This window comes from Bidens hawaiensis, unplaced genomic scaffold (genome assembly GCF_021521415.1).
Source record: "Bidens hawaiensis isolate Kalapana, Puna unplaced genomic scaffold, B.hawaiensis_p1.1 tig00027078_1, whole genome shotgun sequence".
NCBI lineage: Eukaryota > Viridiplantae > Streptophyta > Magnoliopsida > Asterales > Asteraceae > Bidens > Bidens hawaiensis.
In genome coordinates, this window is record NW_027494367.1 from 222154 (window position 1) to 294242 (window position 72089).

General features: G+C 37.3%; 1 protein-coding gene across 1 annotated transcript; it reads left to right on the forward strand.

Moving 5' to 3' along the window:
- The first annotated feature begins 44027 nt into the window (after positions 1-44027).
- On the forward strand, positions 44028-47897 carry LOC143574678 (zinc finger CCCH domain-containing protein 40-like). Its single transcript, XM_077059245.1, has 4 exons — positions 44028-44144; positions 44266-44535; positions 44637-44860; positions 47054-47897. The coding sequence occupies exons 1-4, from the start codon at positions 44040-44042 to the stop codon at positions 47895-47897; spliced, it is 1443 nt and encodes a 480-aa protein (XP_076915360.1). The 5' UTR covers positions 44028-44039.
- The last annotated feature ends 24192 nt before the right edge of the window (positions 47898-72089 follow it).

Sequence of the window (72089 nt, forward strand, 5' to 3'; positions counted from 1 at the left end):
GGCGGATAACATTTTAGTTTTTTTTAAATTTTTTTATTTGTATTTAAGTTCTGTTTTTTTTATTATTTTTTTTTGAATTTTTTTGAGAGGTTTTCTATAAAGATCAAAAACCCTCAAAAAAATATTCAAAAACAATAATAAAAAAAATTATAACTCAAAATATAAAGCATATACAAAAAAAGTAAAAACAATAAAATGTTTCCTACGTTGACCTCGTTCCACAAAAAAAAAAAAAAAAAAAAAAAAAAAAAAAAAAAAACCCGAGAATTGAATCGAAACTGAAAAATGGACAAAAACGAGTCCCGAGTCGACCAAAAAGAAACCAAAACCCAACCCGTCACGGGTTAAAACTCGTGTTGGCTTGAAACATGAACCTAACACGTTCCAATTGAAACCCGTTTCGTGTCGAAACCTGTCTTGTATGAAAACCCGTTCCGATCAGAGACCTGTCACATTTCCTTAGGACGCTAACCCACATCGACCCAATTCTTTGAACTTTGTAAACCCATTTTGACCCAAAAATAAAAGGATGGAATTTAAAATGACTCATATTGACCCATTTAGTTAAAACATTTTACCCAAATCAACTCATTTAATTTTTAAAACTACTCAAATTGACCCATTTGAAAGGGTTTGGGTCAAGATTGCCACCCCTAGTTTGAACAGATAAAATCCAAAAATATTCAAATATTTCAAAAATACAATAACATTGAAAAATTTTGCTCCTCAAAAATGAGTTTTGAAGCAAAAAAGAGAGCATGATGGTACATTGGTCATTTTATTTTGAAATTTCAGTATAAAAATAGGCTTAAAAGACTGAGTGCTTAACTGCATTAGTAGGTCTTAGTAAAGGAAGTGCTGCATTATGAAATTAATTATTCGTGCATACTCATTTATAGTAAAGGAAGCTTGGTGTATATATTGATAACGGGGGTATACCTTGTAGTGGGGATTATGAATTTAGATTGCTTAATCAGTATTAATCATATTTTAATCTTCAGGCATAATGGTTTACGTCAAGTTGGGGTGACATGGTAAAAGTCAAATTAATCCCGAACTGAGATTAGAGGTTGATAGTTTCTGATATTCCGTACCTTAATTCAATCTTAAACATATCATAAAAATACTTGAAAGTTTGCTATAAGATTTGAGTGGAAAACAATATCAATGACCGACTTAACACCAATCATAATAATGCCAAAGAATAACATGTTATGGAGGATTTCTTGATCAATTTGATTCTCTGCTCAACTCACAAAAATATGTACTGCTTTCGTAGTTTTAGTTTTAGTTTCAGTTTTGTTTTTATTTCGATAATATTCAAAATACAAAAATATTTTGTTTCTTCTTTATTTTCAATTTCAAGTTAAAGACTAATTTTGAAAAAAAAAATACAAAAAGATTTTCCCACATTTTTAAGTTAATTGTTTTTAAGTTATGTGTTTTCTCACAAAACACGTTAAGGTATTTGTTTTTACCATTTGGGTAAAACATTTTAAGGTAATGTTTATCAAAACATGGGTTTTGATAAAAATTTAATCATTGGAATGTTAAAATAAAATTTCATTTTTTTCATTTTTATTTAATACCCCATTCGTTACACTGTTGTTATGAATGGAGCATATTCGTTAACTTAATTGATAACGAATGATGGTCGTTCGTTGTGAAATTTGATAACGAATGTCACCATTCGTGTCACACCCCGACCAAAGGCGGCGGAACATGCCGGGGTGCAACGTGATTGGACAAATACACAAGACACTATTTAAAGTGACAATATTTATTCAACTTATTTTATTTCAACAAATCAATAACAACACATCTCGTTCATATAAACAAATAGCATTCATATTGTTCGTTTTACTAATACCCTGATAGTCTTGGTAACGTTTTCCGTCAAGCACTCGAGTCAACAAAAGTCAAACCTGTAACATTTCATAAAATAAGGTTTGTCAACACAAAGGTTGGTGATCAATTAATAAGTTTGAGCATATAAGTATATAGTAATAAAAAGGCACAACACTTGTATACAAAACAATGAATAAAAGCACTAGAGTTGGATAAATTGACAATTGCTAAACACATTAGCACCACCTAGCTATCTAGGATTTTATGACAATTGCTAAACACATTAGCACCACCTAGCTATCTAGGATTTTATGACAATTGCTAAACACATTAGCACCACCTAGCTATTCTAGGATTTTATGACAATTGCTAAACACATTAGCACCACCTAGCTATCTAGGATTGTATAGTTATCGTTAATTGCATTACGTTAACGACACCTTGCTATGAGGGGTTGCCAAATGGTATAGGATTTATAGTTCCACCATCCAAAAGCGATAAACACATAAGCATATAAGCATGTAAGCATAGGACACCAAATCAAGCAATTATTCAGGTAAAGTATACAATCACGTTTGTGGGTTTAAAGATTCAAGTAATTAAAGCATTTAGTTTAATAATTATGAAATGTCACCCCAAAACGGAAGATGAAAAACGGGGTATGAAAGTACTCACCTCGACTGATGAACCGAGAAATAAATAGATAAATAAATGAAGCTCGAACGGTAAACGAACAGATCTGTCTTGAAACGATAAACACATTAGCTAAAATAAATAATGTAATATATATTAATGAACTTGAAACCACCGAGTTCAACCGAATGTCTAGGTTGGTACCCGATATGGTCAACACCGAAGCTAAAAGAATCAAGTGTTATGTGAGGGGATTGCCACAGAATGTTTGCATACTTGTCAGGGCAAATAAACCTGGTACTTTTGACTCTACTATTGAACTCGCAGAGATAGTTTATGAGGACCTGGCTGCGGATGACGTTGTGGTGGGAGAAGAAAAGAAGGATAAGAAGTGGGCCGCTCCTGTTAAATGACCCGGTACTCAGTTGTGGAACTCAAAAGATAAGAAACAGAAGGTGTGGGACAAAAGGTCGTACAAAACTTGTGGCAAAGCACACTGTGGTGAGTGCGGATGGGGTAAAGGTTCCGACGTTTGTCATAAGTGTGGAAAGATGCATGCTGGGGAGTGCAGATTTGGGTCGAATGTTTGCTACAAGCGTGGGAAGGCAGGTCACTACGCTCATGAGTGCAGTGCTAAACTCGCATGTTACAAGTGCGGTAAGACGGGTCACTTTGCTAAGGAATGCACTGAGGGCGAAGCTGGAGGAAGTGGAAAGAAAGATGCTGAACCAACAAGGCCAAAGACCAGAGCCTACATGCTGACTCAAGAACAAGCTAAGCATATTCCAGATGTCGTCACAGGTTCGTTTCTAGTAGACGGTATTTCCGCTTCAATATCATCTGATTCGGGTACGAACAAAAGTTTCGTAGCCACGACATTTAGTAAATTAGCTAAAATGAAATGTTGCCGAGTGTCTGAAACTTTTATAGTAGAAACCACTAGTGACACTTCGTTTAAAATAATGAAACTGGTTAAGGACTGTAAGATAGAGTTAGAGGGACATGAGTTCCCTGTTACCTTGTATGTTATGACCTTGGGAGGGTTCGATGTGATTTTGGGAATGGATTGGTTGTCTGAGTATAAGGATCAGATAGTGTGTAGGAGTAGAATGATAAGGTTAAAGTCCTTGGATGGTAGGGTGGTGACGGTTTATGGTGATAAGGAAAGTTTTGGGCTTAATGTCATTTCAATGATAAAAGCCGAGGGATTGTTAAGACGAGGGTCCGGTGCCTACCTGGCGTACGTTGTCAACGCTACGGCCGAGACGAAAGAATTGAAAGATGTTCCTATCGTGCGCGACTACCTAGAAGTATTCCCTGAGGATCTTCCGGGGTTGCCACCGGAGCGAGAGATAGAATTCCAGATATACTTAGTACCAGGAGCCCAACCCGTCGCAAAAGCGCCTTACCGTCTAGTGTCGTCTAAGATGAAAGAATTAATATCCCAACTGCGGGAACTCCTTGACAAGGGTTTTATTAGACCAAGTATTTCCCCGTGGGGCACACCAATGTTGTTCGTGAAGAAGAAGAAGAATAGAAGCATGAGAATGTGCATAGACTATCGCGAGTTGAATAAGCTTACGGTAAAGAATAGATATCCTTTGCCAAGGATTGATGATCTGTTTGACCAACTGCAAGGTTCAAGTTGGTTCTCACGGATAGATCTCAGATCAGGCTATCATCAGTTAAAAGTGAAAGAGGCAGACATCCCTAAGACAACGTTTCAGACGAGATATAAACACTACGAGTTCTTCGTGATGTCATTTGGTCTAACGAATGCTCCCGCAGCATTTATGGACATGATGAATGTGTGTCGGCCAATGTTGGATAAGTCAATTATCGTTTTCATCAACAACATATTGATTTATATAAAGAACGAGTCTGATCATGCTGAGCATTTGAGAGATGTATTGGAGACTCTGAAGAAAGAGAAATTGTACGCTAAGTTTTCGAAATGCGCATTCTGGTTAAGAGAAGTGCAATTCCTAGGTCACATGATTAATCCCGAAGGGATTACCGTGGACCCCGCTAAGATTGAGGCGATAACGAATTGGAAGACTACACAGAATCCGACTGATATACAAGCTTCTTAGGGTTAGCTGGCTACTATAGAAGATTCATCGAGGGTTTCTCTAAGATAGCTGCACCGTTGACCGGTATGACCCGAAAGTCAGTAGTATTCAGTTGGGGAAAGTTCCAAGAAGAAGATTTTGAGGAATTAAAGAAGAGGCTCACTCAAGCTCCAATCCTTGCTTTACCCGATAGTGTCGAGGATTTGGTTGTTTGTAATGAGGAAAAGTAATAGCTTACGCGTCCAGACAGTTGAAAGTTCATGAGAGTACTTATCCGACACATGACTTAGAGCTAGCAGCTGTAGCGCATGCTCTTAAGATATGGAAACATTATCTGTATGGTACTAAGTGTACCATTTACACAGATCATAATAGTCTAAAATACTTCTTCGAGCAGAAGGAGTTGAACAGGAGACAGATGAGATGGTTAGAGTTGATTTAAGATTACGACTGCGACATTAAATACTATCCTGGTAAAGCTAATATGGTCGCCGACGTGTTAAGTCGTGAGAATGAAGAAGTCCTCGCAACGGTGAAGTCGTGCCAGTTGATCATGAATTCAAGCCTTTTTGAAGAAATCATCAAAGTATAGTCAGAGGTGTTAGTAGATGAAGGGTTAGTGAAGAAAGAAAGAATTTACGGCCAGCAGGATGAGTTGATGGAAAACACTCATGGTGTTAAGACTAGGTTTGACCGTATGTGGATCCCACGATATGGAGATCTTAGAGATCGAATCTTAGATGAGGCTCATAAATCTAGATACTCAATCCATCCAGGAACTACAATAATGTACCAAGATTTGACAAGAGATTACTAGTGGCCAGGAATGTAAAACGATGTGGTGGATTATGTTAGTAAGTGCTTAACTTGTTTACAAGTCAAAGCCAAACATTAGAAGCCTTATGGAAAAATACAACCGCTTGAGATACCCGAATGGAAATGGGAACACATCACCATGGATTTCATAACTAAGTTACTTCGTACAGCTAAGCATAATGATACCATCTGGGTGATTGTGGACCGTTTGACCAAGAGTGCTCACTTTCTGCCTATACGAGAGGCAATCTCGTCAGAACCGTTAGCAAGCTTGTTCATTAAAGAGGTTGTGACTAAACATGGAGTATCGTTATCGATCGTGTCTGATAGAGATACATGGTTTACTTTGAGATTTTGGAAGAAGTTCCATGAAGCTATGGGAACGAGATTGAAAATCAGTACGGCGTATCATCCTCAAACGGATGGACAGTCTGAAAGGATGATTCAAACCCTTGAGGATATGCTACGTGCTTGTGTTTTAGACTTCGGTGGAATTTGGGATGATCACCTGCATCTAGCAGAGTTCTCCTATAACAACAGTTACCATTCAAGTATTGGTATGCCACCGTTTGAAATGCTCTATGGTAGAAGATGTAGGACTCCGGTTTGTTGGGGAGAGATTGGTCAGAAAGAAATGGGAAGTCTATAGGTGGTTCAAGAAACGTCTTCAAAGTTCGATTAGATTAAGGCAAGAATGAAAGCTGCTCAGTACATACAGAAGTCGTATGCTAATAAGTGGCGACGACCGATTGGGTTTAATGTTGGTGACAACGTGATGCTCAAGGTCTCGCCTTGGAAAGGAATTATTCGTTTCAGGAAGAGGGGGAAGTTGAGTCCAAGGTACATTGGACCGTTTAAGATCTTAGATCGTGTGGGTGAAGTAGCTTATAAGCTGGAATTACCCGATGAGCAAGAAGGAATTCATTCAACCTTCCATGTTTCTCATTTGAGGAAATGTCTGGCTGATGATACGTCTCACGTACCATTGATGGACATCGGGGTGGATGAACAGCTGAACTACATTGAGCAACTGATAGAGATTGTTGATCGCAAGGAGAAGCAACTTCGTCACAAGGTTATACCCTTGGTGAAAGTGATATGAAAGCATCGCAAGGGATCATATGCTACATGGGAAGCCGAGGATGAGATGCGCAAGTTTTACCCTAACCTGTTTAAGTAATATTTAGGTTTCGGGGACGAAACCTCTTTAAGGAGGGAAGACTTGTAACATCCTAAATATTATAATATTAATTAAAGAAAGATTGTGTTTAAGTTGTCGTGTGTCTAATATGTAATTAATATTAAATAAAGAAAGAAAAATGGACTTAGATTAATCAAGATGGAATTATGGATGAGATGGCTTAGGGTCCATGGACTTTAAGGGATATAAATACCCTCTTAAACCATCCTAAAACCCTAACTCTCATTTCCATCTTCCCTCATAATCTCTACACACACCTACACCCATACCATATGCGGCCGTGTGAGGGAAAGAGAAGCAAGATCAAACAAGCGTTTATTCTCGGTAGATCTTTGATATACAAGTAGACACAAGGTTTAAGGTTCATAAACAAGCTAACCGAGACCAAACGAACAAAAAAAGGTATGTTTTTTATTTTAAAGTTTACGTTTTTATAAACGTTTAGTCTTGAAACTTGAATCTAGAATAGATCGGGTATAAACGAAACATGAAGTTGAAAACTTGATGCTAAAACGAACTTATTGGACCTATAAACATGTGCGGCACGTCTAAAATGAACCCTAGATCTAGTTGGAACATTTTAGCTTAGAAGATCAAACTTTATGATTCGTCCAGGTCAAGTTTGGACCGCAAACGGCCAAGGGAACGGTTGGGGCTAAGGCCGAACCATAATAACTGGATTAAGGTCACCAAAACGTGCGTTTTGGTTGATAAACGAACCTAGACAGCAGCAGTACGTTGCGACAAGTTCTCTTGCAAGCATGTTCGCCAAACAAGTTCGCTGTTAAGTTCGTTGCATAAGATCGCTTCTGTTAACTTCGCCATATAAGATCGCTGATTGTTAAGTTCGCCTCATTCAAGTTCGCATGCTACCATGTTCGCTTATATCCAAGTTCGCCCTAATCTAAGTTCTCTTATATCTAAGTTCGCTTATATTGAGACCCGGATACCTGGAGACCCGTATATGTAGACATACATGAGTACACACGTGATGGCATGCATTGTAAGGACTTATGAGATCAAAATACAAGAGAGTTAAAATAAAGGAAAACCATAAAAATGCTAAGTAAAAGTAAGCTAATACTAGGCCCCTAGATTAGATCAGACGAGTATTGACACGTGTAAATTATATACAGTTAGCAGAGCTCAACTAAAGAAAGGATTAACTATTAACGGAGAAAGAAACATGATCCAGGTGAGTTTCTAGCCCCACTTCCTTGTTATGTTTTTCAGGGTTGTGTTCATACTCGATGTGTTTGTTGATACATTTATCCTAAGTGATAAATGTATGCCTTACGTGATTATGTGAAAAGTATGAATGATTGCTTGTCAGTACGTGAACGATCTTCGGATGTTGCACGTATTGTCAAGTCGTAATGTTATGCTAAATGATGATATGATATGTATGATATATGAATGAATGTAAAACGAAGAGGGAATCGAACCCTACTAATATTCGAGGAAAGAGGGACCGAGCCCTAATAATTCTCGAGGAAGGAGGGACTGAGCCCTAATAATACTCGAGGAAGGAGGGATCGAGCCCTAATAATACTCGAGGAAGGAGGGACCGAGCCCTAATAATACTCGAGGAAGGAGGGACCGAGCCCTAATAATACTCGAGGAAAGTAGGGCGTAATGCTCTTTATAACGTAAGAAATGAAGGTAAGTAAGGATAAGATAAAAGTATGAAAGTATGAATGAAAGAATGTATGTATTGTATTGTATGTTATGTGATTAACTAGAACTCACTCAGCGTAGTTGACTTTTAGTATGCACGCAGGTGACTAGGATGAGGCCGCTCGCTTGAGGGGAACACGTGGCATTGAATAAGAGGCTGGGATCGGAAGACTCAAGACGTTTATGTTTAATGTTATGTTTATTTTGAAAGACAAGATGATGTTCTAACACAAGTTATGGATTGTTACGAAATGTTTTATTAAAGTTTTTATATTCCGTGTATGTTTTTATTGACTCTGATGATTAGAACTATGTTGATGAGTAAATCCAACGTACAATTGTGAGGAACCGGTAATGGGGCCTTACAGATCTTAAAGTATGCATCATTAGGTGGGAACACGGTGTACAACAAAACACCAAAAATACGGGGTTGTGCCTCATGAAGCACGTCCCCGTGGTGATTCATCATTTATGATCTGACAGAGCATTAAATGCGAGAGGACACATGGACACGGGGGCGTGCCTCCTAAGGCATGGGGCCGTGCAGCCTATAAATAGTGGAGCATGTTGCACTCATTTGGTGTGCTTGAAAAAAACTTCTATACGACTTTCTCTTATAAAAACACCCACGTTACACTTATATTGAAGATCTTGTGGAGAGTTTGAAGGCTTGGAATCATCATCATCATCATCCATCATCATTGAAGAAAGAAGATTCATTCACATTTGGTTAGATTGTTCTAGTTTGATCATATGTTTGTTATCTTCATCTCTTTTGACGTTCATAACTATGATTATTATGAGCTAAACTCCATTTACCATCTAATTTCTGTGAAGAAACTTTGTTTTACTTGATGATTGTATTAAATATGTGGTTTAGTTTAGTAAAGTACATGGTTATTTTGCAATTATCCTTTGATGAAAAATGTTTTATCACTTTAACTCAACAAATCAAGGTTGATGATTAACAATCATTCATGATTCACTCATGTTCTTGGAGACTAGAAATGGTAAAAACAATACCTTGATAACTTATTCAAGATAAAACATGGATCCTTATATTGTACTTTGATGAGATATAAGCTATGATCTATTTCTCTAGTTTTGATTATTCTGAAATAACATCGTTAACACAATTGCATAGGTTATCATGCTAGTTAAAGAAATCATATGTTAATGGAATGTGCAATTATAACCTAATTAAATCAACCAGGGGGAGGTTGTGTGACTAAACTGTAACCACCCGAAGTTATTAGAATTGGTATTTGAGAAATCGAAGTCAATCCTAATCTTTCTACTTTACTAAACTACTTGCCTACTTAAATTGATATTCTCGTGGTAGTATGAGATTAAGCAAGGATGGACTTGAAAATATGCATGCTACTTTCTTTTATGTCATAGAATATGTTCACTTAGAAATGATGGGCTATTCTATCATATATTATTAGGGCAAGTTTATCACATGTTTACTTATTAATCATCAAGGAAGAATGGAGTGGATTCTTGATCTTAGATGGTAACCTTTATATATAGGATGAGTATCATTACAGAACCCTTAAATTAATTAAGAACTTGAAAGAACCCTTGAAAACTAACGTTTTTTATAAATATTTTTGTATGTTAATGTTAGTTGAGTGTAGCTTTATCATTTTTTTATATCTATATTTACGATTTATGTTTTGTTTTACACCTATGTAAATTTGTTAGTACATAAATTTTACACATATGTAAACTTGTTATTTATATATGTAATCAAATTTTTTTTATATAAAATATGATAAAACTACTCTTAAATAATGTTAGTATATAAAAAAATTTTAAAAAATGTTTGGTTGTTTAGAGTTCCTAACAGTTCTTAACTTTTTTGGAGTTCTTAAATGATACCAACCCTATATATATATATATATATATATATATATATATATATATATATATATATATATATATATATATAACTCTCTGATTTTATAAAAAGTTTAAAAATCAACCCCAAAATGATTAAAACTCTCTGATTGAACTAAAACGAAGATTCATTATTAGAAACATTTGTGTTCACGGATCGATACTTGGTTCTTACCAATACTATTCTACATATATGATAGGTACACTTGCCTATTTTATGTGTGTTTAGTCTTAGTAGAAATCACTATTATAAATTTAAAACATGATCTTGTGCGAAAGCTAAAATTTCATTCCAACCATGTTAAACACACCGCGCACACACCATCAATTAGTCAATACAAAAATAGTTTATTTTGGTTCGGTAAGGAGATTTATGAGTTGAAAGGCTTTGGGTCCAAGTGGGTTTATAAAATGATGTAAAAATCATTGCATGAAAAAATTGAAAAAATGTAACTAAAATTCTTTGGTTGAAAGGATTTCGAAAACCTTTCCGGTTTAAAACGAGGGACGAGCTTGGTACCATAGTAGTACCCCGATCTGGGTTTTCTTAAAGACTTGGTACTAGTATCGGTATCGAAAATGTTCGGCTAAATACCGGTATCATAGGAAAAAAAATTGGTAAATATCGGTACCAATTTCAATCCCGAATTTCTTGATACTAGTTTTCTTTAAAATTTGGTGCCAGTTGCGTGCTCTCTACCACGTTCCATGTGTACAGGTGCCGGGTTGTGCATGTTAATAAAATAATAAGCGTTAATAAAAATAATAATCATTAACAACCAATTAGTGAGACTCCAATCCATTCTGACACATACATGTTCATAGTCCCAATTTTCACTTAACGGTTACGTTTATGAAAAATTGGTCATAGACCACAGGATTTGAAATAACAAACGTAAACCGATTTAGTAAAGCGAATAAGAATGATGTACGAATTTACGTTTCGTAAAATACAAACGAATATGGATCAAAGATTAATGAACAATCAAAATAAACTTCATAGATAATATTCTAAAGAAGTGGATATAAAAATCACTTTGGGTACGTCCGAAAAATACGTGAAGGAGAAGGTTAAAGAAAAGAAAATGTAGCTTGCGATGCTTGTCTTCTCGAATGTCGGTTTATTTGGGGTATGAGAGGTTGACGTGGGAGGTGGTGCCATGATTTCTTATCCAAAACTCATTGGCGTTAACGAAGGGGAAAGAAAGGAAGGGATGCAATATATATTTTAATTTACAAAAATCGGTTGTAAATCGTGGTGTTTTTATATCTCATGGTGAAATAAGATTTATTCTATTTTTTATTTAGGCAAAAAGTTTTTAGCTATCGCTAAGACTTTCAAGTTTTATGAAATCTTAAACGTAAAAACAATTGTTTTCTTTTGGCGCAGGACATAGGAAAAAATAATTGTCAGATTACTTGACTTGTTGAATAAAAAATAGTTTCAAAAGGGCTCAAAACTTGTTTGAATCAAATATTTTAATTTAAATATTATTATATTAATAGTAGTGACGATGATGCTAGTAATAATAATAATAATATAAACAATAATAATAATAAAAATAAAAACAATAATAATAATAATAATAATAATAATAATAATAATAAAATAATAATAATAATAATAATAATATTGATAATTACGGTAATAATAATAATGATGATGATGACGGTGATGGTACTAATAACAATAGTAGTAGTAATATTAGTAGTGATGATAATATTAATAACTTTAATAATAATAATAATAATAACAATAATAATAGAGATAATAAATTCTTTTTAAAGAAAATCCATTTGACTGAAAGTTAAAAATAACTGAGGATATGGGATTAGGCACGAGGTGTTAGTAAAAGAAATAAAATGTAGGAAAGTATGCAAAAGAAAATATAGACGAGTTTGATGAGTTTTGTAAAGATCTAAGTATTGAAACCAGGAAATTGTGTAAGGTCGACAAAGGATGCGGGGTTAGGATATTGCATGGCGGAAACAAGTTAGGCCTTCCAAAGTATGGCGGGTGTGTTAGGGTCACCACAATGAGAGCAGGTTTGAAGCATGAGGTCAAACATGTGATTGAGACAAATGGTTAGGTATAGGTCTTGCAGATGGGTGAGTGGCGTTGAGTTTGGGTAGATTTTAGCAATAAGTGGTAATTGAATTTACCACAGATTAAAGTGTATCAACGTTTCAGGGAAGTAAAAGGGTGGGATTTACACATACAGTACAAAGGGTGTGTTTTAGCGCGAGGCTTTTTGGTTGGACTTAGTTTGCGTTTCCAAGAATGGTGCTGGGTTTGAATTTGAATTTACTATAGCGATGAAGGTGGGTGCGGTTAAACGTGGGGTGATCGGGATCGCGGAGGCCATTTGCTTGATAACTTGGATTGTCATTTTGCGAGTTGAGTGTGACAACTAGGAAAACGAGGAGGCATGATACGAAACGTTAAGAATTCGCGTGACTTGGGACGTAAGTATGAAAACGACTAATAGATACATCAATAAAAACAAGTAAAGAAAAGAATCGCATGAAACAAATTTGAAATCGAATTTGGAATTCCCATGAAACGTCATGAGTTTTCACATTTCAATAAACGAAAGCCTTATAAATTATTGAATAATCATATGGTAAAAGTATTAAACTTAACAATAAATAGTTATCGAATTGAAAATCGAGTGTTCATGAACATGACTTTTCAATTTTTTTTTTAATTCTAAACATAACAGTAAACGAACATAGTAATAAGGTAATCGAATTGAAATTCGACCATTCATGTATCACCACGACCTTTCGAATTTTCAATTCTAAAACGTAGTAGTAAATGAATAAAATAATATAGTAATCAAATCGAAATTCAACCATTTATGTATCACCATAACTTTTTGAACTTTCAATTCTAAAACATAATAGTAAAATAATAAAGTAATCGTTTGAAATTCGGTTATTACTTTTCGAACTTTTAAAATTTCAAGCCATAAATGAACGTATAAATAAAGAAAACGTGTCACAAATTTTTTTAACTTAACTATTCTCGTATAAAAATGCATAATTAAATCGAACCGAAAGCTTAGTATTCGTGTATCACCATGACTTGGCAGACTTTCAGTTAAAACACATTGTAAAACATAGAGAGTCTGACGTCACACGTTGCATGAATCATCATGACTTGTATGACATCCTAAGAGTGTAATCATATTCTTTTCACAGAGAGAACATGGTCACATTTGAAAACTTAAAGTTGTCATTCATATGGCGCTGAAAGTGGTATGCTTTGGCTTAATAGAGTTTATGCCCTTTCCTAAATCTCTAGGTAAGCAACCAGGTCCCGCGTCTGATTGGGATTTATTTAGAATTGCTTATCCTTAGGTTTCAATAACCTTGGTGTCAAGAGTTCAAAAAACAAGCACGTTCCCCTTACAGTTTACTACATACCCGCCATAACGAACCATCTTTAAGAAGAAGAAATATCGGACCACCAAATATCGAAAATTTGATTATTGAAATTGAAAATCTTTACGTTAGGCATAAGCCTTGGACTTGTGTGTGCTTGTGTAATTGAAGTAATTGAATCATCAGTATAATAGTATCAAGTAAGTGCTTTGAACAATCACATAAGGCTCACATAATTCCTAATCATGCAACCCTAAAATAATTAAAATAAGCTATATAACCAACTAGAACACTACGTCTAATGTCATATCTTATAGTCACGGCTCTGATATTAATCTGTAACACCCCGGCTAAAGCGGAATACTCCCGAGTGTGACGTACAGATTTCTCAAAACATATGTGACACTATTAAGTGACAATATTATCATTAATTAATTTAAACATCAAGTACAAAAGTTTGTAACAAGAAATACAAGGGAAATTCAAGAACAATTAACAACTTGTCCATTTATTAATATAATCTAAGTTCTAGTGTCTTCTCTGTTTCATCCTCTACTAATTGTACATGTAACATATATTTAAAATAAAGTCAACTAAATGAATAGTTGGTGAGTTCACACAAGTTTTGATATAAGTACATAAAAATCATACAATTCCATGAACAAGTGTAAATGAGTAAGTAAGGTCCTTTCCAGTTGTGATTGTGAACCAGCGTACTCAGATAAGTGCAAGTAAGGTCCTTTCCAGTTGGGATTGTGCACCAACGTACTCGGATAATGAGGCCCTTTTCCACTCATGACAACAAATATCTTGAGCGCAAAGGGGGGCGTATGATCATACTATATTGAAGTAATCCATGCACGTAATCTTTGAGCAAGTAAACAAATAAACACACAAGTCCATGTAACGAATTGTAGTTTGTAAATAATGAATAAACGAAATTGTATTTTGGATAGGACATAAATACTACCCCCAAAAGTAGTAACATAGTAAAAAGGGGGTGTGAGAAACTCACCTTGAAGTCGAAGACAAACATGAAATAAAACTAAAAGTGTGTAAAAGGAACCGAAGCAATTGAACTTCACAACTAAAATAAAATGTACAAATAAAATATTAATTAACAACTTATAAAAGTAAATAAATCTATTTGCCAGAAATTTAATGTATATTTTCTCAATTTATGGAGTTTTGATAATATAATATTATTGTTAAGCTTTAACGAATTTTAACGAATTGTTAATAAATTATGAATTTAATATTAGTTTAAATTATGATATTAATATCATGTTTGAATATTATGAGGGTTACGGAAATATTGGTGTTAACGATATATTTTATTTTGAAAACGAAAGTGTTAACGGAAGTTTAACGAACAAAACAAATGAGTTTAAAATGAATTTATCGAATTTGAAATATTTGTGTTTAGGTGACAAATCATAGATATAGTTTAAAAACTAATTTGTTTATCTTAATATAATTTTATTTGATTTATATAATTTTATGGGTTTTAATTTGGTTATTATATAAAAGAAAATGATTTCTAAAAAAATAAAAACAAGGAGAACGCTCTGACCCGGGTTCAAACCTGGGCCCTCTGGCTGATACAAACAGGTCCTAACCACTAGACCATATTGGTTTTTGGGATAATAATGGAAATTGAAAATATATAAACAAACCTACAAGTTCATCTTGTTCAATCAAAACCCTAACTTTCTAATATGTTAATTTGTTCCATGTTTGCTTAATTAAGTTTAGGGGTTTTGTTAATTGGCTAAAAACGAATCAAAACCATATAATTATTACCTCTAATGGTGCTAGAAAGACGATGAACGGCGAGTTGGCCGGAACCGAAATAATAAGAACAAATTACTGATTACAGAGGGTATGTTTGTGTATATTGATGTTTGGAAAAAGTTTAGTTGAATGTTAGAATCCTATGTATAATTTCAATTTGATCTATTAGTGATTAATTTGTGTTATTAAGTTTTGATTATAATCCGATCGGTCGAACGATTAATGGGTGTTTAATAGGTTGTTAATGACGACCTTAATCACGTAATAATATTCAGATTTAGTGGAGATGACGTTTGGGGTGAAATAATAGATAAAATGAAGTGTAAATGCGACTTTAAGTGTTGCAGGCGACGAAATCCGACGGTCGGAAAGGCTGCCGGAAAAACGCGAGAAAGAGAGGGACGAGAAGGGTGAGGGCTGGGTTTTTATATATTATTTAATATTAATTTAAATTAAGAAGTTACACATTCAGCCCCTGGAGTTTCATATTCCTTTTAAATCATAACTAGACTATAGTTACCATTTGAACCTTTAACTTTAGAATGTTATAACAACGACAAAGAAGTTTATAAACTTAAGTATTCTTCGTATTATGTCTTAATAGTTTTTTTTTTTGGGTAAAGGGTTCTACCCGGTTAAATTCATTCCACACAACCAATAAAGAACAAGTAATATGACAAAGTGTCATATTAGTTCTCAAGTATGACATGCCATACAAGAGTAAACAAAACCAAATTGGGATTCGATTAAGTAAAACTTTAAATGTCGGAGTCTTGTAAATTAAACAAATTGAATGGTAATGATTGATTAATTACTTGGATTATTGGGAATATTGTATAGATAATAACAAAAGATATGAATACATCAAGACATCAAAACGTGTTGGTTAACGAACGTAATAGAAATACGTAAGATGAAACTTGAAATATATATTTATATTTATACATATATTTATAAATAAAACTGAAAATTTGAAGCGGGTCAGATTTCGGGTTTGAAAAGTAACGAATGTTACAAAGGATATTTTGAGAACATTGATGGGCTGTAAGAACTTTAAGAACTTAATATGGACCCCACATTTAATTAAATGAGTATGGAATATGTGTCTGAAAATAAATCTGATTAAAAAATTAATCAGGAGAGAGAATAAATATTTTTGATAATTACACAAGATTAAATGTTAGTTACACATGTGTAATAAGTCGATTCGGTGTGTAAAAAAATACTGTAATTTTTTTTACATTACTTACACTTATGTATTATATATGTGTAAAAATAAATTCAAAAAAATTGTTACGGAGAGTTCTTTCGAGTTCTTAAAACTCAAAGTGGTTCTCAAAAGAAATCAAACACACACACACACACACACATATATATATAGATATAGATATATATGGTCGAGATATTGTACAATAATGCTTTAACGTATGATAGGTACGCGAGACGCTCAAAGGCAAAAAACAAAGAGAAAACCCTAAAACGCTCAAAAACGCTCAACCAAAGCTAAAACGCTCTGCCAAAACCTAAAACGCTAAAAAAACACTTAAAAACGGTTTTCATGAAAAATAGTATAAAATTGATCGATTAACGATCCAATATTGTTTTTTCGGTGAACCAATGATTAATTGGTTATGTATTGACGATTCCGAGATGTTGGGATGTGATTTCATGGATCGATTCGTGAAAAATAGGGATTCGCGTACCTATTGTATGTTAAGGTATTATTGTATTGGATGGGCACATATAAAGTATATATGTGTGAACCCTCGGGTGGGCAAAAGTGAAATTGCAGTAATTTTGATGTTATTTTACTAATCTCGTGAAAATAACGTTAAAAGTGGCGGAAGGTTAATCTGGCATCATGTGGAGGCGTTGATTGCCGAAAGACAAGGTTACATGCACCGATCAGCCGGTGTCCCGATGATTAAGTATTATGTGCCTTATGTTCAAGGATTGATGCAAAACTACTATCGATCCGAGTGTCTCACCGGAAGCAGCCTCTCTATCCCTATGGGGTTAGAGGTAGGGCTGTCTACATCTTACCCTTCCCAGACCTTACCATAGCTTTGCTATTGATGGGATATACTTAGTACGACGACGATGATGATCTTTTGCCTATCTATACTATATTATAATACATATAGGAAGGGCAAAAAGGTAATTTGTCAAAAACTCTTAAAATTAAGAGTTTTACAACTCCTACAACATATGTTACAACCCACAAAGCTCCCTGGCTCCATTTCAAAATTCAAACTCTGCATTTACTCTTTTCTTTGCAGCTAACGACCACCCATTCTACCAAACTCTGCCATGTGAAACTTTCTCTGGTGCTCATCCTCTCACCATCACCCCCTTCTCCTCCGTCGTAGACGTCGCACACTCCTCAAGGTACATATGCATTTATAATTTTAATAAGAAACTTTGTTTGTTTATGTGTTTAATTATTCCTGTAATTTGCAAATTGATGCACCAAAGGATGATTGAAGCTCGATAGATTGACGTTTCTGTTCTCAGAGCTGCTTGCTTCGGTTTTTCTACCTATTCTCTCTTTTTATGCTTTAGAGGAATTTACGTTACTGGAAGCAGCTTAAAATTCTCATAAGGTACTTTTTTAATCAGTTACGGTTTAATAAGTTTACCTGTAACCTCTGGTTTCTTGATCTGATGATTGTTTTCATGCTAAAGTAACTTGTATTTCATTATAAAAAGTGTAGAATTAAAAGATTCAATTGCTTACAAAAAATCTGTCAATTTGTCTTTTGCAAAGTGTTTTAGCTATCATCTATTAGATACAGTAATAGGCAGTTTGTAGTTATTTAAGTTGTTAATTCACCTTTCTACTGAATTGAGCTATATTATGTTTCATGTTATTAAAGTTTCTACTCTATTGTATCATGATGCAAAAGGTTTGTTTGTTCAAGTGCTATAAAAGGTTTGTGGGCTTCTGATATTTATTGTTGGTGTTTGTTGTGCAGAAGCAAAAGCTGGCTTTGGCTAAGAAACTTGGGTTGTGACCTCAACAGGTGGAAGTTTGGTTTTAGAACCGAAGGGCAAGGTTAGTAATTTAATTTTAATCGTAAGGGTGCTTTGGTAATTTGGTGGTGTTTAGGTGCGGATTAATAAAATATGTTGATGAAAATTGAAAAGTTTAGCCGACTTGCTAACTACGGTTTTGGATAACGAAAAATCAAACTGGTTAAGTCGGTTGGATTGTCGGTTTTAATTGTTTTTTTTATTTTGTTTTCTTAATTTTATTAGTTTTTGTTAACTGTGATTAATTTTTAGGGCACCATAGCATACCAGAACAACTTTTATATTATATTTGATCATTAAAAATCTTTTTCTACAAATTAAATTACAATTGTATAACCTATAACTAGAATATATTCCTACATGAAGAAAGAAATGGGCATTTTGATCAGACCATTATTTTTCTAATTAAAACCTAACTATACTTTTAATCCTAGCACTCGAGCTACTTTTATGCAAAATTGGGTCGTTTGTGTTATGATTATTTATGCAAAGCATTGTTAATTTTTTGGTTTGTTTGGGACTTTGTGTTAAATTTTGCAATTTTTTGACAATATTATATATACATATCTTATATTGGACATCTTGCACGAAGTCCTGACGAGTTAAACCGTGAAACCAAACTGATACTAACGGTTTGGTTTGGTTCGGTTTAAGAACTCTACGGTTTGGTTTGCAAAAACCAAAAAACGTGACTAACGGTTTGGTTCACGGTTTAACATAAAACCATGAAACTGGACCGTGAAGACCCCTAATATCTGATAAGCTTGTATTGTGGATCATTAAATCAAAAGGCTAATTGAATATTATAAATTACTGTATATACAAAATTGTTATATATGCTTTCATTAAAAAATTTGGAATTACAGAAATGGTTTTCACCACTTCATGTGAAGCAAGCCATCATTTGGCTTTGATGCTTAGGTACCCGCGCTACGTGCAATCCCAATTTCCAGTTAAATGACTCAAGTACCAAACTACCAATTGACTTTTCCATAAATTTTCTTTTATTGTAACGTTTTTACGTTATCAAGTTAGGCAAAGAGGCATGGTGCATTGAACAAATTCAAGGCCGGAGGGTGTAATATTTATAAATGCATTTTAGTTTATATGTAGCTATTAAAGGACTTGATGCTATGTCAGTTTATATGGTTATAAATTATGAGAACTTATTGGTATGTTATTGTTTCAAGTCTTACGCTCCCTTAACCAACTGAGCTACACGACGGGTATGTTATGGTTTATATAAAAGTGACATTTGAATTTTAGGAATAAATTATAAGTTGGGATTTTAGGATTCTTTATATTGTTCACAAAATAATAGATTCTGTGTATATGTGTAATGTGAATGGCTGAGTGCCTTCTACCTCTTTTCTTTCAAAATTGGCTACCATTTTGCTGTTTCTCATGTGTTTACTGTTAGTCACTTAGGCACCAATTGAAACTTGGAAAATGATTATGAAGTTGCTCCACATGATTAACAAGTGTGTTTTTTTGTATTGGCAGTTTGTAGTGTGGATGGTTGCTTGCTACTACTAGGTGCAGTCTACATTAAGCTACGCTACTTTTAAGCTCACTAATTAGCTCGTTTATATTAAGATAAAAGTTTTAATGTCTACAAATTATATTAATACGTATAAATTACAAATTTTGCATTTTATTAATTTGAGTTTGTGTGCTTATGAATAACTGGTTCATTATTTAGGGTCGTGGAGGATTTAAAACTTAAAACGGTTGGCGTCCTAAGAGTGAAGTAGTGGTGGACAACCGGGACCATGAGAAACCTGGTCAACACTCTCGTTAAACTTGAGATTATAACCCGAGGCGTTTTTCAACTTTTCGGTTTTGTTTTGAGATAAAGAATCATTGAACCTGTCAAGTGAGTCAAACATGTTCTAAAATGCATAGAAGTGTTGTATTTTTTTTATTTCATCACAGGGCTCTCTTTGACTTTGAAGTTTTATTACTTGTTTTATTTGGCAGGGGTGTTTCGGTCATGCACAATTGTAACTTTTGTGGCATGATGCTCAAGAGGGTTGTAGAGACAATAGGTCAAATTCCTAATCATGGTAAAACACAACTAATACTTCTTTGGTTCTCTATGCCCCCCCCCCCCCCCCCCACACACACACACCATAAAAAAAGGTATGAAAGTATTTATTGACTCAAATCATATTTTATATGTTTTTATGACGTAAACAGAATCGTATATGATTTTATATGTTTTGCTTACAATCAACTGATTACTGTTTCATTTTTATTTTTTATTTTGGGTACCTTGAAAATATTATTGAAAATGGGAATACCCTTACACAATCTGGTAGTTTTTTTTTTTGCTTTTACAGATAGCTTTTGAGGTTTATTTTATGAACATTAGATTTGTGTTATTGATATGGAGGTTGTTTAACGTTTAAAGGCGTTTTAATGTATATGATTTCACATTTTTCACAGTTTTTATATTTAAATTAAAAGTCTAATTGCAGATACTGTTAAAGTCAAACTATTAAGAACTTTAAATTATGTCATTTCGTAACTCAGTACATAAATATAATCTGATCAAAAATGACATTTTTGTTAAAGTGAAGAGATTGTTTTTATAAATTTAAAAAGAAGTCTTTTTAAGCAGTGGAACTTGGTTAATATGGACTTATTATATACTTTGTTGATATGTGTTTTTATCAATTGTGTTTTTATAATTAAATTGATCCGAGCCTAGCTCAAACTTTCAGCTTGGTTTCAAAACTTTCAGCTTTAGTTTTACTAAACTATCCCTAATGATATATGCTTGGGAAAATACTTTTAGGTTATTCTTGATCAGCCCATATTCCATTCACCACATGCTGGTATATGGGGGTTTTCAATAATGTTTTTTGTATCGTTATCATCGGGTTAATTTTTGGACAGAGCATTTTATTTTGTAGATTTTTGACGGTTTGACCTCTATTATGTCAAACTGCAGATTGTTGGTAGTTGCATAATACAACATTATTATTAGAGAATTAAGTACGGGTCAGATGTGCTAACACGAGTCATTTCTTGAATGTTTAAATTGGTACCAGTTTCTGTGTTCGTTTCACATCATATGTCAAACTGCAGATTGTTTATATTTGCAGATTACAACATTATTATTAGAGAATTAAGTACGGGCCAGATGTGCTAATACGAGTCATTTCTTGAATGTTTAAATTGGTAACAGTTTCTGTGTTCGTTTCACATCATATAAACACAGGAATTTTTGTCAAATTGCAAATACATATCAAAACAGTAAATTGATTTTCAAATGTATTTTCATTGATTTAGTGCATTGCAAAATGTTGTATACCAATGATTTTCAAATGTTTTGTTTAATTATTTTTATTTTTTATATTAAATGTGGTTTTCTTTCGGTTTTGAGTTGGTAGGTCCGGTTAGCATATATGTAACTGAACTGCTGACACTGGCGGTTCTCAGTTGGACCAGCCTCTCCGGTCTGTGTTTATAAACAACCGTGTTACTTTATTTAGCACTTGTGGATGTGAATCATGATAATTTGAGGGTTTACTTTATGTTACCAGTGTGAGAAAAGATCCAGATGGGAGAAAAGCACTTCAGAAATTTTAAAGAGGTTGGCCAAAGCTATTGACTCTTAAAATTCATACGAGGACAGTAATGTTTTTGAAAATTTCGACTATGTTGGAATTTTGGACAATATGTATTTTTTGTTATTATTATTGTGTAAATTTTTGCTTAATTATTTACAACATTGACATCAATGAAAAGGTTGAACAACTCAATGTGCTAGGAAGTTCAGGGAGTTGGAAAGGATAAATCCAACAAAGTGTGTGGCTATTTATCTAATCAAATGTCCAATAAATACTACTAAAGAAAGATACCAAAATGATCCTTCATTTTGTAATTAGTTTATTAAAATGATTGGTTTGACTAGCTATATTTATTCTGATATTGTTTTCACGGAAGATCAAAACAATGCTTTCAATTTTATCTATATTGGCATATTGCATTTTATGGTATCGTGGTTCCATGTTTAATTGTTTTAGGAAACTAGGAATGATAGTGTATACCCATTTCAAAACCATAAATGTTGTCAAGGAGTTGACAATTTGCTTGTACTTTTCATTTGTGAGATTCCAATTGCAACGACAATAGTTTAAGGATGTAAGTAGTATGTAACTATTAAATGATTACAGATAAGATGTTGATTTCCTACTTTTCAATCATAATATGTTTGCCGTTTATATTTGGAACATGACACGATATATAAAAAATATAAACGAGTAATGTGTTGTAAGTTGTAGTTGCCACCGCATCGCGGGGGCAACTACTAGTATATATATATATACTAGTGAGAAACCCGCGCGATGCGGCGGGCGGCGACAATTTACAATGTGATGCTTGTGTTTTTGTTAGGTAATCATTCCTTTTGTAATATATTTTATAGTATGCTTAGTTTTTTAGTCATAACTTCACTGTGGTCTATCAATCTATATGATTCCTATTTTATTTGCGTATAAGAATTATACTTAGTAGATTACATGGCCCAATATTCATGTATCTAAATGTTTAAGTGTTTTGCGTGCTAATCTTCCACTTAAAAGTAAAAGAAAATGAATAAACCAACGAACAATCATTTGACAATTTATATAAGAAAAATAAAATTTTCAAAACATAATATACGAATCCTTAACGAATGACTCTATTACAATTGTCTAAACTGAACCTTTTACATAACTTGAACTACTTGTTATACTAAATGATTTTATTACCCTTGCTAACTTACATTTATAAAGTGTAAAAATGTCAAATTGAACCATATACCATCCTAATTTGAAGGATGTAGATGCAAATATTTCTTCTTCTTCAGATGCCATAATTGTAGTAATGCAAGTGACCCCTACTCTGGTTTTGGCAATTTTGACGCTTATTTCCACTGTATATACAAAGTTCAAACAACTAATGAGAATCTTAAAGCAACTAAAAATATTCACCTCTGAACTTTAAAGTATTCAAGCTAATACCTCTTTTTCAGCTAAAGTAAACTCCTATGAATAAGAATTATTACAGTAGCTCCAAATAGTAAATAATATTTCTCCCACCAAAGAGTTAGTTTTTATGAAATTTATAAACTTTATGTGTTTCACTTATATATTAATTCCTTATTAATGACCACCACACAAATCCAATTGATTTAATGTAACATGTGGAGGCATGTAAACGGACCAAGCGAACACGAAAAAGCACATGCTCATGTTCGTTTCAAATTAAATGGAAAAACAAGAATTGTTGATCGGGCAAATATTTACTGCCCAACAGTGATAATTTGCAACCCAAAACAATGGCTACGTAGTCAGACAAACAATCTACAAGACTGCACTTGTAATTAACTCAAATAATCGAAATAAAGCTGTTCAAAACCAAGATGAATAAGCAGTAATTTTGCATCAGAAAACTAAAATTATAACTGTTCAAGACCAGAGACAAAAAAAAATATTTGCATAAAGGAACTCGAGTTTGTTCAAATAATAGGGCTTGTAAGCCAACTCGAGTTTGATAAAGGAACTCGAGTTCGAGCTCGTTTATTAAACATTTTTATTTTTAGTCCCATGCTTATTTAAGCTCAGCTCGAGGTGAGCTCTTAATGAGTCGATCACAATAACTGAAAAACTAACTTAAAAGTATAACCATGTTCAAAATAAAACAATATTATACCCATAAAAAGAAGCACATTCTAACAAAAATGTAAAACCATGCACGTTTATCCCAATAAGCAAGCTTTGTAGATGTAGATTAAGTACCTTTGAATCCTTTTTAATGGTTGAAGATATATTGAGACAACCCTTAAAATATACAAATGATTGAGCACAAATGAAAGAAAAAAAGTATCTTAAAAGCTTAAGCATAATTAATCTTTACCTTTAAGGTTGGTAACACCAAAACCTGTAATTCAACGGAATCGTATTGCCGGATGTTGTACAGAATCCGGATTCACAATGATAACCCGAGTATATAATTCATCATCGATCCCAATGATGCTTAATTAACCCTAATAGAGCATCAATTCACAATAATCAATTTCAAATAAGATGTTTATACAAGCAAGCAGAATGAACCACCAATTCTTTTCTGAATCATGATCCTATTTGAAATCGATAGTTATTATTTAAGTAAAATATGGATAGGAAGAGAGTAACTTTAGAGTGTACCTTAGATTTGGGATGACTGTGTGAAGAGGTAGGTCCCAGCAGAGCCCAGTTGGACCCGCAAGAGTCACCTTGAAGAGGGACGTCTGCGCAAGGACCAACTGCTTCCGCAGGACCCACCATGCTCAGAGAAGACCTTACGCGCAGTACGCCAGCTGTTCCCGCAGGGAAAGCCTCCCAATGGTGAAGTACCCTGCTTGTTCCCGCAGCTGCGGATACAAGCCATCAGGGAAGGCTACCCGCACTGATAGCAAAGCTACACGCACAAGGCACTAACTTGATACTTCGGTAATGTCACCTGAAGGAATGAGCAAGGCGGGAATACTCCCGCCCAAATGAGCCAGTCCGTATGCTTCTGGAAGATCTTTTGTACTATACCTGCCAAGGTATGGGCAGAATAGACGATCTGACCAAAACAACCCATGAACCAATCACAGGGTGACAGCTCACCGACAACAGTACGAGGAGGAGCACCCTCTAGTACTGTTTGTCACTATTAGCCGCTGCCTACTCACCAACCCTCACTGTGGGACGTGCGTAGCCTACAGTTGGTGGAACAGTGCATAGCCGGCAGTAAAGGAACAGTATACAGCCGGCCTTGTCACTATCGGCCGCAGCCTATCCACCAACCAGCATGGCTTGTGCGTAACCCACTGTTGATAGAACAGGGATACTATTCAGCCGGCTGTACCTTCTTGGAAACCTACATTCGGCTATAAATACTCCAACACCTTGGAATGGTAAGGACATCATCTGATATCTCATTATCTTATCTTCTCTAGCAATCTCTTAATATACACTCATATTCAGAGCAATCTAGTCTGATTCTCACGCCGGAGGGTGGTCACAAGGAGGAACCCCCCCCCCCTTCTCAGTGACGAGCTTACGGTGTCTGTTTTGCAGGTCACCTGAAGAACAACTTTCTTTGCTGGACCTCATCCTCGTGGGAAACATCTATTTAACCCCCAGATTATCCGTAATCTGCCCGGGGTCACTTAGTGTTTCTTCATTGGCGCCATCCGTGCATAAAAGCTAGAACTAATTCTTAGTTTTTTCAAAATTTCTGAAGAAATGGTTAACGTTACTCTGGTCCCAAAGCCAGTAAGTGACCAAGAAACCCCGGTAACCACAACCCCAGCAACTGGGGGGAACACCGGCGGTTATACAAATTTTACGAACACTACCCCGGTTACCCAAGCCGGGACAAGTGCAGTAAACAATATTTCACTGGGGTTCACTGATGCCCAGTTGGAGAAACGGACGAGGGTCCCTCGCCAAACACTCGATCAAGTTAAGGCGTGGGCCGAAGCACGTCAGAAAGAGTTCCAAGCTGAGTTGGATGAACGCTTGCGTTCACTTCAACAGGCTGACGAATTCGGCAGTACTCGCCAACATCTCAACATGAACAGTGAGTGCGAGTACTCGGACGATGAGCGGGAAGAATCCGATACCGACGCAAACCCTCGCCATAAGGCAAAAGGGAAGCGTAAGGAAACGGACTTCCAACCGACAAGGAATTTTGGAGAAACCTTTAAACCAACGAACGCGGGGAGAAACCCACGTGACTTCTCCAAAACCTTTAGACCAACTGCTGCAAATGCAGGAAAGTCCAAGTTTGCAAGGGACATTGCGGAAGCAATCGCCCCGAGAAGTGCCAAACAAATGTCCAACATCGGCACTTATGATGGTCTATCCGACCCAGACGACCACTTGAACAGATTCATTGCGGGGGCAACCGTCAGTAACTGGACGGAACCCACGTGGTGTTATATGTTCCAGATGACTCTGGTTGGAGCGGCCAGGGCATGGTTCGATCGTTTACCGGTCCACCACATCTATGATTGGGCGGACTTTCAGAACAAGTTCAGCCAACACTTCAGCCAACAGAGGAAATATACTGAAGAACAGTGGACGATCCTCAACTGCGTTAGAGAGGAGGATGAATCTTTACTAGACTTCATCACTCGCTTCAACTCCAAAAGGCTGAGTCTGGGCAACATAAGTGAAGATCTTGTTCGCGCCGCTTTCATCCAGGGCGCCGAATACCCAGAGCTTATCCGCACATTGACGGGTAAGGACGGCATGCCATCCACATGGGATGCCATCATGACGGCGGCCAAGCACTTTGCCGAGAGTACACACCTCTACACGCAAAGGACTAGAGAAAACAATGTTCGGATCGCCCGGCAGAACAAAAAGAGGAAGCTAGGTATTTGGCAGTCAAGGGTAAACTTTGACACCTCATCCAGCTCTCGCCCTCTTGTTGGCGGAAGGGATAACACACACCCTTCAAGCCGAAAACACCGGTGGACGCCACTCACCAAAAGCGTCACGGAGATAGTTGCCACCGAAAAACTACCATGGCCAAAAGCTCCAATGATCCCGGCAGCGACCTAATGCGGATCAAAGCAAATCCTGTGACTTCCACGGGACAAAAGGTCATAGTACGGAGGAGTGTACATCCTTGAAGGATATTGTTGAAACATTCGTCAAGGATGGAAGACTTGCACACCTTGTGGCATCAATCAAGAAGGGAGGAAGGAATGATAACCGGTACAGAGGCAACGGACGAAAGCCCGTTGACATCAGCATCAACATGGTTCATGGCAACATCAGAGGAAGAAAAAGGCGAGCGACAGAACCATGCGCGTGGAAGGAAGCTGAGGTGCGCTTCCCGCGAGTGCCAGGAGGACCCAGCAAAGAAGGCCCTATCGTCATCAAAAGCCAGCTGGGGCACTACATCACTTCTCGCACTCTTGCTGACAACGGCGCCTCGTCAACGGTGATGTACAGGCAGTTCTTCGACAAGCTAGATGACGAAGACAAGGAACGCCTGGAAACGGTCTACGCCTCGATGGAAGGGTTCGACGGCAGCACAAACACCCCCCTGGGTATCCTATCTTTCCCCGTCACTCTTACGGACGGGAATCACTCACGCACAGAAGATGTGGATTTTGTCGTGATGAGGAAGCCACACCACACATACGACATTCTCTTCGGAAGAGACGGGATGGCAACGCTGTGGTATCTTCAGTCCACGGCATGATGGGATGGCCAACAGCTGAGGGTGTAGCGATGATCACCGGCATTCCCCAGGTATGCATCGCATCTGTCTCATCTAAACCCAAACCAAAGATGACTAAACCAACCATCACCGAACCGGAAAGATGGGCCTTCAATGGCAAATACCCTGACCAGGCCGTTACCATTGGCCCAACAGTTGTTGATCCACACGCACCTTACTCAAACGCTTACTACAGAAAAACGCTGACATCTTCGCGTGGACACCAGCTGACATGACTGGTGTACCCCGAAGTAAGGCAGAGCATAAGCTCAAGTGCGATCCGGCTGTTACGCCAGTCGTACAAAAGCGCAGAGTAATGGGGCCAGAACAAACTAACGCGTGTAGAACCCAAGTCAAGGAACTCCTTGACGCAGGCATCGTACGCGTTAGCAGATATCAAACATGGGTTGCAAATCCCGTTATGGTACCGAAGAATAACAAACAATGGCGCATGTGCATAGATTTCAAGGACTTAAACAAAGCATGCCCCAAAGATTGTTATCCGTTACCCGAAATTGATCTTAAGGTGGATTCGTTAGCACCGTTTCGCCTTACATGCTTCCTGGATGCGTATAAGGGGTACCATCAAATCCACATGGCCGTTGATGATCAGGACAAAACCGCTTTTCGGACGCCCGATGGCACATTTTGTTATCAAATGATGCCATTTGGACTTAAGAATGCCGGGTCCACATACCAACGCCTGATGGACAACCAGTTTCATGCCCAAATTGGGAGGAACTTGGAAGTCTACATGGATGACTTGGTCATCAAAAGCCCTGACGCAGAAGCGATGTTGAAAGACATCGAAGAAACTTTCAACACGCTCAGGAAGATAAACATGAAGCTCAACCCGAGCAAGTGTGCCTTTGGAATGAAAGAAGGGAAGTTCTTGGGGGTCATCGTCACTAAAGATGGCTTCAGAGCGAACCCTGAAAAGGTCGAAGCCATTATCAAAATGGAATCACCTACTACCATCAAACAGGCTCAGACACTGAATGGACGACTAGTCGCACTTAATCGGTTTTTGGCAAACCACGCGGATAAGTCGTTTCCTTTCGTGTCAACGTTGAGAAACTGTTTAAAGAAAACGCACTTCCGCTGGACACCAGAAGCGGAAGCAGCTTTTCAGGAGATTCGGTCACGCTTGATCGAACTCCCAACGCTCACAGCACCAAAAGCGGGGGAGGAGTTAATCCTATACCTTTCCGCAACAGATAGAGCAACCGGGGCGGTCCTGCTAGTTGAACGGAAAGGCATCCAGATGCCAATCTATTATGTCAGCCGTATCCTAACAGACGTAGAAACCCGGTACTCTACCCTCGAAAAATAAGTCTTAGCACTTATACACGCTTCACGCAGGTTAAGACGATATTTCCATGGTCACCCAATCACCATTCTCTCAAACTTCAAACTTGCAAACGTTCTACGCAAACCAGAGTTATCGGGACGCCTAGCCAAATGGGCAATTGAGTTGGGGGAATACGCGATAAAGTATAAGCCAAGACCAGCCATAAAAGGCCAGGTTTTGGCCGACTTTATTGCGGAAGTGCCTGCATCGCGGGAAAAAGAGTGCCAGGAAGAGGCTCAACCCTCTCCAGCACAAGACATCAATGATGTCTGGCGACTCTACACTGATGGAGCAGCCAGTAACGAGGGTTCAGGCGCAGGGCTGAAACTAACCAACCCAGCAGGCCAAGAATACACTTACGCTATTCGACTGGATTTTCCAAGTACGAATAACGAAGCCGAATATGAAGCATTCTTGGCCGGGCTGAGAATTGCGCGTAAGATGGGAGTGAAACACTTGGAAGCCCACGTGGATTCCATGTTAGTAGCCAACCAAATCAACGGGACGTACACGGCCGTGAACGACACAATGGCCCTGTACCTCGCACAAGCAAAAACCCTTATGCGCGATTTTAACGATTGCAAAGTCATACACGTCAAGCGTAGTGAAAACAAATCTGGGGATGCGTTAAGCAAGCTTGCATCATTAGCCTTCACCCACTTGGGAAAGGACATCCGCATTGAACTCCTCGAGGCACCTTCAGTCCCGCACAAGGAAATTTGTGTCATCCAAACCGGCACAGAAACGTGGATGACACCAATAATAAATTACCTTGCGGCAGGTACACTACCAGAGTCAAAAACACAGGCAAGAAAACTACGCTGTAAAGCACTGAATTATCAACTCATCGATGACATCCTTTACAAACGTAACTTTCTTGGCCCACTCTTAAGATGTGTGGACAACCAAGATGCTGACTACCTCCTAAGGGAAGTACACGAAGGCATCTGCGGAGTACACGCAGGTCCACGCGCTGTTGTAGCTAAGCTAAACAACGCGGGATACTTTTGGCCGGGGATGCATACGGATGCGCTGGCATACATCAGAAAGTGCAGGTCTTGTCAGCTCTACGCACCCAACACGCATCGCCCGAAGAATGAACTTGTTCCAGTCACCTCTTCATGGCCATTTCAGAAGTGGGCCATCGATGTGACAGGCCCATTTCCTACAGCAGTAGGAAATGTTCAGTTCCTAGTGGTAGCCATCGACTACTTCACCAAGTGGATAGAAGCAAAACCCTTAGCCCAAACAACCGCGAAACATATCAAAAAATTTATTTGGGAATTTATTATTTGTCGTTTTGGACTTCCACAGAATTTGGTGAGCGATAACGGCACCAACTTTGCTGACAAGAAGCTACAAAAGTGGCTGGAAGAACTTCAAATCACCCACACTTTTACCTCAGTGGCGCACCCGCAGGGTAATGGTGAGGTAGAAAGAGCAAATAAGAGCATCGTCGAAGGCATAAAGAAAAGACTCTTGGAACACAGATCCGGCTAGGTGGACGAGCTTCCGCACGTCCTTTGGGCAAACAGAACGCTGAAAAAGGCCAGTACGGGAGAAACCCCGTTCAGTCTCACTTATGGCACTGAAGCCATGGTCCCGGTCGAAATTGGTTTACCCTCACTAAGGGTCTTGATTCAGCCAGAAGACAATGATGCGGAAAGACGGTTAGACCTTATGCTAACCGAGGAACGCAGAGACTTAGCCGCAGTGCGTGAAGAGAACTACAAGCGACAAATGCAAAAGTACTACAACACGCGGGTAAAACTCTGCAACTTCAATGTAAGAGACTACATACTGCGTAACAACGAGGCTTCGAACCAACAACGCCCAGGAAAACTGGCCATACATTATCAAAGAAGTTCTGGGAAAGGGCGCATACCGGCTCGAAAGGCTCGATGGCACTCCCATCCCAAGAACATGGAATGGAGCTCAATTACGCAAATGTTATATGTAGATCAATTCCAAACTTGTAAAGAAAAGGCCTAGAGCCACTTCTAATGGAAATGATTCTCCTTTCACAATGTGTTGATAGCCTTACCTTTATACTTATGAACTTCCCACACTGATGTGCCGGTATTCAACACATAAATATGGGAAGAAGTAAGTCGTTACGTGTGGAAGGCGGCAAAACCCGCATAAACACAAAACGGTAAAAATTTCAAAAGGAAAACCTTCACGCAGGTCAGTCATAGGTAAACTTTGGTCATCCCACTAAATGAAAGTGCCGGTCCTAACCGCACAAATCATGATAGAGGAAACTGAACTAACCTATTGACAACCGCGCGCCGAACGGTTAACTTATTCAAAATGCTTAGAAAATTTCTAACAGAAGAATGAGGAAAACCTCCACGCAGGTCAGATGTAGGCAAAGTTTAGCCATCCTACTAAGTGCAAGTGACGGTCTTACCCGCACAATCACGAATGAGGAAGCAAAACTTCAACCTATTATCTACCACGTTCAAAGGTTAACTTATTCTAAACACTTAGAAAATTTCAAAGGAAAAGATGAGGAAAACTTCCACGCAGGTCAGATATAAGTAAAGTTAAGCCATCCTAAGTGTAAGTGACGGTCATACCCGCACAATCATGAAAGAGGAAGCATAAACTTATAATCTGCCACGTTAAAAAGTTAACTTATCTAAGTACTAAAGAAATTGCTAAGTTAAATCAAAACATGCGTAAAATAAACAAGGCAAGGAATTAGCACATAATCTTTATTCCATCAAAATTCAAATATTACAAAGATTGCTGGGTGCATACCCGCATACAAAAAGAAGCTATACAAAAATAAAAATCTACTCTAATGGTGGGAAGGGATCTTCAGGATCAAGCTTCAGGACCACTTCCACTTGGACCCGCACCATCAGTAGAGCGTGGCGGTTCAAGGAAAGCTTTAAGGATAGCTAGCCCATCATCAGCAGCAGCAACTTCGTTCACCTTCTCCACCACCGGATGCGGGAAGGCGGCATACTGGTTCACTACTTGGTCATAAACAGCTTCAGTATCCACATCATACAAAGGGAAGTTGGAAGGCGGGATGCCTTTCTCAACGAACCCTAGACCAAGCAGGAAGCCGGCCTTTTCCCCATCCTCATGAGAAGCGTTGAGGGCTGCGCTCATGGCATCGTCGTATGATGTGTCCGTGAAGACTCGATGCACAACCTACAAGAAAAAATACAAGTGTCAAAACCTTTTCTATGTGCAAAGAAAAGTGTAAAGATATGAAATTACGCATACCTGAGACAACGCTTCTCGAAGAAGCCATTCCTTGGTAACCAGAGCTTCCTGGAGGGCAGCTTGAGCTTGGTTACGGGCGCGTTCGGCTTCACTTTTGTTGAGGTTGGCAAGCAACACTTCTTTAGCCGCAGCCTCTTCAACGCCCTTTAGCTTCCGCTCAGTGTGGTCAAGCACCCCCCTCTGGTCCAAGATCTCTTGGAGCTTCTTGGCGTCTTCCATCGCCAAGGCATCATGAGCCTGTTGGAGCGCCTCTAGTTTGGCTTTAAGTTCCTCATTCTCGAGGCGTAGAGGCTCAGCAACAGCTTCAGCCTTGGTGGCCCTTTCAGTTGCGTTCCGAGCAGTTTCCTTAGCCAGCCGAAGCTGTTCGTTAACAGCTTGGGCAGCCTTGGAACGGGCCTCGAGACGGGCCTGAACTTCAACTTCAAGGGCCTTGAAGGCCTTCTCCTTCTCCGCAGCAACGGCGGAGAGCCTCCTATTCTCCTCCCGGACAGCCCGCGCCTGAGCTACTTCTTGGATACGAGCTGCTTTTAACTTGTCGTTTTCAAGACAAAGCAGCTCGACGCGCGGCTGCATCCGGGCTAGGAGAACCCGAAGCTCATTGGTTAGCCTACCCTCCTGGTAGCTAGCCATGGCTTCCCCCAACGCACCACTGGGAGCTGCGTGACGAGCCCACTCCACGCACTCCACAGGCGTGCGAAGGGTTGTTCCTCGGCGGATGTTCCATCGTGGAACATACACTTCATTGGAATCCGACACTGCAAAAAACAAAAAGCAGTTAGGAAAAGATGATATATATAAAAAAAAAAAAGGCCAAAAGAACCCTACGCACCTGTAGGGTCGACAACAAGCCGATAGCCGCCAAACCCATCACCTGAACCCAAGGGAAATCCGTCCAAGAGGTCAGGCAGATGGGAAGGAGGCAGAGGTTGGCGAGAAGCCCCAAGCATACCTGAAGGATCGGCCGTCGTTGCCGATGACGGAGGAGGCATGGTGAAGGCCGCCGCGGTAGTAGAAACCAACGGAGGTGAACTCACCGTAGGTGAACTCACAACCGTGGTCGCCGCTGCGGAGGAGTCCGCAGAAACAGTCACCGCCGGCTCAGTGAAAGATTCAGTAAATATGGCACTGACAGCCGGCGGTGATGTCATCACAGTTGGAACAGTTGGCTCAACTGGGTGAGCAACTGAACCAACTGAAGCAGGCGCAGCCGCCTGGGTCATCGCCTCAGGTAGGCTGACCAAGCCTACCGTCATGGGTCCGGAGGTGCTCCTCCCCGCTCCACCCTGGAATGCGGTAGCATCCACGCCTGCACAAAGAAGATAAGTATTAATGATGGAAAGCTATGAAGTTGAAAGTAAAGGAAGTTTGTACTTACGGGTTTTCTTGAGCCTAAAAGTGCGAACAGGCGGGGACGAACCCGATGGAGCCGGCCTCTTTACGCCGCTCACCGTCGTCATCCTGGGCTCTCCGGAGGTGACAGTCGTCGCAGCCTCCGGAGCAGTGGTCTTATCACCACCAGGGTTCCCCGCCACCTCCTCGCTCTCGGTCTCTGAATCAGACCGAGGCATCGGATCGGCAGTGGAGGCCACCTTCGCCTTCCCCTTCCTGCCGGCAGCCTTCTTTTTCCGCACCAACGGAGGACCATCTGCGGATTCCTCATCAGAACACAAGATTAGAGGAATTCCAGCAGAGGTTTCAGCATTGAGGGGTCGAGGGTTGAATAACTCCTTACCTGGCCGCCTGGCGCTCAGGATCTCGTGGCCTGGCGGGTAGACCTCCACGAACCGATCCGCCGTCTGTTCAAGGATGGGCAACTCGTTCTCATCTAGAGCTCGAGTACCCATCCGAGCGGGACTATCAGCCTCCCGCGGATGCAGGAGCGACTGCAAGTCGTTCCCCTCTGAAATAAAAGAAACAAACAGTTAGAAGACAAACCTATATAAACAAAGAAGAAAGAGCATACCGTAAGGAACATAGTTCAAACCGTATTCGAGGACGATGGGAACCTGTGACGCCTCCTTCCACACCCGGCTCATCCCAAGCATCACCATCCCAGACTCCGCAAAGCGGTATACCGGAGTCTGGACCCGGGAGATCTTGGCGAACCACTCCTCCTCCTGGTAGTTGAGGGCGTGAAGGGCGGGGAGTGCTCTCCCATTCTTAAAGGTCATCGCAAGGGGGATGACGCGAGCGGAGATATAAAAAAACTCACGCTTCCACGACCGAAGACTGCGCTCGGTAGCGCAGATCTTCAACCCCTTGATCCGATTGACCAAGGTGTACCACCCCTGGATGCACCTCCAAGAATAGAAGGTCATCAACCGGTCAGCATGGGGCTCCACGCCCAGAATGAGGCACACCCACTCAAAGTGGCGGATCTTGGCGATCGCCATCGGGTGTACCTCCGTCAGATGCACGACGTGCCTCTCCAAGACACGGTATACAAACTTCGTCAATGGGAACCTGAGATTCCCATAAACGAAGAATGCAGCGTACACCCCTATCTTGCCCTGGGGGGCATCGTACACCGTCTGGTGTGGCTCCGGAAACTCAGGCTCGAACGACTCGAGCATGAACTTCCGGACGACGTACCGATACAGGTCGGCCGGAAGAGCACACTGGCACTCGCCAGCTGTACTCTTATCGTCCTTATCAGAAGTGGACGAAGGATTCTCGACGAACACGTCAGACTCCTCGGCAAAAGAAGACATGTTTGGATGTACAGAAAAACGATTTTAGAAGAATGCTCGACGGAATAGTGAGTATTCGCCGGAAATCGTTTAGAAGATGAAGAGAAGTGAAAGTGTGGATTGCAAAGGACCCTCTCCCCCTTTATATACTCATCGCAATTAATGCGATGAATTTAATGCGGAAGAGAGAGAAATCGCAGGTGCAATGAAACTATGACACGTGGCAATGAGCAAGCTGGCAACAGCTGTTGAAAGGACGCGTGCCATTAATTTCGCGCCCACGCGCCTGAAAAAGCGCCTGGAATGACCATATACTGTCACGTCGCCATAACTTCCTGCACGTCCTGACACTGTCAGAAGAAACCGTCGGACGACGTTTCAACAGTTTGGACTGTTCTTATCCTTTCACCAACTCTTCGAATTTCAAAATTTCAAAAAGATTCAAAAGTAAGCGGGAAAATACCCCTTACCTTGGCAACCAAGTAACTATAAGACAGGTGCGAGTACAGTGTTAAGGCAAAACCCTTCACATACTTAGCACCCGCAGGGAATTGACGCCAGGAATACCTTGGAAGTAAAGTAATCGTAAGACGAGTGCGGGTACAGTGTCAAGGCAAAACCCTTCACATACTTAGCGCTCCGCAGGGAATTCAAACCAAGAAGGATCTTCTGGGCAATGCTTGCGGAAACGGGAATAACATCCCCGCATAGCGGGAACGTCGAGAACTATATTGTTTGAAACTCCAAGATGGAATTGGTGGTTTTAACATAATTGATCACTATGTTCAAAACTACCAAAACCTCATGGAGAATCCACACAAGTGGGACTCAACGCTCCTGACTTGCGAGGAGGTTACAGACCTACCCGCTTCATACCCAAAGATCAAGCAGAAAAGTCGGGAATTTCTGCGTGACATTAGGAAAACCGCGGGAAGAATCCCCACGGAAAACCTTAAAACTAAAAACCCTTTTCAAAACCCCTTGATAAAGTCCAAAAGTTCACCTCACTGGAATGACCATATTTTAAGTGGTTTTGGGTTTCATCCTAAAATGATCAATTGGATCATGACTTGTGTGACCTCGTCCTCTTTCTCAGTTTCGGTGAATGGCATTCCGCATGGTTTCTTCGCGGGCAAACGTGAGTTACGTCAAGGGGACCCGTTATCCCCCTATTTATTTACACTAATTATGGAGGTTCTCACTCTTATTTTGAAGCGTAGGGTTCGAAATTCCGCGGGTTTTATTTATCACCCGAATTGTGAAGACTTGGACATTGTTAACTTATGTTTTGCGGATGATCTCTTCATTTTTCTTCATGCAGATCCGGTGTCAGTTCAAGTTATTATGGGAGGTTTGGAGGAATTTAAGGAAGTGTCGGGTTTGGCTCCTAGTTTACCCAAGAGTACTGCTTTTTTCTGCAATACTCTGAACCATGTCAAACTTGCTATTCTAAATTTCTCCCCTTTTGCTGAAGGTAATTTGCCCGTAAAGTATCTTGGTGTTCCGCCGGTATCTAAAAATCTATCATACAAGGATTGTCGGGTTTTAGTGGATCGTGTTCGAGGAAGGTTAGCTGATTGGAAAAATAAGAGTTTGTCTTTTGCGGGTAGGCTTCAATTAATTAAATCAGTTGTTTCTTCTATGCATATTTACTGGGGTATGATGTTCTTACTTCCGGCGAAATTAATTACTGAAATTGAAAGGCTCATGAGAAGATTCTTAGGGTCTAATGGGGATAGTTGCCGGGGAAAAGCTAAAGTAGCTTGGGAGGCTGTATGCCTTCCTAAATCAGAAGGTGGTCTTGGTATTCGAAGGTTTTCCGAGTTTAATGTTGCGCTTTTGTCTGCTCATATATGGAAATTGCTTAGTAATAAGGAATCTCTTTGGGTCAGATGGATTCATACATATAAACTGCGGGGTTTAAGCTTCTGGGCTGTCCAAATTCGGGGTAATATGTCTTGGACTTGGAGAAAACTCTTACAGATTCGGCAAATGGTGAGACAATTTTTCTGGTTTCGAATAGGGAATGGTGAATCCACTTCTGTCTGGTATGATAACTGGTGTGCTCCGCGTCCTCTGATTGATATGGTTTCTGCTAGATCAATCCACCGGGAGGGTTTTTCGTTATATGACAAAGTTTCAAATTTGGTTGAGGAGGGTATTTGGAGGTGGCCGGTTGAATGGAATTCTATTTTTCAATCAGTGCAGTTTCCTTCAATTCAAAATCATAAAGGTGATGAAGTTTGGATCAAAGATTTGAATGGAAAGTTTGTTCAATTTTCTGTTAAGGATATTTGGCATGCTATTCGATCTAAGGATCGCAAGGTCACTTGGTGTAATGTTGTATGGCATCCTAACTGTATTCCAAAGCATGCATTTTTATTGTGGCTGATCATAAAGAATCGTTTAAAAACTCAGGATAAGGTAAGGTATTGGGAGACCCGAACTGATGTCAGCCAGGTATGTCCGTTTTGTGATATTCAGCCTGATTCTCATGGTCATCTATTCTTTCGATGCTCGTTTTCGCTCAAAGTCTGGAAAGGTGTATGTGATATTGCTAAGATTGAATCCTATTCTGATTATTGGGGGGATATCTTGGTGAAATTTGAGTCTTTTACTTCTAGTAAAGCGGCGGATGTGGTTACTGCTAAACTTGTTTTAGCTGCGTGTTGTTACCTGATTTGGCAGGAAAGGAATTTAAGACTTTTCAAAAATCAAAAGAGGGATTGCAGTCAGATCATTGATGCGATTGTGGGCATCGTCAGATTGAAACTTCTCTCGAGTCGGTTACGTTCGGGCTCAAGGAAGTGGATGGAAGTTTGGAAGCTGCCTAATGCTACTTTGGAAGTCTAATGTTTATTTTGTTTTCTTGTAGTTTTATGGGCTGAGTTTAGTGTGTTTTTGGCTAGCGAGTGGTATGCCTCTCGTCTAGTGTGTGGTTGTGTTTATTTTTGTTGCCGTTTTGATACTCTGTCATTACGCCAGTTTTATTTTTTAATTTAGCCTGGGTAACCCCCCCTTTTACCCAAAAAAAAAAAAAAAAGTTCACCTCACTTATTAATAATTCATGAGAAGAACATTGGACTGGGGGGACTTGAAGAGGTAGGTCCCAGCAGAGCCCAGTTGGACCCGCAAGACTCACCTTGAAGAGGGACGTCTGCGCAAGGACCAACTGCTTCCGCAGGACCCACCATGCTCAGAGAAGACCTTACGCGCAGTACGTCAGCTGTTCCCGCAGGGAAAGCCTCCCAATGGTGAAGTACCCTGCTTGTTCCCGCAGCTGCGGATACAAGCCATCAGGGAAGGCTACCCGCACTGATAGCAAAGCTACACGCACAAGGCACTAACTCGATACTTCAGTAATGTCACCTGAAGGAATGAGCAAGGCGGGAATACTCCCGCCCAAATGAGCCAGTCCGTATGCTTCTGGAAGATCTTTTGTACTATACCTGCCAAGGTATGGGCAGAATAGACGATCTGACCAAAACAACCCATGAACCAATCACAGGGTGACAGCTCACCGACAACAGTACGAGGAGGAGCACCCTCTAGTACTGTTTGTCACTATTAGCCGCTGCCTACTCACCAACCCTCACTGTGGGACGTGCGTAGCCTACAGTTGGTGGAACAGTGCATAGCCGGCAGTAAAGGAACAGTATACAGCCGGCCTTGTCACTATCGGCCGCAGCCTATCCACCAACCAGCATGGCTTGTGCGTAACCCACTGTTGGTAGAACAGGGATACTATTCAGCCGGCTGTACCTTCTTGGAAACCTACCTTCGGCTATAAATACTCCAACACCTTGGAATGGTAAGGACATCATCTGATATCCCATTATCTTATCTTCTCTAGCAATCTCTTAATATACACTCATATTCAGAGCAATCTAGTCTGATTCTCACGCCGGAGGGTGGTCACAAGGAGGAACCCCCCCTTCTCAGTGACGAGCTTACGGTGTCTGTTTTGCAGGTCACCTGAAGAACAACTTTCTTTGCTGGACCTCATCCTCGTGGGAAACATCTATTTAACCCCCAGATTATCCGTAATCTGCCCGGGGTCACTTAGTGTTTCTTCACTGTGCTTAAGAAACGATAAGGATGGAAAGAGAGGCAACAATTAGGGTTAGAATCAACGATCGCAAAAAACAGTAATGGTATGTTACTGATGATAATGATTATATGAATTGTAATGGCAAAACCACAATATAGCCACTCAATACCTGCAAACAAAAAACTCATATAAGATTATAATAACGATGTGAATCGAATTGGGAATCTAGATGGAGAACTTACGAAGAAGAAATATGAAGTGGAATAGAACATGGTGTAGGTCTCGTGAAGATGGACGGGGGCGGTGAGAATGAGAAGTTGAACAAATCTGCAAAACGATTTTTTCAAATATGTGCTCCAAAGTCCAAAGAGAGGTAGGTTTCAAAAGTAGTATTTCAAATTTCAAAACTCATAAGATATAGCCAAAATTGATCCCTTGTCTCCCGGATCCCGCTTTTTAAGTATTTCCACATTTTCTAGCAAGGTGTATACATGGGTTGTACATTGTGCATGAAGATTACTAAACTCTTAATTTTAAGAGTTTTTGGTAAAATTACCTTGTGTTCTTTCTATATACATTTAAATATAGTGTATATATATATATATCGGGGATGGATCATGCGAGAAGTGATATTCATATTAAATATTGTGTGTATATATATATATATATATGGGGGATCGATCTCAACCATTGATTATCTCCTAGTTATTCAAAGCATTAATTCCCCTAATTACTCTTAAATATATTCATATTAAATATTGTAGAAAGTTATAAATTTTAGAAAATATAAATTGACTTTTACATAAAAAAAATCCTCTAAAATAATAATAATGAAATATAATCAAGAGAAAATTTTTTACATTCATGGTTTCATAAGATTTATTTGCATTTTCTTTTACGTACCTACATATTAAAATAAATGTATATGTAGGTGACTTGTAATTAATAGATCACCTACACAGCTATTAGTTTTTATGATGGTTAATGTAAATTTTTTTATAGTATGAGTATGGTTGTTTTGTTTATGTATTTTTTGAAGATTAAATCAAACTAAAATATAAAAATAAATGTGTAGTCATTTGTAACTTAACATTAATTAGTATTAATTACCAAAGAAAACTCATTAAACTTTTTACAAATACTTCTATAATTAAATAATTCAAAATTAAATAGAAAAATTTTGATTGGTTAGAATCTCTTATCGCGCTTATCATCATAAGAACACTTATGAAATGAACCAAATCATATATATATATATATGGCAGGGTTAACGTAAAAAACAATAGTTTTGTGAGAAGCATAAGAATAGATGTACTTCCTTGAATCTAGGATCTAGTGGTTGAGATTGGTAGTTTTTAAAAGTTATATAGTTTCCTATTTACATGATATAGTGTCCTATTTAGGTGGTGTACTTTATTTTAAAGTTTTCCCACACTTCTCACAAAACAATTGTTTTTTATATGAACCCTTTACTCTCTCTCTCTCTCTCTCTCTCTCTCTATATATATATATATATATATATATTAAATGTGAAAAGATACAATACACTAATGCTTATCGTACAAATTCGTACACGAATTCCGTTTTTCACGAATCGATCCATGAAATCACATCCAAACATCTTGGAATCGTTAATACATATCCAATCAATCATTGCTTCACCGAAAAAAACATTTCTGGATGGTTAATCGATCAATTTTTCACTTTTTTCACAAAGACGATTTTTGAGCGTATAACGAGCGTTTAATGAGCGTTTAAGGTTTTGTGAGTGTTTTAGGTTTTTGCCTTTGTTTTTTGTCTTTGAGCGTCTCGCATACCTACCGTACGTTAAGCATTAGCGTACAGTATCCAAGCAATCAGATTGCTTTATTCTTAAATGAAGTCTTATCATGCATTTGACCTGAATTCATGGGTATGAGTCTCATCAAACCCAGATAGCCTTTAAACGGGTTATAAGATCTCATTTTATTAAAAATTAATCTTATTAAATATTTGATATGAAAATCCTTTAAAATAGGATATACAAAAAATTAATATCCATTTTTTTAAAAAGATATTATTTATAACTAAGAGACAATTTTATAGTAAAAGAATAATAAGCGGGTCATGATTCTCACTAAACTCAGATAACTTTTAAACCGGTATACCATCTAATTTATTTATGAAACCCTTTTATCATCAAATCCTAAGTATATTATTACTTCCTTGCAATAAATAAAATTAAAATTCAAAAAATTATATAAATATTATAAACGAATAATGTAAAACAAACTATGATGATGTAGATAAATTACAATACATGTTGAATGCAAAAAAGAAAAAAAAACTATACTAAGAATCTTAATCTTAAATATATATATATATATATATATATATATAAAAGAAACCTTTAAAAGCTCTCTGGTTGCTTCTTACATTCTTTCAAGCAATCAGATTGGTTTATTTCAAAATGAAGACTTCTCATGCATTTGACCCGAATTCACGGGTATAGGTCTCACCAAACCCATATAACCTTAAACGGGTTATAACATCTCATTATATTAAAAATTAATCTCACCACATATTTAATATGAAAATCCTATAAAATAAGGATACACAAAAAATTAATATCCATTTATTTAATAAAAATATATTATTTATATTAAAAAACAATTTTGTAGTAAAAAAAAATAAGCGGGTCATGTGTCTCACCAAACCCATAGCTTTCAAACGAAGTTATAACATCTCATTTATTTGTGAAACTCTTTAATCATCAAACCCTAAGTAAATTATTAACATTCATACAATAAATAAAATTAAAATCCAAAAAAATATAAATATTAGACACGAAAAAGAAACACAACCCCCGTAATACGAGGGATAAAACCTAGTGTGTATATATATATATATATATACTAGGAATAACATAAAATTTAGAGTTAGAAAACTATTTAGCGTAAATCCTAGATCCTAGAAAACTATTTGGTATTTTAAAAACTATCAATCTCAACCACTAGATCATAGATCCAAGGACTTAGATTTATTCTTACTCTTCCTAGAAAACTATTTCTTTTTATTATAATTCACCCATATATATATAAAATAAGGTGCTATTACTTGCTAGGCTTGCTTTTCATATCAGAAGAACCTTAGCCATTACTTGCTAGGCTTGCTTTTCATATCAGAAGAACCTTAGCCTTCTCTTACGTTATTTATTCTTACTCTCCCTAGAAAACTATTTCTTTTTGTTATAATTCACCCACATATATATATATAATAAGGTGCTATTAGGCTGAGGGTAGTGGGAGTGAGCGGGGGGCGCGGCCGCCTACGTGGCTCGCGAACACCGCTACACCCCTCAGGTGGTTGGGGGCGCGGTGGTCCGGCGTGGCTGTGACCGGGGGAGGAAAGAGCCGCTGGGCTATTTTGGTTTTCAAAAAAATAGCCGTTGGCTATTTTAATTTTTTTTACAGATAACACATTATAAATAACTACCCCATTTTATAACAATAACACACCATTCTCACTACATTTCTCTCTAATAATTTAAGAATCTATCAAGTTACAAACCATGTCGGGTTGGTGCAACATCAACGACACTCGATTTCCCGAGGGATGTAACTACATGGACGACGATTCGTTTCAAGAGTTCATTGGGATGTCACAACCCGATTATTCGGTCCCGGAAACACAACCGGAGCCGGCACCGGAGAAGCCGGCAAAACGATCCCACAAAAAGAAGGGGAAGAAGACCGGCGAAGCGGATGGTCTTTCGGCACCGGAGAAGCGGATGTCTACTCCGTGGTCTAAAGAAGAGAAACTTGCGTTGGCGAAAGCTTGGATTGAAATATCCCAAGATCGGAACGCAGTCAAATTATTTCGTGAATTTTATTGTTTAATATATCTTTTAAATTTTGTGTGTACTTATTACATTTTTTGTTATTTATTTTGTAGCCGACTTTCAAAAAGCTCGATTTTTTGGGGCCAAGGTTCGGGAATGTTTTTATGATCAAGTGGGGAGTAGGGCTCGTACCGATAATATGATATCGGGTCGGTGGACCGATACTCGTAAATATGTAGGATTGTTTACCAACATACATAACCGCAATGTTAACCGAATGCGGCCGAATGGGTCCGATGATCTCGCGGTTTACCGATTCACTTGTGATGAATGGAAACAAGAGGTGTTGCGGAGGTACGGGGTGGTGAAGATGTTTGACGAGGGCTACTTTTGGGAGGTGTTAAGAAAGTGCTCGAAATGGATTGAACTATGTGCGGAGGACGTGACCAATGGGGCAAAACGTACAAAAACTAGTGCGTCCGGCACATTGGTCTCTTCGAGCGGGTCGGGGAATCAAATTGACTTCGACCTAAACTTGTCCGAAGGTCATTTGAAAGACCAAGGTTGTAGCCGCCCTCCGGGTAGGGATTGTGGAAAAAAAACGGTTGTTGATGGCGACTATAAAAAAGAAATTAAGGAATTGTCAAGTGGCCTCCTCTCAATTGGTGAAGCTCGACACAAAAGAAACCGTTTCAAGAGTTTGGCTTTTCTAGCCAAAGACTTTAGCCACCTACCACCATACTACCAAGCGCTAATGGAGGAAGAAAAAGAACGTATTTGGAAGGAATTGGCAACACAAAAATAAAAGCGCTATTTATATGTATTTTTTTATTTTCCTTTTTATTTTCTTTTCTATTTTTCTTTTTATTTATGTTTTAATAAAATATTTTAATTTATATTTATGTATATAACAAAAAAAAAATAATATATAAAAAAAATTGGACCACTACCCTTTGTTGAGGGGCCTGTGCCACATCATTGGCCTTAGCCTTAAGGCCTTATATAGGCTTGCTTTTCATATCAGAAGAACCCTAGCCCTCTCTTACGTTACCGCCTTCGGTTTTCTTCGATCCACCAACAAAACAAATCAAAATCAGGTAATCCATCCATTCCTCTACCATCTTCTTGATTGATTATATGCAACAAAAACAAGCTGTTAAATATAAATTAGGGCTAGGGTTTTGGTTCACAACCTAATCCTGTAAATATGTGATGATGATTATTGTAGTTTCTTTTTGCTGTTTATTGTATTTTACAGAACATATGGCACATAGGATATTAAGAGATGTTGAGGCTGATGGTTGGGAGCGATCTGATTTTCCAATCATATGTGAGTCATGTCTAGGTGACAATCCTTACATTCGAATGGTAATCTTTAATTTCTTATTTTCTTTCTAATTTATTATTCATTTGCTCTTCTTTTTTATTTAAAAAAACGGTTTTAAAGTTGGACTATGCAAGTTATTAAAAAATACTAATTTATGCACAGACAAAAGCAAATTATGATAAGGAGTGCAAGATCTGCACTAGGCCGTTCACAGTTTTTAGGTGGAGACCTGGTCGGGATGCAAGATACAAGAAAAGTGAGATTTGCCAAACGTGCAGCAAGTTGAAAAACGTTTGTCAAGTTTGTCTTTTGGATCTTGAATACGGTTTGCCAGTTCAGGTTCGTGATACTGCACTCAGTATCGACTCAAACGACTCCATTCCAAAGAGTGATGTCAACCGGGAATATTTTGCTGAGGAACATGATCGTAGGGTATGTAACCTTTACATTCTGTACACAAATGCAAATATGAAGTATTAATAATTGCTATTCAACTGAATGGAACATTATTGTTGTTGGTTGGTTTGTTAAAGGCAAGAGCTGGTTTGGATTATGAGTCATCGTTTGGAAAGGAACGACCGAATGATACTATTTTGAAGCTGCAACGGACAACTCCGTATTATAAGAGAAACCGAGCACACATTTGCAGTTTCTTTATTAGAGGTGAATGTACTAGAGGTGCTGAGTGTCCTTACAGGCATGAGATGCCTGTCACTGGTGAATTGTCCCAACAGAATATCAAAGATCGTTATTACGGGTATGCAACCATCCACTTCCTATTTACTCAAGTAACACACTTTTATGAAGGAACTGATATCCATAATACATAAAAGTATATAACTTTTTCTAGTGGTGTTAGTCGTCTCAGGGTTGATATGTTAAATTGTTCACCCCCGGACACAGTCCATATATTTATTTCTGCCGAAAATATTAAACTTAACCCAGCATTGACGGATACTTCTTGTTGAGAGGGGGGTGCACATGCCCCCTCCTCTGTAAGCCAGCCAAATTTGGCAGTAAAGGCCATTTACAACACTGCTATAATTCTTAGGGGGGCGCCAAGAGTTTCTATTTCTAAACAAAACATTACTTAAGTATATACTTGGAAGTTCACTTTTTCTTATTTAATCTTATTTCTCAGCATGTAATTTTAATACTTATTTGATTAACTCATTTAGAATATTGACTGATCAGAGGTGTATTGAAAGTACCTTGTCAACTGCGTGGTCATGGTTTTTTGAATGCTAGTATAGTTTGTGCTGAGAAAAAGATTAAGTTAACAACATTACTAATGATCATGTACTTGAGCATTTAAGCATCTCTGAATATTTCATAACACAGAGAGGACAAGTGCAAAAGTAATTTGTTTCCATCAAGTATATTGTTTAAATTATACTAAATCTAATTATCTAAATCAGATCATGTTTTTTTATTATCATTTTTTATGACCTGACTCCATTTTTCCCCACCAATTTCTAACTTTGCCACTGTAACCCAGACACTAAAAAATATTTAATTAGGGGTGTCAACGAGCTGATCTCAACTAGGTCTGAGGTTGGCTCGTTTAGCTTACTGAGAGCTCATAATTTTATTTCTAAAACTCGAGCACTACTCGTGAATAGATTTTCAAGCTCGAGCAGGGCTTTGCTTATTATGTATCAGTTAATAATTAATTCATATACATTTTTAACTGTTTTATATACATATATCTTGATTATAATTTTTTATATCTAACATAATATATGTTGTTTAGTTATATGTGTCATAATTTTATGTGTATAAAAGTTGTTATTATGTAAATGTATAGTCAATATAATAAACGAAAGTTAATTAAGTAATAGGGTCTTTCAAACTTGCGAGCCAACTTGAGCACGATAAGTAAAGCATGGGCACGTTTATAAACAAGCTTATTTTTAGGCTCGAGCTCGTTTAAGCTCGACTTGATTCGTTTACACCCCCAGCATGTAATCCTAACACGACCCGTTTAAGCCTTTTATTCGAACGTGTCAAACGGGTAGCAACCAAATTGTACACGTGTTAATCTGGTTGGTGGGTTGTAATAAACTGGTCCATAGTCACATGTATCGCGGTACGTTCCGGTACACGGTACGAAACGTGGTAAGCGGTTCGTGCATTTCTAAAATGTGGTACGAGGGGGGTAGGTTTATTCGGAACGCCAATTCGGTACGCGGTATGGTGTAGCATATAGTCCGGTACGCCGTACCATATCAAAACCAAAACTGAATATTCATAATCATAAGTGTAAATTCATAATCAAAACAAAAAATTCATAATCACATTCATAACTAAAAAGTTTATAATCGAAACAATAACATTCATAATCATAGATTCATAATTCATTGCCCAAAATTCATAATCAAAAGTCATGACTTATAAGTGATGACAATAGCATTTTATAACCAAAATTCAAAAAACTAATCGTTCCTCGGTCTTTAAATATTTAACCATCCATATATATTAAAAAAACAATCTCGTATTTTTGGAGATAATATTGAGTTAATGACAGCTAATAATTGAGATAAATAAGATCTCAACTGGTTATTTTTAATTCAAATCGTCTTTTGGAATTCCGGTACATGATTTCTACTATCCGATACGCTGTTTTCTTCAATTGGGATCACGATTTTGTAGGTAAAAGTTCGATTTTCAATCAAACAGGTACACTTCTATTTTCCGATCCAGATCGTGTACCATTGGCGATCGGTATGATTTTGTACCGCGATCTGGTACGATACGACCTGTTACGCGGATCGTGGGTGGTGTAGCGTTTCCTGTGACTATGAACTGGTCAACCTGTATAACATAAACGAGTTAAACAGGTCAACAATATCCATTTATAAAACGTGTTAATAATGACAACCCAAAGTCTTATTATTTTCTTGCCGTGCCGGAAATTGCACTCTAACTCTTTTGATTACATCATTTGCAGAGTTAATGATCCTGTTGCACTAAAACTACTAAGCAAGGCAGGCGAAATGCCGTCCCTAGAACCCCCAGAAGATGAAACCATCAGAACCCTATACGTAGGCGGGCTTGACGCTCGCGTCTCCGAACAAGATCTCAGAGACAATTTTTACTCCCATGGTGAAATTGAGTCAGTAAAAATGGTTCTCCAACGCGCATGCGCTTTTGTCACCTACACCACTCGAGAAGGTGCAGAAAAAGCTGCCGAAGAACTTTCAAACAAATTAGTCATCAAAGGCCTTCGACTCAAACTAATGTGGGGCCGCCCACAAGCACCAAAAGTTGATGGTGAACCAGGTTCGGATGATGCCCTACAACAAGCAGTTGCACACAGTGGTTTATTACCCCGTGCTGTTATTTCCCAGCAGCAAAATCAGCTCCAGCTGCCAGGAACTTCCGCTAGTCATGACCAACAACCGCCGACAGGAATGCATTATTTTAACATCCCACCTCCGCCACCTCAGCAGGGCAGGGCGTTTTATCCTTCCATGGATCCTCAACGAATGGGGGCGGTGATTCATAATCAAGATGGGGGTGGGGCTAGTGGGTCGGGTGGCGGTGATCAACGGCCACCGTATGCCGCTTATCCGCCACCACCGCGTCCACCTCAAGGCGGTGTCGGACAATACTATCCACATTATTATCCAACACCGCCGTACGGGTATGGTCCCCCGCCTCCAGTTTATCAACAATACCCTCCACCATCACGTCTAGCGCCACCCTCAATGCCACCACGTGGACCAAATGTCCTCCATGGTCAACAGGCGCATCAACAGCAAACACCACCGACACCACCAGCACAACAATGAAGGCAAAAAATTTCTGTTATGGTTATAAGTAATGCGGTGTTTGCTACATGTATGAATTATTTGTTGCTACAATGGGCTTTGTTCATTTTTGTTATGCATTTTGTATCTTGACAGTTGAATGTATTCCCAGATTTTTACTTATATTGTATCTTTATTTTATTAGTTTGACACTTTGTTTCATTTATTTGTTTTAAATATCTAGTTTGTAGTTGAATGATTGAAGATACTTTTGATTATATGGAAAATTCCCAGTTTGTCTATTCTCCTTCCCCAACTCAAGGATTTGTCCACAAGCTTACTTTATCTCCAAAATGTCCATGAAGAGTATTAGCGGTTCCTCTTTATTTTCCGACAACCGACTGTTCTTTTAGCCAACAATATAGCTACAATTGTCTGTGTTAACGACTGATCTGACGGAAAGTTCTAGCAAAGGTGAGGTGACGACCTTATTATGCTCCATATGTCCCCGTCGGAACCGACGATTAGAGATCGTGTCTCCTTCGGAACCGACGCTATTTTTTTGGCGGCAATAAAGTTGGTTCCATCATCTTTTCCGGCGGCCTTGGTTATTGCCATGTTTTCCACTCTTTGTATCGATCGCCGGACATGTTGATGTTACCATGTAATTTTCAGGTAAGAGACATCAATAAGGGTGTTAAGATTATTATGAGAGAGAGGGGGACTAGAAAGTTGAAAGTGTGGAAGAGATAGTTTGGGTGTGGAAGAGACATCAATAAGGGTGTTAAGATTAGGGGTGTGCATGGGTCGGTTTTTGGACGGTTTTGAGTCAAATCCATAACCATAACCATAACCGATATGTCGGTTAATGGATAATCATAACCATAAGCGACCCGTTATGGCGGTTTTGGTTAATCGGTTTTGTAAGTTATAATGAGTCGGTTATGGGTCGGTTAACCGTAACCAATACAATGTAACCAGGTCTAAAAGTTTGGTACCAATTATTACAAAAAACGACACGACATAATCTAACAATGTATATAATCCATAATATTAAAACCAAATATTCAAAAAAGAATGACATTATATAATCCAATAATGAATTTCGAACCAAAAACATCGAATTGATATAATCCAACAAAATGTTTGGTGGAAGTTAATCCCAAACATATAAAACATATTGTTGGTTATATAAATGGGCCGGTTCGGTTATAGCGGTTATGGAATTATCTTTAATCAAAACCGACCCGTATTTGCGTTATTTAAAAATCATTGAAGTCGATTATCGGTTAAAATCGGTTTGGTTTTATCGGTTATGGTACAGTTTAACGGTTAAGTTACTCACCCCTAGTTAAGATTATTATGAGATAGAGGGGGCTAGAAAGTTGAAAGTGTGGAAGAGAAGTTTGGGTGGGTGTGGATTCACGGGACTCTTCTTCCACTTTTCTTTTCTTTCTTTTTTTTTTTAATTTTATTTTTAATATGTGAAACGTGTTTTTGATTTTGATTTTGATTTTGATTTTATAATTTAACACATCTCTCTTCTACTTTTCTTTCTTTCTTTTAGGATTTTCCCGCATCTTCCATAAAAAATTCCAACCAAACAAATCGCCGGAACCGTTCATCTTCTCTGCTACTTTTTGTGTCTGCCAACAATAAATTCTAAGGGTAAAGATAAACGAGCGGATCCGACGTATACCGTCACCGGCGAGACATTGCTAAAAGTGTCTGAAACCGCCGGGAACATACTACACTAAAAACGTTCGCAGAGGCCGGTAAAATCCTAAAAGTGTTGTCTCCGCCGGTAAATATGGCACATGGGTATATGGTATTAGCCGATTCAAACCGTCCTCCGGCTAGTGAACGCCGTCGCCGACGACGACGACGGTGTTAAGAGTGGACATTATTGGAACATTTGAAAGATGTGGACAATTCCTTGACTTGCTCAAACAAAATGGACAATTTGGGATTTTCCCTTGATTATAGTACCTATACAGCTATACATAACTACATATCTTAAACTTAAAAAGAAATACACACAAATAATAATAGACGGCAAAAGACATTTGGTTTACATGACCCATCCCAAGTTTCATACTAAATCTAATAGTTAAAACTGACAAATCGCTGAAGTTGAGCTGTGAACCGACACAACTATATCAACCGGCATGAGATGCGACAACTTGCTTAACATTTTTACCGGCTGTTAGTCCCACCTTGAGTAGTTTCATCTTGTCTTCATTGCACCACCTTGAGTAGTTTCATCTTGTCTTCATTGCACGTGTTTGGATCAAGTGCCTTATCATCGTCTGTTAGCTGTTCTTCACTTCCATGCAGGGTCGTCTTCAAGAATTTATGTATCTAGCCGAACTGAAATAAAAATGCCTGTGCAAGAAATATATAAAGTATTTTTTAAACCACATTAACGTTATAACAATATATAGTATAAAATCAAATACATTAGTAGATTACGGCTAACCGATATTTCGTGAAGCTCTCGTAGCATTCTTTAATAAATAGATTTTGGTTTGGGCTCAATAACTTAAACTTTACCAATAATAGATTATGAAAAAAAAAAATTGGGCCAGATAATTTTAAGAGGACTAAAATAGGTGGGATTCACTTAAAAACTCTTAATTTTGTTAGAATTTTGAGAACTCTTTATAACCGATCAATTTTTTTATTCATTTTCTATTTTATTTTAAAAAAAGGATACTAAGGTCCTTTAAAACTTTCGATACCAAAATATCTCATAAAAAAGATTCTGTTTGAATATTGTATCTCAAATTCCTATTTTCTTTCTCTTTAATAGTTATCTGGTATTCGATTGGCAGCCTTTTCATCACCGATTTAATGATCAATTTTATCAGGTTCTATTCATTTAACTGGGTATTATTTATTGAGTTCACGACTCTGCATGGAATCAAACCTTACTTTAACAAATTCTTTTAAATTTTAATTTTGTTCCAACTCGAACTGAAGGTTGTTCCAAATTCTTTTATAAAAATCTTTCATTGAGAATTATTTATGAATGTTGTTGGTTCTGACATAATATCCTTGTGGAGAAAAATTACATTATATGCAGTGGCGGATCCATAAATTTTTCTCACAGGGGTCGGGAATATTTATGGTCGGTACTAATACAACTGTCGGGTCGAATCGGTCCGGGCCAAGTCGGGTCGGGTCGGGTCATATATATAAAAAAAGGATTACCAAACAAAATATTAGATAACAAATATATTAAATGTGTTCTCTATGAGTTTTCATTTTTTGAAATCTAACCATTTCATCATCTACTTTAACATTGATAAGCAAGTCTTTCTCAATGTAACAAATACAACTGTCGCTTAAATTTTCATCACCCATTCGATTACGCAAATCGGACTTCACATACTTCATAGCCGAAAAGAATCTTTCAACGTTTGCAGTTGCGATAGGTAATATGAGAGCTAACTTTAATAAACGATACACCAATGCAAAAGAATGGTGTTTCTTTGTTTGAACCATCAGAGAGTGAGACTTGAGAGGCGGTAAATTGATTTGGTAAAACAAAATATTATTTTAGAATGAGTTTGGGTATTGTGCTAAATATTAAGTAGGGTTTGAGTTAGGTCTAGGGCTTAAAAGTTAAAATTGGATTGGATACTAGACTTATGAACTTACTGATATTAATAGGAAAAATTGTTTATATAACGTTTATATAATTATATTTATAAAATTTTCATTGTATTTTTTATTACGGTTAGTCTCAAAATCTCATGGCGGTCGTCTTGAATTTATATAGGGTTCGGCTTCAAAATTTTACAGGGGTCGGGATCAAAATTTTACAGGGGTCGGGATCAAAATTTTACAATGTATTAACACTAAATTTTTTTTTTCACAGGGGACGAGGGACACCCCCACTTACTAGTATGCCCGCCCTTGATTATATGTAAATTTACCATGGTGCAATTTGATAATTATGATTTGCGCATGCCCACATATTATACTTGCATATTATTACTACAATTTACGTATATGCATCTTTGAAACCATTATAATAGGTGTTAAAAATCTAGATTTTAACAATTTCGAATACAAAAAAGTCCATTATTTTTTTGGGAACGGCTGGCAAACATAAATGCCTAGCTATTATGTACAGGGTGATCCAATGGCAAAGGCCACAACATTCAGTTCCGGGGAAAACCCGTCTGCCGAAGCCCCACTGGTGATAAAATCTGGACGCCTCCAGGATCGAATTAAGGATCACAAAGATCTCAGTCTTCATTTATTGAGCCACCCATGACACTTTCTCCATCCTCCAAAATGTTGTAAGTAATAATTAAACTTAGATCTCTAGAGAAATCCAAACTTCCTATCACTACACCTCATTATAAAGTACTATTGAAAATCTATTGTAATACATAAAATACTATTAAACTTTTTTTATTTTCATGTATTAATTGTTTGTTTTTTTTGGGAACCATGAACACACTCACTAGGCCAAGGGACCATCGGCTCTTATATTTATGTATTCAAATTTTGAATAGTTTTAGACATAGTTACATATATTATATTTTACGTTTGTATCAAATTTTACCTGTTATTTTTTATCTTTAGAATGGATCTGTTTTATCATTTACATTTATAAATCCGATAATGTTTGTCCTTTGGCTCTAACCCAGTTAGTTTTTCTCACTAACTTTAATCATGTGCGTTGCACATGAGAGCAAATTAGTCATTACCCATTTATTTAAAAACATTTTAATAATTCATATACATATAAAAGATAGAATAAATCTCTCTCTCCCTACACTTACCTGCCACACACCACCACCACTATCATGCCACACACCACCACCACTATCACCATCCAACCCTCCCCAACAAATTAGCCAGCCATCACTATCAACAAAACCGTCGGCCACCACCATCAACAGATTCGCCAGCCTCCAGCCCAACACCATTTCAGTATATATCCGTGAAACTAGGGTTACGGTGATTAGGTTGCAGATCCACGGCTCTTTGTGTTCATCCATGTTCGATCTATTTTCTGGTCAGATTTTGAGGGTTTGACGATTAAAAATCAAGATTTACGGTTAGATCTATTTTTGTGGTCAGTTTGTGGCTAAATCACCACCATAGCATAAGCCACCACCGTCAATGTCGAACATATCTAAACTCGAATCATTCGGATCTAAGCTCGAATTGAAGGCATGCAGGTTCATTTTCCCAGGGTTCGCCAAGGGTTGTTGCGATTATGACAACCATGATTAGGGTTCATTTACGGCCTGCGATGCAGGTGGGAGACGGTGAAAAAAGTGGGTGTAAAGGGTTTTTGAGCTAGAGAGAGAGAGAGAGAAGTCAGTAGATCTGGGAGACAGTGGCTGCGGTGGAGGTTGGAGATGGTGGCGATAAAGGGGGTTGGAAATGGAGGCGGAGATCGGAGACAGTGAAGGATGGAGACATTGGCGACGACGGAGGTTGGAAATGGTTGCGGAGGCGGTGGTTGGAGACGGTGGCTTCTTTTAATGGTTTTAAAAGTCGCGCCTAGGCGCCAAGTACTCAACGTCAATCCCCGCCTAGGCTGAGTTCTCAAAGAGCCATCCCCGAGTACTCACCGACTAAGGCCGAGTACTCCCAACTCCCTAGTCAGGCGTCTAGGGTCTACCTAACGACTTTTGTAACCTTGCTTCTTCGTGGATGTGGTGACCGTGGATGTTATGGGAGTTTCGCTAGGTTGAATACTATTTCTTTAAATTGATTACATAACATATTAACATATTTATAAATTTTTGATAAAGATAAAAAGATTTCCTAAGTGTAACAAAAAAAGAAAAATGCTTAAAAAGTATGTTAAAACCTTTAATTTAATAAAATATGAAAGTTAAGTGACATAATTGAAACACTTTTTAGTTTTGAGTTAACTAATATATATATATATATATAGGGTTTGGATCAAATACAAATGAAATTAACGTGCTAAACGTGAGAATCAAGTAGAGTAATTATGTATACAAGTAGAGTAATTATCATAGAGTAATTACATAATTACTCTTTGATAATTACTCTACTTGTATACATAATTACTCTACTTGATTCTCACGTTTAGCACGTTAATTTCATTTGTACGTTAACCTTTCCCGTATATATATATATATATATATATATATATATGATTGAGATCGTGTGAGAACCATTTAGACATTGAGAGCTATGATAACCATTTTTTAGCCACTAATATTTTCTTTAAAGCTGGAGCATTTAAAATAACTTAAAGGGTAGAAAATGAATTGAACATCAAAACACATGAACACATATATTGAATCTACGTTTCATTGTTCATCTCTCGGAAGTGTTGGGTTTCAACAGTGGTCAAAGAACGGTTTAAACACGATTTTAATATTCGTTTCATATTTATTAATCGTATTAAGAAATAAACGACCACAGCGGAATAACGAGTAACCACCATGACGAAACCAAAAGAAGGATCCGGTTACAATAAATACGAGTACGTGGTCTAAACAACCATAAACGTAAACAACCGTATTTAAGTTTACCTCGGTTACGAATAACCGATTTGACACCGAGGAGTAAAGAAGGATGCTAGGCAACACAATCAGGTGAACCGATGAATTCCGGCGGCGTCACGGCGGCGGACAGCTGCAGAAACAGAACAACAGCAGCAGTGGCTTCGGAGGGCAGCAGCAGCAGCGCAACAGTGGCGGCGTCAGGTGGTGGCTGCGGAGAATGGCGGCGCCAGCAGATGGCGGCAGCGGAGGACGGCGACGGCGGCTGGCGGCTGAAGAGTGGTGATGGCTAGGGTTTTATGTGTGGAGTGAGTAGGTTAGTTTATGTTATAATATTATCCAGATATTTATAACATAGGATTGGGTTTAACCTACAATTAAACCCAATGGGCTTTGAGCCCAATCATCAAACTAAAAGCCTTTGTCCATCATTTAATCTTGTCTAATCGTGTCTGGCCCAGTTAATTAATCAAGTGGGCTTGATGTACGTTATCCTCGGTGTAACTCTCATGGGTTATAACTGGGTCGCCCCGCGTTGACTTGACCCAAACCGCTCTATATATCCAACAGTCTCCCACTTGGACGGTTTTGGATCAAGTAGCACGACGCTGACAGTTAGAGGTGCTCTAGCTACACATAGTTGTCCCCAACTGATTATGACATTTTTAAATTCATTAACCAAAATATCTTGGAATACATTATTGCAAGATGATGAACTTATACTAATCGTTGTCATTTATCTTTTCCGTATGAGACATCAATTGAACAATGAGACATGGATCATATTAATCTCATATAGCGTTCAATTATTGTAGTTCTCGATATTGAGTCAAAGTGGTCCAATCAAACACACCATAAGTTTGGGTGAGGCCTCACACTTTACCAGTTTGAATCAACGAGGGCGCCAAGATGTCTAACTGTTACATTTCATGTAAGAGTACAGAATCTCATCTTGACTACATACAACTCCCACTGAACTCCAGAATATTCCCAATCAATGCCTTTATGACTGGCAGTTACGCAACAGCGGTTAACATGATCAATGAATACTCTTTGATAAACGAAAGTTCTAATATGTATCTCAGGTCTAAGGATACTAAATGATTATACCATTATCAAAGAATCTTATGAACAAGTTCCATGAAGATGATTTGATGCGAGTTACATCCAACGTCATTCAAAATGAGGTCTGTGAGTTTGGAAGTCAACTCCTTGAGTCCAAAGTCAGAATAGTCTTAATTCAGTATCGTTCCCAAGAATCTGACCAACTACGGATAATTTAGAATACAATATTCATGGATTAAACGTATTAAAAGAACACAGTTGTATCATTCAACGTTTGAATTTAATCATTAAATCAAAAGTGAACTGAAAGGTACAACTGCTTAAACGTTCATACATCCAAATACTAAATCAAAATAAATCACTAGAAAATCTAAGCCCGATAGCATCTCTATGCTGATCATGCTTGTCCCGAGTCATCGACTTAGTGAACAAGTCTGCTAGGTTTTGATCTGTGTCTACTTTGCTTATTATGATGTCACCTTGTTCCAATATTTCTCGAATAAGATGGAACTTCCTTAGGATGTGCTTGGTTATGTGACGGGACCTGGGCTCTTTGGCTTGAGCAATAGCACCTGTGTTATCACAGAACCTCGATTGGTCTGTTGATACTCGGGGACCAAATCAAGAACCAAGTGAACATGGTGGTGAAACACCAAGGGGTTTTGTTGCTGGAAGTTAAAGTAACCAGGGAGGACAATCAAGGTTCAATTTCCAACTAATTGATGATAGTGACTCTACCTCAATGGCCAGTGGGCATATACCTTATGGTGGTGGTAATGTTAGTCAAGGAAACGAATACCAAGCTTTGTTTTCAATGTTCACAGATTCCTACAATGCATTTGTTTCCAAGAACATGATCCATACAAGTGTTGTTCAAGATGATCTTAAGCAAATTGATGCAGATAATCTAGAGGACATGGATCTGAAATGGCAAGCAGCTATGTTGGCACTAAGGAGCAAGAGACTGTTCAACAGGACTGGTAGGTCTCTTGTGTCAGGACCAAATGAAAGAATAGGTTTTGACAAGTCAAAAGCCATATGCTACAACTGTCAACAACCTGGACATTTTGCAAGAGAGTGCAATTAACCAAGAAACTACCAAAACAGCCAGTTTGTACAACCAAGAAACAATTATCAATACCAGCAAGGCCAACCAACAAACTTCAACAACAATTTCAACAATAACCCCGTCTTCAACAACAATTACTAACAACCACAAAAACACAACCAGCAAGTTGTTCCTCAAAATCAGAATTTCCAAAGAAACAACAACCATAACCCTCCACATTCTCCTACTAGCACAAACCGAAACAATGGTAACCAACCCAGAAATCAAGGCAATGTTTCATTGGCTGTTCATTAACAAGATGGTGAATTTGATTGGAGCAATCATGCTGAAGATATAAGTAAAGCCAATGTTGCACTGATGGCTCAAGCTGAGAATGAAGCTAGATCTTCTTCAACACAGGTACATTTAAACTCAATATCTGAATTACTTGAAACAATTGAATCACTATAATTGAAGATAGGAAAACTTGAAAGTGACTGTTTCAAAAAGCAAAGCATGATTAATGTGTATCAAGCGAGTGATTTAACATATAAAGACAGAATCAAGAGCCTTGGGCAAGATTGTATGGATAGTTATAGAATACAGTCAAGCTATGTGACTGAGATTGAAGGATTGAAAAAGATGGTTATTGAGAAGAAGGTGAAGAATACCACACTTCAAGTTGAGAATAAGTTCTTAAAAAATCTTGTCTCAACAAGAAACATATGTTGTATTTTAAACAAGATTAAAGAAGAAGAAAAGTATAAGGTTGTTCCTCCACATTTCAATGGAAACTACTCATTGAAAGTAGATAAAGAGAAGAGGGAGGCATACCTTAATCAGTTTAGAGAAGCATTCAAAGATAAATAAGAATTTTTTGAAAAATATGAGTTGGTCAAAGTTGATCAAAATGGGGAGTTTGTGTTAAAGGAAGATGTGAAAGAAGAAAAATCTGTGGGTATTCAAATATCAGAAGATGACTTTGATGAGGATTGCTTGAACAGAGATGACTTGAGGGAATCAAGTTATCAAATCATAGTTGAAAGTGGCAAGTCAAGTCCACCAAGCAAAATCCCATTGTTAACAAAAATTACACCTAAGATGAGAAGACATTATGAACAGATGAGAAGAGAACATGTGTCATTTGACATATGTGAAGTAACAAATATGCCAAAGGTGACTTTTAATGCTGTGAAGCCACCAAGCAAAGAAATTTTAAAGAAGATCAAGATCAATAACAAAAAGAAGACTAAGGAAACCTTTACAAGTGATCAATTCATTCATGTGTACCCTGTGTTCTACAATCAAGAATTATTTGACATGGGAGAAGTTGAGACACTAGAAGAATAAGAAAGGAGGCAGTCAAGGTACAAAGGAAATTTGGATGAGGTACCAATCAAGATGGATAAAATATCCTTTGTGAAGGGAAAAGTTAAAAGGCAAGACATTAAGATTGAAGAATTTGTGCCATTCTCTATTGACTTTAATGGTCTCAAAACTCTTTTAAACAATTGGCATTGAACCCCCAATACCAAGTGATAGATTTAAGAAAGGGAAGCCGAGTGAGAACTTCAAGGGGAAAGTTTGGTGCAAACATTGTGAAGAGTATGGTCATCACACTGATTCTGGCCATGAAAGGTTTACATTCAAACCAATCAATGTCCCAAATGAAACAAAGTTTGGTCAAGACTTTAGTTTCTACAAAATGAAATATGATAAGTATTTGGGAAATGGGAAGAGGTGCGAAGAAGTGGTAGTTGAAGGTGATAACTCAAAAGTTGAAGAGAGAAAAGAAGAAACTGTGAAGAGTGATAAAAAGACTATAGCAGTTGATGAGAAGGCAAAGAAGAATGTAGTTCACCAAGTGAGAAGGAACAACACTCAGATCAAACCTGAACTTGTGATGAGAAAGAATACACAGCCAATAAGGATTGTTCCAAAAAATGACTCCAAGTCAGTAAAATCTGATGAATCTGAGAAGTCACCAAGAGAAGGAAAGAAAAGTAATAAGGTCGTGTTCTCAAGAAAGAAATTAAGAGAATTAAATGGTGACGAAAAGTTTCTGCTAAAACATGGATTTGAACCCTATGGTTTTCTCTGGAAACCAAGGAGTGAGGTTCAAGTTTCAAAGGAGACAAATGTGACTATTGAAACAATTGAAAGAGATTATGTGGTTGAAGAGTGCAAAAGCATCATTCCATATGTTCAAAGATCATATAATTCTAGATATGAATCAGATGAGTCTGATTCTTGTGAATTGGTCTATGAGGATCCTAAACCTATTCCCAATCCTAATGCAACACTTGTCCATGTCACTGATGATTTGCAAGTTGACTCAGCTTGCACTTCATTACCTAACTGATCAATTTCTTTGACTTGTGCAGGGACAGTCCACACCAATTAATGAAGTATGGTATATGGACAGTGGATGTTTCAGGCACATGACATGTGACAAGAGGTCACTAGTAAACTATGAAGAAAAGTTTGAAGGCCCAGTTGCATTTGGGAGTGATGAAAATGGAGGGAAGATTGTAGGCAAAGGAAGTCTGATTAATGGAAAAGTCACTTTTGATAATGTATTTTATGTGGAAGGATTGAAATATAACCTTTTAAGCATCTCACAAATGTTTGATAAAGGTTATAAGGTTGGGTTTGATGACTCTCATTGCTTTATTCTCAAACCTAACTTTGTGATCCCTCCATATATGATTATGATGATGGCTCCAAGAAATGGGAACTTGTATGAATTGAATATGAAAGATACCATTTCAAGGGGTGGTACTTGTTTTGTATCAAAGGCCACTGAAAATGAAACCAAATTGTGGCACATAAAGCTTTGCCATGTCAACCTAAAGAACATGAACATACTTGTGAAATGTGAGCATGTAATTGGTTTACCCACAAGAGAGTTCAAACTTGATGACAAATGAATTTCTTGTCAAAAGGGTAAGTAGCATATGTCATCTCACAAAACAAAGCTCATAAACACATTTGATCAAGTGCTTGAAATGCTTCATAAGGATTTCTTTGGTCCTGTGAGTGTACCAAGTATTGGCAAAAAGAGATATTGTTTGGTGATCATTGATGATTTTTCAAGATACACTTGGTTTATTTCCTAAGTACCAAAAATGAGGCTGCTGAACTAATTAAAAGTTGTGTAACAAGGGTTGAGAATCAATTGGATGCAAGGGTGAAGGCCATGAGAAGTGACAATGGGACTGAGTTCAAAAATGGGGTAATGGATGAGTTTTGCAATGCAAAAGGAATTATTCAACAATTCAGTGCCCCTAGAAATCCTGAACAAAATGGGGTTGCAGAAAGAAGAAATAGAACACTCATTGAAGCTGCAAGGACCATGTTATCAGACCCTTTCTTGCCTGTTACCTTTTGGGCAGAAGCAATCAATACTGCCTGCTATGTTCAGAACAAGGTACTTCTCAACAAAAGTCAAGACAAGACTCCTTATGAGATTTAATTTAAAAGAAAGCCCTACATCAAGTTTCTCAAGCCATTTGGTTGCAAATGTTCACTATTGGACACCAAGGATTATCTTAACAAGTTTCAATCAAAATCCCTGGATTGCTTCTTTGTTGGATATTCCACACACTCAAAAGCTTATAGAGTCTATGTGAAAGACCATTTGGGTGTGATTGGATCATCTGATGTGGTATTCAATGAAAATCAGTTCAATACAGTTGATGGAGAATCATGGCTCTTTGACCTTAAGAAGTTAATCAAGTCCTTTAAGATTTATCCTGAGGAATTTGATGAAACTTTTTACAAAACAAGTTTGCATGAAGAAGAATCTACAAAGAAAATTGATTTGGACAAGTTATGGTCCAAGGTTGTTGGTAAAAGACCTGAATATAGATTCATAAAAGATCCCTCAACTGATGAAAATGATCAACTTAAGGTCACTATCCTGGACAAAATCAAGAACATGGTAATCATGACAATCAAGAAGTTCAAAATGATCATATCTTGAATGAGGAAGATCCTAGAATCCAACATGAAATTCAAAGACAAGCTGAAAGAGAAGCAAGATTTGCAAATTTGTTTCAAAGCTTGAGTTTTGGAAACAATGATGCATCCACTTCACAATAGAATAATGAAGAAGCACCTGAATTTCATGATGCAACAACTAATTTGGTCATTGATGAACCTGATCTCAATGATACAAATCTTGAGTCAAATATGTTTACTGATGTGATTGTACAATCCTCATATGTTGAAAGAAATCATTCACCTGAGAACATCATTGGGAATATCAATGAAATAGTTACAAGAAGTGCATCTGAATCTGCAAAAATTTGTTTGTACTCCCACTTTCTATCCCAAATTGAAACCAAGAACATTGTTCAAGCCTTGAAAGACAATTGTTGGGTAGAAGCAATGCAAGAGAAGTTGGCTCAATTCAGAGATCTGCAAGTGTGGGAACTTATAGATAAGCCAAGAAACAGATATTCCATTGGAACCAAGTGGGTTTTCAGGAACAAAAGGGATGAAAGAGGGATTGTTATTAAGAACAAAGCAAGACTTGTTGCATTGGGATGTTTACAAGAAGAAGGGATTGACTTTGAGGAAGTCTTGAAGCAATAAGAATTTTCTTAGCTTATGCTGCCTCAAAGAACATAAGAGTATTCCAATTGGATGTCAAATCTGCATTTCTGAATGGAAAGATAGAAGAGGAGGTGTATGTAGCTCAACCACCAGGTTTTGAGGACTCTGATTATCCTAACAGAGTATACAAGTTAAACAAGGCTTTGTATGGATTGCATCAAGCTCCAAGAGCTTGGTATGATGAGTTATCAAACCACCTGCTTGCTAATGGTTTCCAAAGGGGAGCTATTGACAAGACCCTCTTCTACAAGAGAAGAGGAAAAGATTTGCTCCTCTTACAAGTCTATGTTGATGACATCATCTTTGGATCTACAAATGAACAAATGTGCCATGAGTTTGAAGAGGTCATGAAATCCAAATACTGCATGAGCTCCATGAGTGAAATGAATTTCTTCTGGGTCTGCAAGTTCAGAAAAAGAAGGATGGTATATTCATTTGCCACTCAAATTATATGCAGGGCAATCCGAACAAGTTCAAGTGTCAAGATCTCAAGACTGCTTCAACTCCTATGGATACACATGAAAAGATGATTGCAGATGAAAAGGGAGAGCCTGTAGATGAGCATGAATATAGAGCAAAATTTGGTTCATTGATGTATCTGACTGCTTCTAGACCAGATATTATGTTTGCTGTATGTGTGTGTGCAAGATTCCAATCATCTCCAAAGGTCTCTCACATGACTGCTGTCAAGAGGATTTTTAGATACTTGAAAGGAAAACCTAATCTGGGGATTTGGTAACCAAAGAACCATTCCTTTGATCTAATTTCTTATACTGACAGTGATATGATGGATGAAATATGATTAGAAAGTCAACATCTGGTGGATATCAAATTTTGGGTGATAGGCTAGTATCCTGGCAGTGCAAGAAGCAAACTACAGTGTTCATCTCAACTACTGAAGTTGAGTATATAATTACATCTGCCTGCTGTGCACAAGTTCCCTGGATTCAGAACCAATAGCTGGATTATGGTTTGAATTTCTTGAACACCCCTATTTTCATTGATAATACCGCTGCACTGTTTATTGTTAAGAATCCTGTTCAACACTCTAAGACCAAGCACATTGAAATAAGACATCATTTCATTAGAGATTGTAGTGAGAAAGGTTTGATTGAAGTGAAAAAAGCTGACACTAGTGACAACTTGGCTGACCTATTCACCAAGCCACTAGATAGAACCAAATTCAACGTTCTCTTGAAAGCTTTGGGTATGATAAACTCTGATGAGGTCTGATTCATGATGTGTGCTCTTTGTGCTAACTGATTATCTTTAAATGGTCTTAAGTGTGATAGTGTTGTTTGATTGCATGTTTAACTGGTTTGTGCCTAAAATGATCATCTATGTGACTTATGTGTTTATAATGCTTAAGTTTGATTAAAATCATTGAATGTGTATGACATCAGGATAAGTTAGTTTGACTATGTTTGGAAATGATCTATTTATGTGTGTACTTATCTGATGTTTTGTGAACTTTGATTATGTGAACAATCTGGTATGATAATGTGATTAGGAAAAGTTAGGCTATGCATAATTTGTGTGTGTCTGATTATTTTTGATTATGCCTTTCATACTCTGATTGTTCTTGATTAAGTTACTTCTATTTGTGTCAAAATATGTTTTTGTGTCAAAATTGTATGCTCAAATGAAAAGTTTTTCAAGATCATTTTTACTCAAAACATTTTTGACAAAAACAGAGCAAATTTAATGGTGCTGAGACATGATAAGATTATTCATTTCAAGCTTTGAAGAAGCTAAAAGGGTTTTTAAGTGAAAATTGATCCAACCTTATGTGAAATGATAGTACATTGGTTATTTATGCTAATCTTATGGATTTAATAGGCTAAAAATACAATTAGTAAAGTCATTATCATGTATGGTTGCTTTCCATGATGTGTAAAATCTGAGGTGATATAAACATAATGACAAATGTTGATCTTTCTGTGGAGATACATTGTTGTCGTCGCATGTCTCAAGATACATCTCTCCGGATGATAGGCAGAAAAGTGATTACCCAGTCATACACAAGCCCGTTGGTATTTGGTCTTCAAAGTGATTCATTTTATATATATGAAAAAGAACAAATGTGAACAATGTTTATTTTTATCAACCCAAAAGTTGAAATGTTCACAAATTTTTATGAAAATGCAAACTTGAGGGTTAATTTTAGAACTACAGGGGTGGAGGCAATCATATAAGTCCTTTAAACACTGAATGAAAGGCCTGTATATGACTTGCGTGGCTTGTAAGTCCAACGTTCAACCTCACAAATGTTTGAAATTTTGAAAAGAAATATCTAAATCATTTGACTGTTCTGTCATAAAAAGATTTTGACCAAATGTCAGGGGGTTGAAGTCAAATTGGGGTGATTTGGGGAAAGCCAAATAACCTTTGAGAAGAAAGATGAGGCATCATAGCATAATGTTGTCAATTTCTGAATTATGCTACTTAATTGAACCTTAATGCATATCACCAATAAGCAATAAAAATCATGCTAAGTCTAGACCTGCTGATAACCTGTCTGATATGTCATAATAATGCTGAGAATGAAGTATTGAGAAGCAACTTAACCAGTATGATCCCATGTGAGATCTTTTCAGACAAAAAAAAAGGAAGGAAAAATAACTGAAATTTGATCTCTAAATGCACCATTTGCTCTTAAACATTAATTGTTAATGATAAATCTATGTGAAACTAGGTTTAAGGCAAAAGAGTTGCATTTTACCTTGAATAGGTCTTAATATGTATAATCGAGTAAGGTTTGATTATTTTCAATCTTTTTGAGTAAACTTAGATGATTTTGTGTCTAAAGTTCATTCATTTCGAGCATGCTTTGATGTTTTACAGACTTTCGAGTAGACTTGATTGTTTTATTTGAAGTTTAACTATTTCGAGCAAGCTTGAAATTTGAATATGTTTGATTATGTTGATTCTAGCAAGCTTTGGTGATTTCTAAACTTTCAAGCAAACTTAGTTGTTTTATAGGATGTTTAGGTCATCCTAGCAAGCTTCATGACTGGTTATGTTATTTCAAGCAAGCTTTGATGTTTTTAATCTATTCTAGCAAACTTTGTTGTTTTGATTGAATGTTTAAGATATTCGAGCAAACTTGATGATTATTTGTACTTAAATGATTTGTTGAGTATTATCGAGTATACTTGGACGAATTTATGTTTTCGAGCAAACTTAGTTGTTTTAAGAAAGAAAAGTTTGTTTAGCACACTTGATAATTTTGTGATATATGTCAAGTAAGCTTTGTAAGTTTATTTGAGATTTCTACTTGTCTAGCACACTTTGCACTTCATGAATATTTTCGGGCACACTTTTGTATGAAAATGAACTTGAATGACTATTTGTTAACTTTTATAAGATTTCGGGCAAGGTTTGTGATGTTCAGATATTCGAGCAAGGTTGACTATTAGAAATATTTCTAAGTTGTTATTTTGGGTTTCTTTATTGATTCCTAGCAAGGTTGCCTATTTGATAATTTATACTTGATTAATTATCTTGTGATTTATTTCTCGAGCAATCTTGTATTTCGAGTAATCTTCCTTCATTTTATTTACTTAGATATATTTTTAAGTTTATTATATCTGAACAATTCTGGAACGAGCAAGCTTTGTAAAATACTTTCTACCTAGCAAACTTCGTAAATACGCTTTTTTTGGGTAAAGGGATTCACCCGGTTAAATTCATTCCACACAACCAAAAAAGTACAAGTAATATGACAGAGTGCCATATTAGTTCTCATGTATGACATGCCATACAAGAGTAAACAAAACCAAAACCACCAAACACTGGTAAACACAGCTAAAGCTTACACAAGAACCAAGTAAATAAACAAAACAAAAACAAATCAACCATTATCATCAATTTGGTGGGAAACTCCCCGCGGAAAGTGCCAATCCTCGAGAACCCGATTAACCCGTTCAGAATTCTTGAACTTTAGAGTCATAAGCTTTAGGCGCGTACCCCTAATGATTTCGTCTGCAACAATCTTAGGAGTCTTCAAAGAGTTCTTGAAAAGCCGGTTGTTTCGCTCCTACGAGCAAGGTTTGCAAAATATGCTTTATCGAGCAAGGTTTTAAATAGGAAGATATTTAATGAGATATTTTAACTGTTTGACAGCTTTTTCCCACGAAAAGACAAAATTTATTTAAAACCCACTTTAAAAAGGTATATAAGAGGGATTTAGTGAAATTTTCATACTTCACTTCTCTCTCCAAACACTATTGCATTATTTCTCTTGCTCTCGTTCTAGAATACAAACTGCTTTTATAATTTCCCTACCCTAGTTTGTCAGCCCTCTTAATCTAACTCGGTAAGATTCAATTGAATGTTTTCCGAATAAGATTATGTGGATTGATATATTTAATTTCAGTTTAACTGACATCTCTGTTTCTTCAATGTAGGTTATAAATTTGTCGAAGCACAAGTTCTTAAAGAAAATTTCTCTTTACTTCTTCAAATTCTAACCCAATACTTTTCAAAGTAATGAACTTTATGACTAACCTCTACTTTGAACTTGTTTTTGTTTGTGTATGTACAATATGGCGGACGAACCGACATATCCTTTCGAGAAGAAGCACAACGTGTGTGCTCTACTCCAAGTGACTCCCGATAATGAGGACGTGGCTTTGATGATTAGATGGCTTCAGTTATCTAATTTGCGGTTTTCATTGACAGAGTGCCCTGTAATTTACAGAAATCATCATTTGGATTTCTAGCACTCTGCTCAATTATTTGATGACGCCGGCGGTAGGCGGTTGGAGGCTACTGTTGACCGACAGGAGATAGTCATCACAGAACAACTTATCAGAGCAAGCTTACAACTGAATGATGCTGCTGAAATCCCAATCCATTTCTCCACAAACCGATTCCTGACAATCTTTCAGGATACAATTGGTTATCAGGGTGATGTACACGAAGGCCAATTCAAGAAGGGAATGTTCCCTTACCTTTATAGGTTTCTGATACAACATATTACTCAAGGATATGCACCGCGTAAGGGCTCTTGTGTAACATCTGGCAAAGATTTTCACTAATGTAATCATGATTATCAATCCTAATATCGTTTATTAATAAAATCTCCCTTTATTAAAGGTCAATATCTTGTTATATCAACAAAAAGTCCAACATTCAGCACTAAACGAGAAAACGTGCAAAAACCTCGGGCAGCGAGCCAATAAGTAAATAAATCATTAGATTGATTAAACAATCTCAAAAATTCAAAATATATATGAAAACATGTTAGGCAACATAAAAATATAATTTAGAAAGGCTCAAATCACGAAAATTGGAAAATAAGCAAACACGAGCCAGCACAGGACCCGAAAAGGACCCCACATAAACTATTTTCAAGAAAATGAATTTTACTGTCAGGAATTTGATTTTGTTCAAAGCCTGACAAAAATTATTGAAAACGAAATTCGTTTGGATATTTAAAACACGTAATACGTTAAACGAATAATCGGAAATCACCTAGTTAATAATCAAAACCCCTCATATACCCCCACCCCTAGGCCGCCCCCACCCCCTTCCTTGGACACCTCACTTCACAAGTGTTCCAATAATATTATTACAACTTCCGAGATAATCATTAGGTTCTAGAAGACGAGTGTGTTGGAAGTCACTTAGCCTATCCACCTCCTAACTCTAATCACCAACACATCACCCTACTCCCTCTCCCTTTCTCTTCATATAAGCTAGGCCCAAACACCCTTCAAACACAAACACAAACACAAATTCAAATATTAAACACACACTAACACATAATCAAGAAATATGAAGATCTAAACCAAGGAATAAGAAAGATAAAGCCACCAAGGAGAGATTAAGCTAGGAAGCACACTACACTCACTCTCAACACTCTTTCCGTCTTTCAAATCTTAAGAATCAAGTAAGTAATATGTTTAGATTAATTAAGTATTGATTAAGAATATACAAGATTTGATGTTCTTGAGTTTGATTGAAAGATTGATAATGTGAGTAGTATATGTATATGTGTGTGTGTCGTGGGTGTATGTATGTATGTGGAAGAGAGAATCAAAACTCAATACACATGTATACATACATCCTAAAGACTTTATATTGATTATTGGATTTTATGTTGAGTGTTGATAATCTCTTGAACTTTTGATGAATTTGAAATTCTAGGGTTTGTTATTAGAATGAAGTTTGGGATTGATTGTTAATCTCTAACTTGTAATATGAACCTAGATTGTTAAAGCTTGTTGCTAGTAATGGATAAAATAAGAATATGTTCATAATTGTGAAAATTGGGGATTTTCGGTATGAAGTTGATTAAGAGGTTTTGAATGAATTCTTGAATCAAAAGAAGTTGTAGGAACAACTTAATAGAAAATAGGATAGGTTGCATGTTAGAAATAGATAGAAATTGAAAGTTTGTTAAAGTTACTAAATAGGGAAACTTTAATCTAAGAAAAGATGAAAATTAGATTTTTATGTGAATACTTGTAATAGATGAAATCAATAAGTGATTAATACCAATTTAAAATAAGATGGGATGAATAATTAGAAACTTGGATTAGTTAAAACATTGTTAAAATAAACAACATGCTAAAGATAGAAACTTTGTTAAATGGTGAATTAAAAGAATAAAATGGGAATAGATTATCTAGGATGCATAAAACCCTATCAAACTAATTGAATGAATTTTACTTAGAATTACAATTAATCAAAGTGGAAGAATTAGATTAATTAGAATTATCAAATAATAAAAGTTACTAAAATAGGAAACTTTATTAAAACAACACTTAGAAAATTTATAAATCCATGATTCTTTGATTGATTAAAGATTGGTAAAGGTAGGAATAATGTAAAAGTGATAGACATAAAGGAATAGAAACATCTAAAAGCTAAAAACATGATATTGTTGAAAAAGACAAGATTTGGATCATGAAAAATAAGATTCTTCTACAATAGAATAAGAACCTTTTCTTAAAAGTAATATTTTGGGATTATTAGGAACTTAGGAAAAGAGGTTAAAGATCTGGATTTTTAAAGATATTTAATAATAATTGTATATATAAAAATAACAAGCTTAACTAGTAACATTGTCAAGGAAATCTAAAATACGAACTAGGAACCGAAAAACTCGATTAAAAGTATCTTATGAACATATATAGTCAAAACTGCAATTTATGTTAAATTATATGTTAATATATGCGTGTTTAGTTCATAGGATAATTAGTATATACTTGTGCAATTTATTTGACTTGCCGGTAACGTTAACGGTCGAAAAATCGGCTTTTCGAACGAAACCGACACAACTATTAGGGACTGTTTTAGAACAGACCCTAAAGTGTTAAAATACTCATATGTAACATAAGTTAATACATGAGAAAAGGACAAGATGATAAAACTTAGTCCTAAACGGTCCGTGTCGCGAAAACCGACAGAAAACGTTAAAACGTTGCTATTTTAAGAAAATATTAACAAAAATGAAAATAGTATATTTTCACAAGTTAAATTGTAAAACTTGTCTAATATATATGTAACAAGTATTTTCCATAATTTATAAGTTACGTTTTAAACGAAAAACCGAAATACTGCATTTCAAGCATAAACCGACACGTTTTGTGAAAAATAGAATATTAATATTTTCTTAAAAATTTCCTGCAACTGAAACTTAAAATATTTTATTATATTTTAATTGTTTATTAATTAATTTAATTGATTAAATAATCGTTACCGGAAAACCGAACTATGTGTACTCGTTTATTTGCTTATGTGTATATTAGAGTAGGACTAATAAATTAAAAAGGGTTATATATAAAAACTAAAATCAAGTTTTTATTAACAAATCGTGTTATAATATAGGGCACGAGATTTTTGGAAACGAAAAGCTATAAAACCGTGAGTTTCTCTTTCGAACCCCCTCGATTTTTAACTGGAATTATTTTCAAATCGATATTTAATTGTGTTTTGGGAAAATACATATTCTTTGTTATATATTGATTTCGTTAATGTTATATAAAGACATTTTATTTTACAAACCGTGTCAAACCCGGGATGAGTCTAGTTGGCCAAATAACGGTTAACCCTAGAAAGGGGCACATAAATATTAGTAGATCTATTGGGGTGACGCCCCCCACTTCCAATCGCGTTGGGTTAAAAGTGGGAATATTTTGAGTCTGGTATGTATCGTGTTATCAACTATGATAGTTATACGTAATGTTGTATTCTTAGCTAGTTTACAACAACACGATTTGTTTAAGAAGTAAAATGCCTATTGTTTTGTGATGTAATGACGGTAGATCATTACACAAGGATTTGTGATATAATGGCAATAGACCATTATACACTGGATATTTTAGATATAATTCGGGGTGTAGTGACGATTACACACGAATTGATATCTAATATAATGACGAAAGATCATTATATGGATTATGTTTTCGATTCATATATATATATATATATATATATATATATATATATATATATATATATATATATATATATATATATATATATATATATATATATATATGGACTATTTTGATATAAAGGGAAACTCACCAATACGTTGTGTTGACCGTTATTTTAATATGCTTTTCAGGTAAGTGAAGATTTCGAGGTGGCATGGAAAGGAGGGCGTGTGGTGTTTGAACAAAGTTGAAATAATTTAAACCGTGCAATAGCACGTGTAAGAAACTCTAATAATGTAAAATATTTTCTTTAATAAAAGATGATGCTTTTATTATCAATTGTCTATTGTTATTGGCTATCGGGATCTGTCATAACCCGAATGACTTAAGTTAAGTCTTCCGATGTGTTAAGTTAAGATTTTCGGGGTGTGACATCTTGGACCTTAATGAGCAGAGATCTAGCAAATGCAACCGTGGTTGTCATCTTTAGACAACTATTCAATTTTTCTAAGATGATTTTTGAAGGCCTTGTTTCAAACTTGAGAAAACCCAACAGGGAGAAATTCTTAGTCTACCCAAGATTTCTCCAGAGTTTTTTAATAAGGAGCTGCAGGATCTACCAACTATGGGTACTACACATCTACTACAAGATCCAAACACGTACAAAAGGATTGCTAAGTTGGCTTCCACTAGACGCTTCAATCCTGAGGCTGAATTCGATATTGTACCATGGTTAGTGAACAATGATTTGGCTATAATGCCAGTTCCAGAGTCACCACACGTGACCTCTGAGGAGGATGAGAGTGAGGATGAAGTGGATGATGATTCTGATAATGGTGATGATGGAGATGGGAGACGATGATCAAGGTGATGGAGGTATTGGAGGAATTGAAGGAAACGTGGCTGATATTGAGGTTATTGATGCACATACACATGGGGAAATTCAAGCCCAACCTTTACCTACACCACCATCCTCACCCATTAGCCCACCCCAAAATCACATCCAATCCCCACTACAACACCAAACACCATCCCCACCACCACAAAATGGCCCTTACATTCCATTCCCACCAGTATCACCTAATCAAACCCAAAGGCCACCACTAATCCAAGACCAAAACCTTAACCAAAACCAACCCATTATCCCATCCTAAGACCTATCCTTTCATGAACTTTACATCCCACAACATGTCCCAGCCCACATACTTAATCTACCAAACACACCATTCTAATCCCCAGCCCATTCCCAAACTTTAGACCAACCTAACCAACCAACATTTGAAATTATCCATGCCCACAAAACCTTACCATCAATCCAAAATATAAACCCATTACCATCCACCAGCACAAATATCATTGAAAGCCCAAGCCCACCAAAAGAACCCATCCAACCTCAAACCAGTATACCTGATCCTTTCTCTGACCTACCAACCCGTTCCCCTACCCCTGGTGCTTATTTATTTAAACGAAACCTGGATCTAATGGTAGAAAACGTTGATTTGAGAGGGAGATATGTAGAGTTGATACAATAAAATGCTGAGTTGAAATTAAAGTTGGAACATGCACAGTCCAGTATTCAAACCCTGGAGGCTGAGGTTGAGAAGACCTCAGCTGTACCAAAACAGGGGGATAATCTTTTTTTCGCCACTGATGCCAATATTGATGATGAGGAGGTTGTGAGGGATGAAGTGAATGTCGAAGAAGATGGATTAAAAACTCTATGCAGTTTGTATGAAAGTGATGATTGTGATGACAGTGAAGAGAGGGGAATAGATGATTATGGGTATGAGGCAGATGAGTCAGATGGTGGAGAACAAGACTATAATGTTGAGAAGTCTATGTTTGTGAAAAATGTGGATGAGGAGAGGGATAAGGAGTTGGAGAAGGAAAGGAATATTGATGAAAATATGGAAGGTAGAGATACTGAGGAAGTAGTCTTAACTGAAGAAAATGATAATGTTGAAACTTCCAAGAAGGTTGTTGAGGATGATGAGGAGATGAGGAACTTGATTGATGATATTGATAATTTTCCCAGTGAACCTGATGAGGTGAGGGAATCTGAGGAAGAAAGGAGGAGAAGGGCAAAAGGAAAATCAATTGCTAATACTGAAGAGCCTGTTGAAACTCAGGACAAATCCATTGATGATATTCTGGACAAGGATGAAACTGCTGACAAGCTGCCAAAAGGCATGCTGACACTATATTTGAAACATTGGAAAGAGAGAGGATTGCCAGATCCATGACTGAACAAGAGTTTGTTGAACAAGAAACTCTACTGGAGCAAGCCCATATTGCTAAAACACTAAATGAAGAAGGAGAGATAGAACATGAAGTTATTGAGGGGCAGATAAAATTAAAACAACTTGAAGTGGTCGAAAATACCTTAGCTCTTGTGATGTACCAGTTTAAACAAGCCCAACCTGAGGCTGAAAATCCATCCACTACTAAAAACACTGAAGATAATTCAAACAAGCAGATGGTGACTGATGAGGCTGGAGAATCTTACATGAACAGCCATTAAGAAATGTATTGAATATGCAGAAAAGATAGCAGAAGAAGAGAAAAATAAAGGGGCAGAAGATGATCTGGATAATAAGTATGT

Excerpts from the sequence above, each read along its gene's own strand:
- LOC143574678 (XM_077059245.1), top strand. The coding sequence starts at position 44,040 with ATGGCACATAGGATATTAAGAGATGTTGAGGCTGATGGTTGGGAGCGA. Across the intron at positions 44,145-44,265 it reads ACAATCCTTACATTCGAATG|ACAAAAGCAAATTATGATAA; the intron begins GTAATCTTTAAT and ends ATTTATGCACAG. Across the intron at positions 44,536-44,636 it reads CTGAGGAACATGATCGTAGG|GCAAGAGCTGGTTTGGATTA; the intron begins GTATGTAACCTT and ends GGTTTGTTAAAG.